This window comes from Ictidomys tridecemlineatus, chromosome 5 (genome assembly GCF_052094955.1).
Source record: "Ictidomys tridecemlineatus isolate mIctTri1 chromosome 5, mIctTri1.hap1, whole genome shotgun sequence".
Lineage (NCBI taxonomy): Eukaryota > Metazoa > Chordata > Mammalia > Rodentia > Sciuridae > Ictidomys > Ictidomys tridecemlineatus.
Genome location: NC_135481.1, coordinates 92,044,239 through 92,116,327, shown reverse-complemented (window position 1 = coordinate 92,116,327; position 72,089 = coordinate 92,044,239). Strand labels below are relative to the sequence as shown.

At 37.4% G+C, this 72,089-nt stretch overlaps 1 pseudogene; it reads right to left on the bottom strand.

Annotated features, from left to right (window-relative positions):
- Window positions 1-27,271: 27,271 nt before the first annotated feature.
- Window positions 27,272-47,998, bottom strand: LOC144377652 (high mobility group protein B1 pseudogene; annotated as a pseudogene).
- Between the last annotated feature and the right edge of the window lie 24,091 nt (window positions 47,999-72,089).

Genomic DNA, 72,089 nt, shown 5'->3' with positions numbered 1-72,089 from the left:
GCCCCTCAATGGAAGTGTAACTGATGTGATTCTGCAATCTGGATATGGGGTAAAAATGGGAGTTCATAACCCACTTGAATCAAAATGTGAAATAGGATATAGCAAGAACTATGTAATGTTTTGAACAACCAACAATAAAAAAAAAGAATGTGCCCCTGCTCCATCCTGTTGCTAAGGTAACCTGTCCCAGTAATTGTCCCTCTGAAGAGGGAGTTGTAAAAGTTGCTAATTAATTTGCCCTGGGTCTCCTTTCTGCCTGGTTGACTACTCCATGGCCCCTCCAGCCCACCTGTTTCCCACCTTTGGCCATTCAACTGAGCATTTTCTGGGCCTAGTCACATAAGCATGAAGGAGAGGGTAGGGGGAAGGGAACAAGAGAACAAAGGAAGCCTAGGACATACAAAAAGGAAAACACCCTCACTTCTTGGCGTGCTAGGATAGCAGTTATGGCCCCCTTCTCCCTCCTGGGAGAATTCTACATTACCCCTTCTTAAATAAAGCCTGTTTTATATGCTTGCCTCAGCAAGCTTCTCTAATGTTATATTTCAACATGTGAGGAAACAGGACTCATCACTGGTAACCAGCAGTATCATATTCAGAGAACAATAACCACCATGGGTGATGGAGAAAAAGAGACTACTTATTAAGGATTAGATCTCAGCCAATATCTGGCACTGTTGGTAGAGTTTCTACCAAGCTGCTGTCTTTGCAACTGTCAATGAGCCTGAGTTTATCAAAGGTCTGCTTGACTAGATTTAGGAGGGAAAGATGGAAGAGGACATGAACTTGGATGAACTATGACTTGTAAGTGAGAAACTGATGTGACTCCATTTTTGAGTAACCAGTTCTACCTCAGAGCAAAGCCTGTCCAAGGAAGCGGGTGTGGCCCTTGTCATTGGAAAAACCCACAGAACACTCCTAGGCACATACCCACCCTGCTGAGTTGTTTTTCTGTAAATAATGGAAGAGATCTGTGGTACCAGGTGTCCCAGACTCAGTTAGGCTAGGTGAGGACGCATAGCAACCCCCTAACAACTACCAATCAGCATGAGACAAGGAAAATAACTGGGATGCAGAAGACCCCACTAGTAGTTTATGGTGGTTGATAACATGTTAGGAAACCATGTAGTGCAATTTGAACTCCCCTTGTTGCTTAAGCCAATCAGTTCAAAGGAATCCTCCTCTTGTACTAACCAATCACATTTACCCAACTTGTTCCCACCAGTGAAAGTGCTAATCAATGTTAAGAGTTGTTGTTTGACTTTCCCATGGTGTGAAATGATTTGCTGTGTGATGTTGATGCAGAGTATTCCCCCCCCCAAAAAAAAAAAACTATAAATCCTCACTGAACAAAGGACCACGACTCACTTCCTGGGACCTCTGCATCAGGAATGGTTGTGAGTCCAGGCTCCAGCTTGCAGTAAAGACTCTTGTGTGAGTGCATCACATACAGCTCCTGGAGGTCTACTGGGGTCCCATGAATCTGGCATTACATAAGGATATTGTTGAACCCCTGAAGACAATAGGAAGGTACAAGAGCAAACTAAACCTATCTGTCCCTCAACTCCTTCAGTCTTATTTGGTCTATGACTTTAAGGTGAAGCAGTTCATTTGCCATAACACTACAAGACAAAGAAGAGGAGCTGCAGGGGGAGGTGTGGTGGGAAGGGAAGCAGCTGTGCATCCACAGTAAGATGAGCTGGCAGATCACAGCACGTGTTTGAGCTGCCTCAGTGGCTAATGTTCCAAACCTGCAGTGCCTGTAGGGGAGAGGTGATATCCACCTTACAATTTCATGCATTTCTTTTGTGGACAATGCTAAACCAGAACAATATTGGGAAGCAAGTAATGGGAAAATATTTCTATGTAGTTTAGCTGAAACAATACAAAGCTGCCATAGCACCCCCTTGTGAACTTGGCATCCATATGGACCGCCTTTAACAACACTTACTGTTTACGTAGACAATGAAAAAATCATTCCTCCAGCTTATATGATGCCACTACAGAATTCTCACTCAACCAAAAACATGCTAACCTTCTCCCCTAAGGATTTAAAGTACATTTATCCATCTCAGAATGATAGTTATTCCCCTTATCTCTCAATAACACTCTTCCACTAATGTCCTGTAGTTTAACTACTAGATATAAAGAGATATAGGATTAACTCTCATTAGTACATCTAAGGCTATTACATGAAAGAAAATGGGAGGAGAGTAAACCATGCTTAACATATATCAGAATAAAGTCATGTTAAAATAAAAAAGTTTTATAACTATTATAGTCCTCATTTTCACAAATGGTCATGTGATTGAAGCTGGTTTTACAACTATCTATTCTGTTAACCATTCCATAAACTCTGCCCATAGCCACCAAGCATGTCCACCCACTGTCACACTTGACCTTCCTCAGTCAGAAACAATGTTATGTGTGAGGTCAGAAAGTTGAATAAGAAATTCTGTAAGTCCACTACTCTGGTTTTGAAAAAGAATGAAGGCAAATCCACATGTGAGCTACCCAGTTAAGAGGAAAACAACAGCACTAAAATTTTGCCAACAAGTCAGAGGAAGTTTGTACAGTATATTCTGAGAAACAACATTATGAATAATGCCTGACTTCTCATTAGAAGCAACAAAAGTCAACATTGATTCTTCAGAAAAGCATTTTTAAAGTGACTAAATAAAGAACACAGCAATCAGTCATTAAGGAATCTATTATCTTAATGGCTCACTGGCGTTACTTCACAAACCACTTCCTCTGGCAAAGTGCCAGGTACCATCTTGACTTGTTTATGGACCCTAACAGTCAGGACCTGGAATACAATGGCTGTCACTCCTGTAATTAGGCTATATTTCATGGCAAAGGGGGAGGTATTTTGCAGGAATAACTAAAGTCCCTGATCAATTTGGCTTTGAGTTCACCAAAAGGGAAATCATCCTGGGCTCTTTAACAGAGGTTGTAGGCTCTTCTTCAAATTATAAAGAGTCTCCTGATAGAAGCAGCCAGCACCAAGAGTTCTGCAACTATAGTAGATGAGTGCTACCAACAACCTGAGCTTGAAAGAAGAGTCCCAGGCATCAGACAAGATTGTGAGCTCACCTGACTGACTGCAGCCTTGTGAGATCCAGCTTAGCCACTCCCAGGCTTCTGAGCTACACAGACTGTGAGAACGTGAATGGATGCTGTTCTGTGTTCCTAGGTTTGTGGTGATGTGATCCAGAGCAATGGGAAACTAATACAGACCTAATAAACTTCTCAGTGAATGTTCACTTAGCTTTTGTTATAGCTGAAGAAAATTTGATATGCAAAGAAATCTTATATAGCACATAGTAACTTGAGGGGCATTTTCCCCAATCTAACCATATTTATAAAAATTTATATGACACCATCAGTGTCATATGAATTATAACACTGGAAGATGATGGTGGGATTAAAGATGACTGCATTACATTTCTTTACTCCCAGTAGGAAATATCACAGATTGTCACATGGAGAGCCAATTAAGGAGTTTGGATTCTATCCCCAGCACTGAAAAACAAAAACAACAAAACAAAACAAAACAAAGAAAACAAAACCATGGCACCGAAAAGTGAAGGAACAAAAACCATTACAGAATAATATCAAGATAATAAGTACTAAAATATTATATATTTTTCTGAATTCTATGATGTTTGTGGCTTTTATTTTTCAAAAGTTCTGATTTTTAAAATTTCTTGTGATTGTATTTTTCATTCTAAAAATTCTTTCGTGACCATTATCAATTCATAGTTTTACATTTTTATAAGACTCGTTATATAAGTTTCAGACCTTACAAAAGATAAATACTCTTTTATACACTACCATAAAGATTTGAAATTCAACCTTGGGAGGACTGGAAGAAGGTGTATAATGTTCACCAAACCTATAAATTTCTTAGCTCTCTATTTGGCCTCTGGAGGGCACTGTTGTCTCTACAGGAACTGGTTTTCCTGTAGATTGGAATAAACTCAAAACACCTTCACTAAATTTTAAGGAAGCTCCCTATTCAATATTTTTCAGACAGCTACATATAAAGAATCTCAGAGGCCCAGAAGCAGGTAGATTTCTCAAGAGAGAGTCTCTTCCTAACAGTCCCTTCAGTACTCCCAAGACAAAATCTAAATCCTCTGTTATTCTTCCCTAACTCCAGAGCCACCTGAGTCCATGTCCCCAGTCATCCAATTCTGATTATGGGGAATCACTCAGGAAGGAGCTTGCTGCTTCTTCACAGCTTCCCATGATCTTGGTGTGGTCCCTGCTGTGCTACAGATGCCCCAGTTCTAAGGAAGTGTCATTGTGCTCTACTCCCTTGTCAGTGGATTCAACACTGTCTGAATAGAACTCTTGCATTAGCTGAGCTCAGTCCAGTCAGTGGCCCAATGAGCCTCCTACAGGAGCCCCTCCATCTGAGCCAAAGCACAGCTACTCATCTTCCCAGTCGTATTCTTACTGAGCTGTTCCAACCAAGTCCTGGCCTCCAGCCTCTCCTGCATTCCCCATCAGAAAACGGACTTGTTTCAGGCATTAAAGGTTTTGAGGCTGAATTTGAGAAAAATGCAAGCTCTTTTTTTTTTTTAAAGAGAGAGTGAGAGAGAGGGGGACAGAGAGAGAGAGAATTTTAACATTTATTTATTTTTTCTTAGTTCTCGGTGGACACATCATCTTCGTTTGTATGTGGTGCTGAGGATCGAACCCGGGCCCCACGCACACTAGGCGAGCGTGCTACCACTTGAGCCACATCCCCAGCCCAAATGCAAGCTCTTTCCAACTGAGGAAACCCTGAGGTCATTGGAGCAATGCCTCTGAGTACTTCTGTGCCCTTAGTACCATCTTTCAGATTAAAGAAGCAGGGTCGCAGCCTCATTTTTTTTCAGGAATTTGGCATGTTCTCTGAAGGCAAGAGTACAGAGAAAGTAGAATCTTTGGAAGTGTTTGATTCCTATAGAGATCTCAGTGTGTGTTTGCTGTTTTACAAAGGAAGGACCCTGAATCCTGAAAGGCAGCATTCTTGTCCTAGAGAGTCAAAATTCTCCAAAGCATTAGGCTACAGGATTCTCAACAAACTGGCCTGTCATTTGATAGGGATGGAGCAAAAGAGCCTGAAGTTGGTTGTGTGCCTTTGTGTGAGACAACATCAGAGGTTTGCCCTTGTCATTAATCTCTTCTCTCAAGCAATCAAGAAACTCAGAAAAATTATTTTTCCCCGCTAACTGTGTTATCTCCAGATTATTTTATTGAGTATTTTGATTGCAATGGCTAAGTTGCTCTAATAAGCTTCTTTAAAAGATTTCAGCTCACTCACTCAAGTATTTGAAAATGGGGAACTTAAGTGAAGCTGGCATTAAAGGATATGTACAAGGCCACCATTCCTAAGACAATATAATAGGAAGAAAAAAAAAAGATCTTCTTTATGCACTGGTCCTAGGAACAGGCATTCCAAGTTAAACACAAAATCCTGCCAAAGATCCAGGTGGAAACTTCAGGTTGGTTGTTTTATGAATGGCCTGCTCTTTCATTAATAGACCCACACAACACACTTCTTCATTTCCCTAATTTCCCCCATTCTCTCTTTTTTTCTTATTTCTTCTGTTTTTTTTTTTTTGTTTGTTTGTTTGTTTTTGGTGCTGTGGATGGAATCCTGGGTCTCACACATGCCAAACACATGCTGTGTGACTGAGCTACAAACTAGCCTGTTTTTCTTCCTTCCAATTCAATTTCTCTCATACCTTCTGAGTAGCTAAGGATAATTAATTATTCCTTAATCTTCTTTACTTATTTCCTGCACTATTCCTCAGCATGCCTGTAGTATGCATTTGCAGTATTGTGTGTGTGTGTGTGTGTGTGTGTGTGTGTGTGTATGTGTGTGGTGCTAGGGATTGAACCCATGGCCTTGTACATGTGAGGCAAGCACTCTACCAACTGAGCTATATCCCCAGCCCAGTATTTTTTTTTAATAGTTCATCTGATCTTCATTGTCTGTAGACAACTTCAATTTCTACTTCAGTGAAAATAGAAGCATCCTCATTTTCTATTCCCTTTATCTGCAAGTCCATCTACAGTGGATGATGATGATGTTGTGCTGGGGACTAAATCAGAGCCTTGTGCTTGCTGGGAAAGCCTTCTACTCCTAAGCTACTTCCTTAGCCCCTGAGATTATCCTTAAGTTAGTTTAGCTTGTAAAAACACACAAAGTAAATATTTTCATGTAAACTTCCGTACACAGTTATTTTCTTTCAAAACATTTTTAAAAACCTATGAAATATGAAAAGCAAAATGGACATAATACCTAAAAATCCACATTTTTAATGAAATATATTTAAATGAAACTAAAATTTTATTTAAAAATTTTAAAAATTAATTATATTTTTATAAAAACACAATTACTCATAATTCTCATTCATATGTCTATATGATTGCTGAAGTAAATAATCAGTACCAAACAGGTTCAATGTACAAACATGTATAATTAAAAAAATAATATTGTGTAATATATCAAAGCTTTATAGTATCATAAGCAATTATTGTGAATACTATGTTCTTCATTAGCACCTTTCAAAAGTACAGATGAGTACAGATGAGAAACAAGAAAATGCATCCTTAGCCACAGTGGGAAATAATACTCCATTATGCAAAAATATATTGTACCCACACCATCTGAGAGGGAAGGTTGGGGTAGCTTGCTAATTTTTATTTCTCTTCCCTAAAGTTCCCCCAGATTCTAAAGCAAGGTGTCCCTTCTACATTAACAGCAGCAAAACCCTCTAAATTTCCTGATACTCATATGCACTTTCAAGGACAAGGGTCTAATGTGAAGGGGTATTTTCCTTGAGCCTGAAGGTATGAGTACAGTGGTTGTGTAAGTGTACAGATTGTGCCTGTATGTGAGTGGCAGAGACATCCTGTGCTCTTTGGTACATTTGTGAGTGTGTTTGTGATTGGTTGGTCCTATAAAATATGGGGCTCTGGGCAGGGGCCCTCTTGCTAGAGTCTAAGGATGGCATTGTCTACATCCTTGCTCATCTTCTGTGTTCATTGTCCTTAAACAAAGTGTCACTTTTCAGACATCATCAACTCTGTTTTTATCACTGCAATTTTGTCACCTCTACAGAAGGCATTCAGGATCACATTCTCCACTGAGTTGTATAATAGAACTTTGAAGTAACATTCCTGTTCGCTGTTTTACTGCTTCTGACAAGACACATTGTTTAAGGTGTTCAAGGCACATGTTTTTCATGGCATCCTTTAGGCCTTTATTATATTTAAGGAGATCTTTACCTCCCTCATTACATCACATGTGCTATGAAGGAAGTTATTATCTTATTTCATTTTGCATCCTCCAGGTCTAGAACATTCTTAAATATATTGACACAGGCTCTTCTTAAACTGAGTCACTCTCTTGTGGAATCTAGTAGTAAATAGTTGCTGAATGGTTTTAGGAATTCTCTGAGAATGGAGGTAAGGACAAATAACAATAAAGGGGGAGAATGAATGTGTCTGAGAACAAACTAAATCATTATAAGAAATCTGCTTTTTGCTGAATATGCTTTGAAGCAATAACTCTGCCTTCTAAAACAAGCTCAGTGACTTTTACAAGAGGAGGTTTTTCCCTAATGTAAGTCCTTGAAGCTTACAACTACAATGCACATGTCTAAAGACACTGGTATCATAACATTAATCCTCATTATTAATTGTATTGCTCACAAAACATTTCCAAATAAATCAAAGAATCATATAAAGAAAAAATTAAAATGGATAAGTCCAAAGAACAGAAACACACTTTGCTTTTATTTCTGAATTTAATTTTTATTGCTTATTTGCTTATTTTTTGTACACCATAGTAAAATCCAAACTTTATTGTATAGGTTCAAAATTATTTCAAAACCATTTAATGTCATTTTTTTCTTTAATATTCCATCTGTTCCCTTCCAGTTCCTAGAAGAGAAAGTATGAAGAAAAAGGAGAATATGGAAGCAGAATTTCAATGAGAAGAGAAAGAAGAAGGAAAAGAGGAAGAGGTGGATAAGAAAGAAAAAGGGGTTTACTGAACTTCAAGCATGAAGCACAGGAAGTTTATATGGAAGAATCAGAAAAAAAGCATACTGCCCATCCAAAGTAACAGGGAGAATGTCTGAATTGATCCTATTTTTCTCTTCACAATTTAAATTCTTTTAAGGGCCATTTGTTTTATATATACACATAGTTTTCTTTTAACTGACATGTTGGAAGCACAACAATTATACATATTATTTGGGTATCATGTGATGTTTCAATACATGTATTTATTGTGTACTGTTTAAATCAGTTTAAATATCTATCTCCTTAAACTTTTGCCAATTATTATTATTACTATTATTCTTTTCAAACAGGGGCTTCCTGTGTTCCCCAGGCTGACCTTGAATGCTTCAGCTAAAGCCATCCTTTTGCCCTCAATCTCCTGAGTAGTTAGAACTATAAGCACCAGCCACTGTGCCCAATTAGTCATTTGTCATTTTTTTTATGGGGAGAACTTTTAAATCCTTTCTTCTAGCTTTCTAAAATGCACAGTACATTACTGTTACCATAGTCACCCTACTATAAAATACTGTACCTTACTCCTAACTGTAACTTAGTACCCATCGATCAACCTTTCTGCATCCTTCCCTCCTAGGATGTGGTCCTTTCTTAGAATAATATACCACAAACATTGGTTATTCCAGAATAATCCCAGTCCACATTTTTTATATTACAATAATAGGAATTCATCAAATATATATTAGATAGATAGCATTTATGTTGTTACTTTTGGTTGTTAATTAGGTCAAATTGACTTTGACCTAACTTAAGTCACAGGTTAGTAGGTTATATGCCTGTTTTCTGGGTTTCAATAAGTGGATGTTCTTTCTGTGATCTTCCCCACGATCTAGTTAGTAAAATTGAGGTACTTCTCCTTTGGAGATGCCCCATCCCTTCTTTCCCCATGTCCCTGTATACTCCTTATAATTCCAGGCTTATCAGAAAGTGTCCCTCAGGTAGTATAATAATGATCTTGCTCTGTCCCCCTCACTCCACCTGGCTTTACCCAGATTCTCAGCCAGGGTTATGCTGGCAGAGGGCCTTCAGGCAGGGAGGGCTGTAAAGGGAACTTGCAGTATCTGGATCTGAGCAGGGTTTGTAGGTGGAGCTGATTAGTTGCAGGAGCAGAAAGTGTTTCAGAGCCAAGTCCTGACACACACCTTCCCAGGATCTGATGGATATGCCCATCCTACACAACCAGGCAAAGTCAGGAAGAGGCTGCTGGGCACTCTGCTGGGGCTTTTGTGCACCCAACGTTGCTCGAATTTGGGGAATAAAAGAATTTCGCTGTTGCAGCATATGGAGGAGAGGAAGGAAAAGGGCTCATAAATCTTGCAACTTTTCTATCATTTTCATAATAAATGGGGTATTTTCAGGGCTTTGTTGAGGATGCAGTAACCATCCACTGTGTCTGTTTTTCTCTTTCTAATCAGGTGTGAGAGGGATGCAAGTGGAGCAGAGTCTTCCAGCCCTGATCCCCCAGGAAGGAGCCAGTTCCACTCTGCTGTGCAAATTTTCTACCTCTGTGACCAGTGTGCAATCATTTCATTCATCAACCTGTTTTACATTCCATCAGATACAAAACAGAATGGAAGACTAAAGTCCACTATGGTCTCTAAAGATCCCTGTAGCTCCTTTCCTCTTCCCAGACCATAGACTCCGCAGTTTATTTCTGTGAAGTGGATGCGATCCAGGGTGCTGCCCAGGCACCTATAGCTGTGCAAATCCTCAGAGGGCTCGACCCCTCCCACAGCCACAGACTCCTCAGGAGGCCCTACAGCAGCACCTTTCAGAGTTTCTCATCTATATTGGCAGTTTTAAGCACATATGCTTTCTAACCCAATAGGTTTGGGACTTTGGTCTTTATCTTGATTTCCCAGTGTACCCCTCCTCCTAAAATGTAAACTTCCAACTTGGAATTATCAGTGTAGTTGATGAAAGAACTGAATCAAAATAAGCATTTAATTCACTATATGCTGGACCCCAAAAGGGTAATAGGAAAATAAATGAAAAGGAACTGAAGTCATTCTGATGAAGATGTTATTGGCAATGACGAAGCCTTGTTGATGTCTCAGACACATCCAGGCCCACCTCTCCACAGCATGCCAACCAGACACCCACAAACACTGTACCTGCAGCCCATCTTACCTGAGCAGCAGAGAAAAGAAAAGCTTCACAGAATGCTCATATATGATAAATGAATGTGGAGATACCTTTAACATGCTTGTTCCTTTCATCTATGTCCCATGCATGTTCCTGAAACTTGAGCAGCCTAGGACCTGGTCTATCCAGGAGATCTTCCCTGCATGCTGGGAAAGAATGTGTTCCGTGTTTGGTGGGTGTCTTTGCTTTAGAGTGTTGTTCAAATCTTCTGTTTCCTTGCTGTTATTCTATGCAGTTGTCATACTATTATTGAAGGTGAGTTACCTGAAATCTCCAACTATTGTTGAATTGTCTGTTTTCCTCTGTAATTTTGTCAGTTTTTATTTCATCTATTTTGGGATCTATTGATTACCAATTGTTAAACTGACTAATGGACATATTGATTTTTTTTTTAATCTCTTATTCTGGGGATTGAATCCAGTGCCTCAAGCAGGAAATGTAAGCACTTTACTACTGAGCTACATCCTCAGCCCTAAGATTTAGTCTTTTATTATTATAAATAGTGCCTTTCCAATCTCTAGTAGTTTTTCTTTTCTTTTCTTTTTGTTTTTCCTTTTTGGTTCAGAATATATTTTGTCTAACCAACAGTATAGCAGCTCCAGCTCTTTTATAGTTGTTTTTTTATACGATATAAGCTTTTTCATCCTTTTAATTTGTTTGTTTGGATTTAAAATATCCTCTAAAGGCCTATGTATTAAAGGCTTAGTCCCCAGGTTGGTGCTACTGGTATATGGGGCCTTGTAGGAAGTCTTAGATCACTAGAGGCTGTCCCTCAAAAGAGACTGTGGGACACTAGCAGTCCAACAGGAAGTGAGCAACTTCCCCAGCCATGTGTGGTTGCCATGATATTCTTCATAACCTCAGATGCAAGCGCAACAGGGCTAATTGGTCAAGGTCTGAAACCTCCAAAACCATGTACCCAAATAAACCTTTTCTATTTTTAAGTTGATTATGCCAGGTATCCTGTTACAGTGATGAAAAGTTAACTAACACAGAAAATCGTGAAGGAGTGGTGCACTCCTATTATTTCAGCTCCTTGTCAGGCTGAGGCAAGAGTATCTTAAGTTTGAAGCCTCAGCAATTTAGGGAGACTCAGTGTTAAAATAAAAAATAAAAGGAGTAGGGGATGTAGCTCAATGGTACAACATCCTGTATAGGGAAAAAAAAATTGTTGTAGAAAACTGACCAACATACCACAGCACAAACAATGTCAGAAAACCATTAGACTTTGTGTTCCCTACCTTCACTTATTCTAACTTCAGTCCATTGACCCAGAGACATGTTTAATGGAACCAGTTTTTTAAATTTTTTTTATAAATCTGAAATATGCAAAGGTCAAAAATCTCCTTTCTCAAAAACCTTTTTTTTTAATCGCATTTTTTTTAAACTAGAGGCTAATGGGCCAAATACTAACAGTATTGGAAAGTAGGTCCTTTAGGTATCCTCAACAGATAGATCTGGATGACGAGTACAATTTCTTGAGACAATTTTTCTTTTCCTATTAAATTTATTGCATATTTGTAGAAAAATTAATTCAATATGTATGTATGAACCTGTTTCTGTAATACCTATTTTTTCTACATTGATAAATACATCTGCATTGATCTACATGTTTTTTCCAGTAATATAAAATTGTTTGGATTATTATGTTGTATGATAATATTGTAAGTCTCCAAAATCATGCCTTTTAAAAACTGCTGTGGTTATTCAAGCAAGTTTGCATTTCCATATAAATTATAAAATCAGCTCATCAATTTCTACAAAAAAGTCTGCTGGAATTTTGAGTGATATTGCATTGACTTTGTAAAAGAATTTGGGAAACCTAAAGCTATTGAAGTTTCTAATTCATAATATGACAGACTTTTTAAAGTTATTAAGCTTTCTTTTCTTTGTGTCGGTATTTCTTTAATCTTTTCTTGACAGATATCTTGAACATATTTTTACAAACCAAATAGACAAGGCAGTAATTAAGAGTAACTGTTTGAAACACATGTGTTTCAAATGACTTTCATATAGAAAATTTAAAGAACTCTTTCAACTCAGTAAAAAAGAGTACAAAGTCCCAATTTTTTAAATGGACAATGTGTTTGAGCAGACTCTTCATAAAAGAAGATATGTGGATTACCAAGAAATACTTGAAAAATTGTTCCACAAATATGACCCATGAGCCAAATCCAGTTATTCACCTAATTCTATAAAGTTTTTTAGAACAAAGCAATGTCATTTATTTAAATATTGTCAATAGCTGCTTTCATGTTGCAGTGGCAGAGCTGAGTAGTTGCACCAGAGACTCCACAGCCTTCAAATCTGAAAATAATCTAATTATCTATGGGAAAGATTTGTTGATCTCTATTCTACCTCATAAGTCATCAGGAAAATACAAGGGAATACCCCAATAAGATACCACTACACAGCATTATGTTGGTTAAAAATAGGTGACTAAATCAGTGTCTACAAAGATGTAAAACAATGATCTAATTTAGAATCCATTTAGGGACATGTTCCTTTCAGTGTGAAGGGCTCACCCTGATATGACGTTGGGAAAAGAGCCCATGCAGTGACTCTACCTGAGGACCAATGTTTGCTTCTGAGGCAGGTGTGGTGCGAATTCCATATTTCAGTAGCCCTGTTCTTTCCTGATATGTCCAACATCCCAACCAACTCCTTCTGAACCATCTGTGATACACTTCAATGGAGGGCAGCAAATATTTCTAGCTGACATCACCAATGGCAAAATCTCCTTCCATCAGAAGAAACCAACAGGAAGATACAACCATGTACTTTGGTGCTCTGTTGCATGGGTTGCTGCACACAACCTTTAAAAATAATTTTGCTGAATATTTAATTTTGTTGCAAAATTAAATAGAATGGTGGATTTCACTGCAATGTGTTTGTATATTCACATAATATAGTTTGATCAGTTTACTTCCCACTATCTCCCCTTGCAGTTTTCTTCCTTCTTTCCTCTGATCCCCTTCCTTAGCCCTAATGGTATCCCTTTTATTTTCATGAGACATTTTTCATCCTCTTTTTCTCTCTAGCTTTCATCTATGAAAGAAAACATACAACACTTACCTTTCTGAGTCCAGTTTATTTTGCCTAACATGATGCTCTACAGTTCCATCTGTTTTCTTGCAAATGGCAGAATTTCATTCTCTATGACTGAATAAAACTCCATTTCGAATACTTTCCACATTTTCTCTATCCATTCATTCACTGACAGACACCTAGGCTGTTTACATGACTTGGATATTGTGAATTGTGCTTCAATAAATGTAGGAATGCATGCATCTCTAAAGTATACTATCTTTAGCTTTTTGGATAGATACTGAAGATGGGTATAGCTGGATCCAATGATAGTTTCATTTTTGCTTTTTGAGGAGCCTCCTTTCTGATTTCAATTTTTTGCTGAACTAATTTACATTCCTACCAACAGTGTAAAATGTTTCCTTTACCCCTGCACCTTGCCAGCCTTCAATGATATTTGTATTCTTGAAGATGGTCATTCTGAGTGGAATGCAATAGAATCTTAGTGTAGTTTTGATTTGCATTTCCATAACAGTTAAAAATGCTGACCATCTTTTCATATAATCGTTGGCCATTTGTACTTCTTTTATGAGAAGTGTCTGTTTAGCTCATTTGCCCATTTATTTAATGGTTTATTTATATATTTGATTGGACCAAACTTTGAAGAAGCGGTAGGAAATTGTATTGTTACCTCTACATATGGCCACAAGGGGCAATGCTGCTTCAGTGAAGATTAATGATTATCTCTCTTACACATATTTAGCAATTAGGGAAAGATCATTCCTTAAAAATCTAGTAAATTATCTCCTACTCTGCTACAATACATTTGGATATCAAACGTGTAGCTGTATGTTTATCTATTCATCTACCTAAATACTATCTGTTTTCCTGGTCTCACAGGATTGAAATTGACTAGAAAGGTAACAGTTTTTTGAAAACATGTGTTGTCCTTCAAGGTCAGGGCCATATTAACTCTTCTAATGTAAGTTTATAATGTTCCCACCCACACATGGCCCAATCTCCTGACACCCTGAGTTAACCTATGCCTAGAATTCCATAATCTATTATTTTTTATTGAGAAATCCATTCATGGATTAAGGCCCAGTTCAAGCCCCTCCTACATCAAGACCCTTCTCTGACTGGGTCCAGAAGTAGACTTCCTCACTCTTTCCTGTGTCATTTTGTCTAGACACACATGTCTCTTTGGTGGGTTTTACTTTGCTCTCCTTGACTTTTGGGACTAGCCAACTGATGATTGGGACTGTGTCTTGCATGACTAAGGTGCAAGTACTATTCATTTGTAGGTATTTAGTAGGCCCTCAAATAAATATTTAGCAGTCTCTTCTTATTCTCAATTTCACTCCCAGTCTTCCAGGTTCCTGTTGTCTGAATATGAAATGGGAAATTCAGATATATGCAATTCATAAGTTTTAAATTGACAACATTCTGAGCAGCATGACTAAATCTCCTCCCATCCTGCTCTATCCCACCCAGGACATAAATCAGCCCTTTGTCAGCACATTCATGCTGCATATGCCACCTGCCCATTTGTCAGTTACTAGCATCCCTGTTATCAGAATGAGCATCCAGTATCACAGTGCTCCTGTTCAAGTAATCCTTATTTTATTTAATAAGGACTCCAGAATGCAAGAGTAGTGGTTCTGATGATTTGGATAAGCCAAAGAAAAGCCATGAAGTGCTTCCTTTGTAGAAAAAGAGGAAAGTTTATCATAGGTATAAATGTACAGGGAAAAATAGTACAGAGAGAGTTCAGTATTAGTTGCTGTTTCATGCATCCACAGGGGGTCTTGAAACATCTCCTATAGATAAGGGGGTGCTATCCTATGTTGAGTACATGTCCAAATAAATGAACACATGAGTAGATGACAAAGAAAACATCAAAACTTAAATAAGCAATAAAACATTTAGGACATTAGAATGAAATGGAAATAGATATAGCATAGACCATTGTCTCCCATGGTACTGTGATGATATTTCTCTTTGACTAGATTTGAGAATACATAACATATAGATACAACAAAATCCTCTGTCTAATTTGGTAATAATAATGTCTTCCTTAATTTTTTAAACTTCTTTTACTTATAATATAGCCCATTCATATGTTTTGGATTACTTTGGAATTTATTATTTATTTATTTATTCTTCATGTCTTAATTTCTTACATCAGGTATATTCTTAGAAATATTTAATTTACCTGATCCATGTTTTATAATACAAAGACATTGACATTTATTTAATCATCATCTTCTATCATTTTCTAGGGTCATGTAAAATATAGGCACATTTAAACTCCCTGAGGAGAAAGGCACCATTTATTCTGTGTGTTCTGATCCATGCTCTTAGCTTTCAAGGGAGTATTATGCCCAGTGTGTTTCCAATAAATTTTATTAATATTTGTAATAAAAATGAAATTCCTCTATTCATGATAATCAAGTGGCTTCAGGAGATTTCCTCTCTTCCACTACTGTCATATTAAATGATTTCTACTGATGTACCCAACTGTCATAGAATATAATTTTTAATATTCCAGGAGAAATGAAGTAAAGGTAGAAGGGGATTAGCAGAGAGGAATTTTAAACCGGTCCTTATCCATGTTTAAGGAGGGGATTTTTTATTCACCCTGAATGTATTTTCAACAATTTTTAAGTTTGGACTAAACAGGAAGTGCTTCCTTGTCATAAGATTGTTAGCAAAATTACTTGTGAAAAGGTGGAGCCTGTTGATAGAATTGCAGTGCTCGAAAACTTAGAGTCAAGCTCAGCTGTCTGGGGTTCTCACAAGGCTGTGGCACCTGGAGGAATGGACAAGATCCTGGGAGCATCACTTTTAATCCTAGGCCTTCACATCACCTGTGAGTTGTGGAGGAAAAGCCCCAGCTCATGTGGTTAATACGGGGAGATGGAAAATTGGGACACAGACAAATCTTGCAGGTAGAAGTGTAGGAGGGAAATATAAATTTGTTGACCTAATGACTTTTTGTCATCTTTCCAAGCAGGGGTGAGCGGCCAACAGAAGGGAAAAAGTGACCAGCAGCAGGTGAAGCAAAGTCCTCAATCTCTGACTGTCCAGGAAGGAGGGATTTCAATGCTGAACTGTGTTTATGAGAACAGTGCATTTGACTACTTCCCATGGTACCAGCAATTCCCAGGTAAAGGCCCAGCATTATTGGTAGCCATCAGTTCAGTTAGGATAAAAGAAGAATTTGGAAGATTCACAGTTTTCTTCAACAAAAGTGCTAAGCATATCTCCTTGCACGTCATGGATTCTCAACCTGGAGTCTCAGCCACCTACTTCTGTGCAGCAGGAGCACAGTGCTCTCCAGTCACCTGCAGCTTGATCTCAAACCTGCAGCTGAGGCCCCAGCAAATCCCTGCTGCAGGGCTTAGACTGGCAGAAACACAGACTGGCTTTCACTTGCACAAATAGGTGATGAAGTAAATGTATGGATTCACTAGTGCAGGTGCATGGAAGGGTGGTTGTTAAAGTAAATAAAAGAAATTCAGTTTAATGATAACCAACCTGCAAAATTTATTCATTATAAATAAAGCATTTGTGTTTGTAATCACCATTCACTCAGTTATAGGTCAAGTGGCTCTTTATACATCACTGTTAGATTACAAGTTGGTCTGACCATATTGGAAAGTCTTTTGACAGTTTTTTTTATACTTTTTATACATCTTTGTATAAAAAGATGTATCATAGAAAATAATTATCTACACAAGGACTTTTTAAAAGGTAGTATTATCCACAATACCCCACATTCCCAAACTGAAAACAACAAAATGTTCGCTAACTGGTGAACAAACATATGAATTGTGGTTTATTTTTATAATAAAATCCTATTCTAACAACAATAAAATGGGTTAAACTAATGATACAGGTAACACATGATGGATCTAAAAATGTGTATGCTTCATTGGATGAATGGATACATATATTGTGCTACACCCATATGGTAGAAACTATTTACCAAGGACAAAGAATTGACTGTTGATACACATAAACACTTGGATGACGAGTAAAGGACATTATACTGAGTGAAAAAAGTAATGTTATAAAGTAATTAAAAGTAACCACATAATTCATGATTTGACTTATATAAAATAGTTAAATGGAAAAAATATAGGATTGTAGATAAGGGCAGGGGAGCCACAGTTTGTGTGTGGGGAGGATGTGCATGGGCAGTGTTTTTAGGCTGATGGAGCAGTTCTGGATCTTGGTCTTGATTGTAGTGGTGGTTACAAAGACCTATGCATGAGTCAAAGTTTCATGGAATTGTATACACACACACACACACACACACACACACACACACACAAAGAGAGAGACAAAAACAAATGAGTCAGAATAAGGTCTGCATTTTAATGAATAATATTGTATTGATATCAATTCCTGGTTTTTATAATCGTACATAATTGTAATGGTGTGTATCTATGGTTACATATTGTGTTATTAGTGGAGAAAAGTGGATGTACAAGACCACTCTGCATTGTTTTTACACTTTCTGTGTGAATCTACAAGGATTTCAAAATCCAAAGTAAGCATGTGAAACAATTAGATTCTTGTACATACTGGCAACCATTTCGCAGATTCTTATAAAAACAATGATAGCAAAGATACATCTCTCCTAACTCAAGGATGCCACTTACATGCATTTTCTAAAAGGAATTAAAAACATGTATTTAGGAAATACTTGTTTAAAAATATGCTTTATAAGAACAATCAATCAAAAGAGAAACTACCCACAAAGAAGAGATTAAATCAATTGTGAAATATTAATGGGCTGAACAATTAATACACATAATTATACACAAATAAATCTCGAACACATTATGCCTAGCAAAATTGCCAGACATAAAATGATGCATACTATTTGATTCCATTTATGTCACATTCTAGAATATGCAAACCAATCCATGGAGAAGCTAATCAGAACAGTAGTCATATTCATGGAGCAGGAGTTGCTTGGACACAAGGGATCTTGATGGAATAAAGAAAGCAAATGTTCTATTTCTTGAAAGATGTTTGTTTCTTAAAGGATGTTTGCATTTTTCAAATCTCTTATAATTTGATACTTACCTATCATTTATTCTCATGTATAATTCATACTTTGATAGAAAATAAAATGTGCAGAAATTAATCAAATAGGGAACAAAGCAAAATAATAGAAGGGGAAATTCAATGCTGATTATTTTTAAGAAATAAAAAGTTAAAAAAATATACTTGGTAATGTTGATAATGGAAAACAGAAAACAGACAATGTGATAGGCTGATAATGACCTCTAAACTGCTCATGTCACAATCTCAGTCTGTGAATTTGTAGCCTTACATGGTGTATATTAGATTCCTAGGACTGTCATAACAAAGTACCACAGATGGGGTGAGTCAAAATAATAGAAATTAATCATCTCACAGTGCTGCAGGCCAGACATGTGAAATCAAGTTGCAAGCAGGTCTATGCCCCTAGAAGACTCTAGGGAAGGTCTATTCCAACATCTCTTCTAGCTCTGGTAGTCTCAGGCTTGTAGATGCTTGTGTTCTTTCTGGACTTCCTCCAATCCTCTTCCTTCTGTGTGTGTCCCTGTCTCATCACATAACTGCTTTTTTTTTTTCAATAAGGACACTAGTCATATTAGGGTTTAGTTTACTCCAGTATGACTCATTCAAACTAATTACAGCTGCAACAATCTTATTTTCAAATAATATAACACCCATAAGTACTCAAAATCAGGACTTCAACATATGAATTTGGAGGGTGACAATTCAAGAGAATAGCATATAGCAAAAGGGACTTTGCAGATGCAATTAACTCAAAGATCTTGAGATGGAGAGATTGTCCTGGATTACCTAGTGGACCCAAACTAATCACAGGGATCCTTATAAGAAAGAGGCAGACAATAGATCAGAACAACAACAACAAAAGCCCTATAAAGAATGTGGAAATGAAGACAGACTCTAAAGCCAAAAAGGCAAATATTGGATTATTCCTTGATTTTAGCCTAATGAAACTGACTTGGATTTGTGCTCTTTAGAATACTCGGAGAATAAATTTGTGTTGTCTTGTGCCACTGAGTTGATGGTAGATTATCTTAGCAACAATGGAAAAATAATAAAAACTTTGATACAAAATACTGAAAAGCAAGACCTATATGCAGTAGAAGTTAAAATTTATTAAGAGAAAGTACATAAAATTCGAACCAATAAAATTTAAAACTCTTAGGAAAAGTAATAACTTTGAAGAAAAAATATATGCTACCAAAAGGAAGAGAAGTAAATTATAAAACTGAATAGATTTATACTTATTAAAATTATTTGATAATTAGAAATAAAAACCCAGGGAATTTATAAGAAAAAGCTAATTTCCAAATCTGCCTGTGTGCCCTAGCACAAAATTGAAAACAAGACACATTCTTTTATATATTTGCCAACCACATAACCAAGATAATAGTAGGAATTAAGCCTAGATAAGGAACTGCTATAAATAAATAAGGAAAATATCCAAATAGAAAAAAAAAGAAACCCAAGATTTATAAAAGGCAGTTCAAAGATGTGGAAAGAGAAATGGTTGTGATATATAAAACATTCATTTCCACAGTTATTACAAAAATTAAGGTGAAAGAGAAGAAATTACTGTTATTTCTATCAGATAAACAAAAATCAAAGTCTGATATAGTTGTCAAGCATATGGGAAGATGGGGCAGTTTTATTTTTCCAGAGGAGTAAAACAACCATATGGAGAAGAGTTTATGCAACCACTTAGGGAAACAATTAGTCTTAACTATTTAAAAAGATACAAATCTAAAAATCCCGCCATTTCAATTCTTGATATTTACACTAAAGAAATTCATATTTGTGAACAGGAGACATTTATGAGGATACAGCAGTATTTAAAAATAACAAGAAAAATCAATCGATAGTGGAATGGTCAAGGGTAGTTTACTCATACAATGCAAATACACAGATATTTCAAGCAAAGAAGTAGTTTCCCACAAATTTTCATAAGATAACTCTTAAAAATATCGTGTTGAGAAGTAATGTCAAAGAGTTATATATTGTGTGGAATTATTTAGGAGAAACCTCAAAATGCAAACACAACTGGAGGTATTGTTTAATGATAAATAGCTGAAAGGGTAAAATGTGAGAGGTCCTGTAGGGAACCTTCCCAGTTGTGACTAATTCTTTGGAAGAGAAGACATTCCCTTAGCTCTGTCTGTAATGCTTGAGAAAGCGTGAAAAAAGAGAGGGAGAAAACAAAACAAAATTAACTATGTATTTACTCATGTTTCTAGATAAAAAGGAGTCCATTAAGTTATTTTCCTACTTTTTTATGTGGGACTTATGTAATAAAATTTTAAAAAAAACATTAAGTGGATAGCAACTACCACAGTTTTTATGATCTCCATCTGCCCACCAAATGGAGAAGGGAATCCTTATTAACTATCTTTTTGCAAGATGTATTCTCATTAGGCTACATACATATCAAAATAATTTCTTTGAGAAAAAATTTTAATGAGTTTATGAATTAGAAGATATTCAGTTGGTGGGGTGGAGTGCCCCTGTAGTTCCAGCTACTCTGGAGGCCTAGCCAGGAAGATCTCAGGTCCCAGGCTCCAAGGCCAGCCAGGTCAACAAAGTGAGAGCCTGTCTCAAAACAAAACAAAATGTGAAGGATGGTCCACCTGAAACACACAAACCAGAAGCTCCCTGCCCAGTCCACAGTGCACAGTTTTTTAATACACAGAAAGAGAAAATGAAAAAGAAAAACCAAATCAATTGGCTCTTACCAATAGGAGATGTGCCATAGACATTGTATTGTGAACTTCCTTGACTCACAGTTTGTTTTACAGTCTTTTCTAGGAGTTTTAAAAGTTGGATAATGAATTTGGAATAATTTTTACATATGATTGGAGTAGCTTTTATTGGTTTGAAATATATAAGAGTAAAATAGGATGCAATGCTTAGTTGGAATTTGTGGTCAGCATTAGAGCTGAGGCATTACCAAGGATGTAAAAGGTGGGAAGATTTGAAATGATCTGGGAACCTTACTGCTGATTCTGTGGCTTCATTTGGTATGTGGGTTTGGGAACTTTGTAAAGGAACCAGGGAAAGGCTGAGTACAAATTTCCATGGAATAAGTTAAGTGTTTCCATTTGGGCTTCTTTATGGGGCAGTCAAACAAAAATAAATCTTTGAAATTTGGAAGTTAACAGAAACTTCTTCTCCAGATGAATTTTCAGCTTAAACTGGAGGAGAATCTTTACTCAATTCAATGTCCAAAGAAGGAAATATTTTTGTTTTGGACAATATTTACACAATTATCAGTTTTGAATGTTTCATAGATGAAATGGCATTTGGGGAGAAATGGCATTTGCTACAAGAGTAGCAGGATTGTTGCAGACCACAGACATGCACGTGGAAACAGCATGGCTGCATGTTGGGAATCAGGGGTCCACCACTCTCCCTTCCCTCTTCCTTCCAGGACTTCTAATTAAACTAAGAACAGAGTTACATTATAAATAATATGATGGTACTTCTGCTGCCTTTGTTACTGGAGAGATTTCAGAACCCAGGAACCTTTTGGATCTCCTTTGTCTGAGCAAATGCTGTGCCTCTGTGAAGGTTCCAGTCCCCATGGTTTGGGTGAGTGGGAAGGACAGGGCTTCTGTCAAGAAACCAAGAAATGGTAAGAGTGTTTCACCACAGGATGTGACCAGAGATCAACAAAAATGAGTGAAAATTCACAGTCACAGCCAGAATTCATATTTTATTTCAGAGAAGTCCCTGAGATCTCAGGTTAATTAACTAATCTTATAGATTTTTCAATGATCACTTTCCTTCAAATACTTCCTTAGATATTAAGCTGTTTACTTTACCAAATACTACCTGTCAATTACATCCCAAGAAAGGGCAAAACAGTGTTAAGGATGGGACAAACTCTGCAATTGAAGTGTCAGCACATCCAACAAGACCCATCTGGAAATCTCATTTCAATGGCAATTGCCACTTACTGCTGAGATACTGCATCTGCAATTGCCAGCAGCACAGAGAAGGAACAGATCAACAGAGGGTAATTCTGCAGTCATGCTGCTCTCCTGGCTTCAGTGGGCATCCTGGTGTCCACCTGCTTCAGGACAGATGCCATAAAATTGCAAAACAGCTGCTTATGCATACCTAGAGAGGAATAGGACAGATGAGTAGAGCTCAATTTATTATGCATTCTTCCCTGCACCACAAACTGACCTGATATTTAAACCTGTATCAAGGAACTGGAGCTGTTTTAAAAACATGTCTGTAACTTTCTTCTCTATTGGCCTTTTGGTTCTTTATATTTATTCACCCAACAAAACAATGGGACCAAAAGGAAGATCAACAGCTATGTTCCACACCATCATATAGCAGCATGCAGAAAATCAGTCACCAAGTTCTTCCATGTTGACTGGCCCCCTAAGTCATTGCAGTCAATCAGCACATTCTGCAGGATTAGATTATAGCCTTGTGGCACAGAAAGACTTGGCATGCTTATGAGGATGTTATTTTACAAATAAAAATGTAGAAAAAATATACACAATTTAGCAAGTGAGGGTGAATAATTCAGATCAATGGGATAGAAAGTGTGGTATAAAAACAGTTCTTCAAAACACAATATAATAAGTTCAATTCCTTTTGTGGAGGTAGCAGGATTAAACATCTTCATCTTTTTAGAATCTAGTAAATAAAATGCAACATCACATTTTGAAAAAATAATAATTTATTTCTGTTGTACTTTTACAAAAAATAATCAATGAATACCTGCTAAAAGTCAGAAGGACTGACCTTTATCATTGACTTAGATGTATCTTTATTAATTCTAGAATTTAAATAGGCTCCAGAACTCCCTAAGGAAGAAGAAAGTGATTCTGTAATTATTTTGGTTAACATTGCCTTTCATGGAGAAAGACAAAGGCACAGGAGGATTTTCTTCTTTTAAATTTCATTAGGTTCTCAACGGAGAAAAGTGAATATGTGGTAAATTAGTGACCCATAAATTGATTACAAAGAGAGTCCATGACTCATAATAAATTCTACTTTCAATGGATGCTCCAAATTATTCCACTGAATAACATCAGTGTGTGTAAACCTGTTCCGTCTGCAGCTCCCTCAGCTCTAACCCTCAACACTAATGACTTTTCTCATGCTCCCTGTGTCGCTTCTGTCTAACTTAGTTACCAGGGAAAGAGAAGCAGCCAAAGTAACAGTTTGGGGTGATCCACACTTCTTATCTCATCTGTGCACAGACCTTGTGGTCTATAAACTAAGAACCCCATTTCCTATTGGGGGTGTAGCATGGGAACCCAGGAAGTACATATGTACACTGCCAGGCTCTCAGGCACTGAACTCTGTGTCTGAGGCAGAAATCACACTTCTGTGTAGAGGGATATGAGCCTCATGCCACTCTCCCACCTTCTGTCGGTGTCCATGGCCTTTATCTACTCCTACTCTGGTAGGTTGGGTTCAAACATGGCTAAGAATGTTAAGGGGGAAAGGAATGCACATGGGCATATGGTGCTCCACTTGGAAGAAAGGGGCAATAGAGAAAAGCAATCTATGGCTCCAGTTTATTTTTGTTTTGTGTCCTAAATTAGTCTAATGTTTATAATATTTTACTCACTACATCAGAGGTTCAGCCCTGTTTTCTGATTGTTCCCACAGGATTCAGTGTGGCCCAGAAAGTGATTCAAGTCCAGCCGTCCACATCTGGTCAAGAGGGAGGAGCAGTCACCCTGGACTGTTCATATGGAACGGGTTGGAGTACATACGATTTATTTTGGTACAAACAACTTCCCAGTGGAGAGATCATTTTCCTTATTCATCAGAGCTCTTCTGGTGCAAATGAAATCAGAGGTCGCTATTCTGTCCAGTTCAGGAAAGCAACTAAATCCATCAAGCTTACCATTTCACCCTTACAGTGGGAAGACGCAGCAAAGTATTTCTGTGCTCTCTGGGCAACCACAGTGTTTGAATTGATGGTAAAAGCAGAACAAAAACTCAGGAGCTCCATGGGATATGGGTCCTCCTAGAAGCCAGCTGAGATGCACCTGCAGAGCCCAGACAAGAAGGTAGTGACTGTGGCTGCCTACTCTGTGGTTTAGATCAGAAGATTCAATTCTAAGTAAAAACTGTTTCTATCCCATTTGGAAAGAGGTCTCTGCAGCAACTTTCTTCTATGTTTGACTTAAAATAAATTATACAGAACATGCTTATAGTGTCTAAAGTTGAAATAACTTTCCCCACCATAGTTTACACAGGTAGTTTCACTTAAAATTGCTCACAGCATGAATCTTGAGCTACATATTTGGAATAGAAATGAAAATTTATTTTTTAGCCCTTTCCCCTTAGGCTATGTGTTAGTTAGCTATTTCATCAAAGAATAACCACCATGGATGTTGAAGAATAAGATTACTTGTAAGGATTAGATGTCAGCCAATATCTTGCACTGGTGATAGAGTCTGTGCAAAGCTGTTGTCTTTGCAACTGTTATTGAGCCTGAGTTTACCAAAGATCTGCTGGACTAGATTTGGGAAGGAAAGATGAAGGAGGACATGAACTTGGATGAACTGTGACTTGTAAGAGTGGAACCCCTAAGGACAATGGGAAGGTACAAGAACAAACTAAAGCTTATCAGTCCCTTACTCCTTCAGTCTTATTTGATCTATGACTTTTAGGTGAAGCAGTTCATTTGCCATCACACTACAGGACAAAGAGGAGCTGCAGGGGGAGGTGTGGTGGGAAGTGAAGCAGCTGTGAATCCACAGTAAGATGAGCTGGCAGATCACAGCACGTGTTTGGGCTGCCTCAGTGGCTAATTAATGCTCCAAACCTGCAGTGACTATAGGGAAGGGCTGCTGCCCACCTTACAGGTCTTTTGCATTTCTTTTGTGGACAATGATAAGCCAGAACAATATTGGGAAGCAAGTATTGAGAAAATATTTCCATATACTTTAGCTGAGAAAATATAAAGCTGCCATAACACCCCCTTGCCAACTTAGCTTCCATATGAACCTTCTTTAATGACACTTACTGTTTAAATAGACAATGAAAAAAAATTCCTCCCATTTATATGATGTAACTACTCCTCACTCAATCAAAAATAAGCTAACCCTCTCCCCCAAGAATACAGAGTTCATTTATCTATGTCAGGGGCATAGTTATTCCTCTTTTTTCTGTATCACACTGTTCCACTGATATTCTACAGTTTAACTAATAGATATAAAAGATATAAGATTAACTCTCATTAGTACATCTTATGGTAGTACACGAAGGAAAATAAACCATGTTATATATATATATATATATATATATATATATATATATCAGAATATATTCATGTTAAAATGAAAAATAAGTTTCATAACTCTTACAGTCCTTGTTTCCACAAATGGTCACATGACTGCATCTGGCTTTATAACTATCTATTCTGTTACCCATTTCATAATCTTTGCCCATAACCAGCATCTCCACCCACTGACAAACTTGATCTTCTTCAGTCAGGAACAATCCTATATGTGAGGTCAGAAAGTTGAATAGGAAATTCTATAAGTCCACTACTCTGGTTTTGAAAAGAGAATGAATTCAAATCTACTTTGGGGTACCCAGTTAAGACAAAATGACAACTAAAATCTTGCCAACAAGGCAGAGAAATTTTGTAGAGTATATTCTCAGAAACAACAGTATGAATAATGCTTGACTTCTCATTAGAAGCAATAGAAGTCAACATTGTTTCTACAAAAAAGCATTTTTAAACTAATTAAATAAAGGTAAGTAAAACAGTCTAGCTAACTTCCTGTGAACATGAAACATGTTTTAAATTGTCTTTTTGTTAGGAATTATTCTTAAACCAGGGCACAGGAGCCCATGTTAACATATGCCTGTGCCAGTTCAAGTCCAGCCTGAATAATTTAAACAGATTCTGTATCAAAAAATCACTTTTCTCAATTTTAAAATTAATTCAGTTATACAAAATAATAGGGTTCATATGAACATTATTATACATGCATGTAATATATTTTGCTTTAATTCAATCCCTAGTACTTCTCCTTTCCTCCTACTCCTCCCTCTCCATGTTCCTTTTCCTCCACTGATCTTTCTTCTATTTATTTATAGTTTTCTTTTTTTTCTTGTAATTAGTGCCTTGTAGATATACATAAAGGTAAGATTCACTGTGGTATATTCATTTATGTACATAGGAAATTTGGGTCAGACCCATTACACAGTTCTTCCCTTCTCCCAAATCTCTTCCTTCCCCCTAAATCCCCTTCCTGTATTCCACTGATCTCTCTTCTATTCTCACAGGATTTCCTTCTCTTCTTTTTTCGTTTCCCCCTTATTTTGGTCCAACTTCCTCATATCATAAAAAACTTTTGATCTTTGACTTTCTATATCCAGCTTATTTCACTTAACCTGATGGTCTCCAGTTCCATCCATTTATTGGCAAATGCCATAATTTTATTTTCTTTATTACTAATACTCTATTGTGTACATATATCACAATTTCTTTATACATTGATGTGCCTGCATCCCTATAGTAGGATGATTTTTATTATTTTAGATATATATCGAGGTTAATAACTGGATCATATGGTGGTTCTATTCCTAGTTTTTTGAGGAAATTCTAAACTGCTTTCAAGAGTGGTTGTACTAATTTGTAGTTTTACCAACAATGTGTGAGTGTAGTCACTCCCTAAAATCCTCACTAACATTTTTTTTAATTATTTGTACTCTTTTTAAAAAATTGTATTTACTTAGAAGCATTCAGAATGTCAAGGAAACAGCTGCAACTTTTTATTTTTTTAACAAATACAGAGTGGTATTCAGTTAGTGATACAACAATTATTTCATATAAGCTGCATCAGAGACAACTGATAACTAATTTGTGCTGTGCACCAACAAGAACCTGCTTTAAATTTCCATGCCAATTTACAACCCCCACACTGTACCAGGCAAGGTTATTTTTCCTTCACTTAGCAGCTTTCTTTCCATAAGGCTGCTTACCATCTGCAGCAGTGTTAGTTCACATCTCTCCCAGTTTCTTTGAAGCATCACCAACGGATATGCCAGGATGTTCTCCTTTGATTTAGGGAGATACTCAGAACAGAACAAGAAGAAGGCCAACAGAGGCCTCTTGGGTGCATTGGGATCCTTGATCTTCCTGTTTGTTTCCCCTTTAGAAGGGATATATGTTTTCATTTCTCTTTCATAATGGGCCTTGTCTGCCTTTGTCATGTCTTCAAATTTTCCTTTCTCTTTAGCAGACATGGTCTTCCACCTCTCTGAGCACTTCTTAGAAAACTCTGAGAAGCTGACTGAAGCGTCTGGGTGCTTCTTCTTGTGCTCCCTCTAGCATGTTTGCACAAAGAATGCATATGATGACATTTTGCCTCTCAGCTTCTTAGGATCTCCTTTGATGGTTAGTTATTTTTCCTCATCAAGGCACAGAGCCGCCCAGTACCCGTCCGGTTCTCACTTGCCCAGGTGCTGTCTCTATGGAGTTCAATGTACTGCAATTGCCGTGAGAGCGGGAGCCAGCTATTATTTGTATTCTTATAATTGCCTTTCTGACTGAAGTGAGATGAAATCTCAGCTTAATTTTGATTTGCATTTTCCTGATTGCTAGAGATGTTGAACATTTTTTTCATATATTAATTGGCCATTTATACTTCTTCTTTTGAGAAGTGTCTGTTTAGATCTTTTGCACATTTATCAATTGTGTGTGTGTTAAGTTTTTTGAGTCCCTAATATATTCTGGATATTAATTACCTATCTGAGGAGTAGTTGGCCTAGATCTTCTCCCATTCTGTAAGCTCTGTCTTCACACTCTTAATTGTTTCCTTTGTGGTGCAGAAATTTTCTAATTTAATGTTCCAATATTGATTCTTGGTTTTATTTCTTGTGCCTTAAGAGTCTTGTTAAGGAAGTTGATACCTGTGCCAATATGTTGAGCCCATGTTCTCTTCTAGCAGTTGCAGAATTTCTGAACATATTCTGAGGTATTTCATTCACCTTGAATTGACTTTTGTGTAGGATGACAGATAGAGATCAAGTTTCATTCTTTACAAATAGATGTCCAGTTTCCCCAGAAACATTTGTTTAAAAGGTTGTCTTTTCTCCAACATGTGTTCTTGGCACCTTTATTGAGCATCAGGTGACTGTATTTACATGGTTTTGTCTTCTATTCTATTCCATTGATCTTTGTAATCTGTTTTGGTGCCGATACCATGCTGTTTTTGTTACTGTAGCTCTGTAGCATAATTTGGGGTTTGGTATTGTGATGCCTTCAACATTGTTCTTTTTGCTCAGGATTGTTTAGCTATTCTGGTTATCTTATTCTTGTGTTTTAAAATGTTTTTATCTAGTTCGGTGAAGAATGACATTAGTATTCTTAAAAATATTTTTAGTTGTAGATGTACACAATATCATTACTTTATTTATTTATTTTCATGTGGTGCTGAGGATTAAGTCCAGAGCCTCACATGTGTGAGGCAGGCACTCCATCATTGAGTTACAACCCCAATCTGCCATTGGTATTTTGATGGGAATTACATTGAATCTGTATAATGCTTTAGGTAGTACAGACTTTTTTGACAATATTGAATTGCCTGTTCCAGAACATCGGAATTCTTTTCATCTTCTAAGGTCTTCTTTATTTTCTTTCTTCAGTGTTCTATAATTTTCATTCTAGAGTCCTTAACTTCCATTGTTAGATCAGGCTCCAAGTATTTTATTTTTTATTATTGAAGTTATTGTAAATGGGATAGTTTTCCTAACTTGTATTTCAGCAGATTCATTATTAGAGTATGGGAAAGCAATTCATTTATTTATATTAACTTTATAACCTTATAACTTTACAATCTGTTACTTTACTAAATTTGTTAACAAGATGGAAAGTATATTCATAGATTGGAAAATGGTATTTGTAATGCATCTTACTTTCTTTGTTTGAGGCAGGTTCTCACTAGGTTGCCTATGATGGCCCTGAACTCCTGAGCTTACAGAATCCTCAACCCTCACTCTCCCCAGAGACTGGACTATAGATATATAACATACTGCTTGGTAATGAATATTTTTGAAAAAGAACTCTAACGCAGGATGTTCTTAAAACCAATAATAAAAGAAACAATAAAATGACAAAATTTTAGCCATTTTAGATATATGATCCTCAGTATCTTATAAGCATACAAAAAGCACCAATTATTACCATTGGGGAAATGAAAATAAAACTCCATTTGAGTGTTCATCTGTTTTCTTTCAACATCCTGAGTGTATTAGTGTAATCAAGAGGAACTGAGACCCCAATAAGATAGGGAAAAATAATGATGACCTTCAAGGGAAAATTTTCCAGATGCTTCAAACATGTGGAAAGAAGAAAAGAACAGTAGGAAACCATAGAGTTTGGCACTGAAGGAAAGGCAGGTTTTACTAAGAAAAAGCAATGTTGATGTTTGTTGAGCTACTAAATGTGAGGCTCTGTATTTATGACACATTTCAGAATCATTATCTAATTTACACATCAACACCCTATGTAATAGGTTTCATTGTTCCTATCTTTAATATTTTGGAGACAAGAACTAACTTTTCCTGATTTTGAAGGGCACCTCTAACATTTCTTGTTATCTAGGGTGTAGCATCTGGGAGGGCTCCTAAAGAGCAAACTTTTGCCTATGGAGAAACAGTGTCCCCAGAGCAGGTGGCTGGATGTTTCAGTGATGGTGACATAACTGATTTCAAAAGGATCTCAAGGAAATTGGAGAAAAAGATGCCAAACCAGGTACAAATTCCCCAAAGGGAATCATGAGCCCCTAAATAAACCTTCTCCCTTTCCAGTTGTTGTCATTGGGTCCTTTAGTTACTGTCGTGAAAAAGTTGACTAAAACACTGGGTAAGAAATGTCACCTCTCACATATTCAATTGCATTTTCTTTAAGGAAGCTGTCACTTTCTGTTGGCACTGGGCTAAGCATTGACATTCATTATCTCATTTGCTTCCCATAATAACCATTTTAGTTGATACTACCAATACCCACAGGAGGAATGAAGAAATTAAGCATTAAAATTATTAAGTAATCTGCCAATATCACTGAGCTAATGAATAACAGGCTAGAAATGACTGTGGTGTCAAGAATGTTGTTGCACTGCTGTGCAAAAGGAAGGTGTGACTGACCTCAAAGAGTTCCAATAAGAATTAAATGAAGACATACATGCAGGTACTCAACTGGATCCTCCCTATAAAATATTGGGGATTGGGAGAATCAATCAAATATTGCAGTGGATTCTATTCAAAGGCAAAGCTCACAACATTCTTCTCGGGTGTATTTTGCAATTACAGAGCAGAATCCAAATAAATATCTATGATCTATCTTGCTATTTACTGTGAGAACTCAGTGAATTCCCATATAGAAAGGTTGGGAGAGGTTGGGAGGTAGATAATATGAAAGGCATCTACAACACAATTTTCCCTATAATGGCTTATTTTTTTTCTACCAAAGATTTTATTTAATTATTTTGGTACTAGGGATTGAACTCAGGGGCACCCAACCACTGAGCTACACCCTCAGCCCTTTTTACTTTTTATTTAGAAACAAGGTCTCACTAAGTTTCTTAGGGCCTCACTAAGTTGCTGAAGCTGACTTTGAACTTGGAATCCTCCTGCCTCAGCCCCCCAACTCCTTCAGATTACAGGCATGCACCACTGTGCCTGGCCATCAATGACTCTTGTTCTCACTTCTCATGATATCTCTTTAATACAGTAAAGAATAGAATAATAAACACAATTTCACTTAGTAGAGAAAAATCTCCCACCTCGTGCAATAAGTCAAGCTTCGTTTCCAAAGTATCCAACTACTCTTCAGCCCAAATCACCTCATATATTACATCTGTCATTTCAAATCAATCACTTTCACATCAGGCAGGACATTAGTTCAAAAACCAGCCAGCTCTCCTGAATCTTCTATGGCATGATTACTGCTATGGGAAATTCACTGGCTTTGGTTCAGCAAAGGTAGCCCCTGTTGCCACCATTTAACCCAAGAACAAGAGAGACAGACAGGAGTGGGCAAAAATCACCAAATAGTTTAGCTTGACACCAGATGGCACTGCTTCAGCAGGGAGCTGCTCTCTTTTTTCATGCAGGGAGGGTGCTAGAGGCTGAATCTCAAAGAAAGAAAAGAGATTTAGGCAGTTTTCACAAAGAAGTGACATTTGAGTCAAGACAAAGAGGGAGTACAGAGGTACACCATATGGTTATTTGAAGGGCTAGCATTGCAGGCAGAGAGTAAAGACAAAGGGCAAAGGTACTGATGTGGAAACATGCCTGAAAAATTTCAGGAATAAACTTTCCCTCTAGTCCCTTATACCTTCCAGCACAGTGTCGTAAAAGAGACTGGATAATGCACACAGCACTGCTAACTGGTTAGTTGAAGACTGTTTTAATTATAGAAATAGGAATAGTAATTATAAAAATGAGAAAGAGAATTTGGAAAGGAAGCACTGAAATAGGTAAATTTGGTGGGAAAGTAAATTTGTAAGCCATTATGGCAAGCAATGAACTGAAAAGACCTGAAAACTAAAGTGTCTAATATTTCAAGGAAAGTCCTAATGACCTAAATGGAATATTGTGTAAAAAATAAATGGCGTTTATAAAATGCAACCATAGTGATTATTGAGAAGGTAATGAAAAGTGATCACATCAACTGTGGCATTGCTGCTTGGTAGAACTATAAACAGTACCACAGTTGTAATGTGACCTTCCAAGATTTAAAAAAAAAATTTATATATTTTTAGTTGTTGATGGACTTTTGTTTTATTTATTCATTTATATATGGTGCTGAGACTGGAACCTAATGCCTCACATATGCTAAGCAAGAGCTCTGCCCCTCAGCCACATCCCCAAACCTATTTTGTATTTTATTTAGAGACAGAGTCTCACTAAATTGCTTAGCACCTCACTTTTGCTGAGGCTGGCTTTGAACTCATAATCCTCCTGCCTCGGCCTTCTGAACCACTGGGATTACAGGTGTGCACCACTGTGCCCAACCTGGCACAGATCTTTGATTGATAGGATAACTAGTGATTTTACTCATTTTCCAAAATGTGGATCTTATTTAATTAAAAGTCTTTCTGGGGCTAGGGATATAGCTCAGATGGTAAAGTGCTTGCCTTGCATATACAATCGCCGGGGTTCAATTCCCAGCACCACACATCACACACACACACACACACACACACACACACACACACACACACACAAACATATGAAGTCTTTCTAATCTATTTGTTCTATAAATTCTCTAAATTCCTCTTTGCTTTAAAGTTTGGTGATGCTGCTCCTGTTACCTAAACTTCAAATGAGAAGACAGAGATACCTCCTGACTGGTTGTGCAGCCTCCACTGAAGTCATAGACTTATATCAATTGTTCACATTTACTGAGTTCTTACTGTGTATGATGCACTCTCAAAGCATTTTTATGTGCATTATCCCATCTAGCCCTCTTCATGGCATTCCATTTTACAGAAAGGACATTGATACTTGGAGACTGTTAAGTAGCTTTTCCAAGCTCACTCAGAGAGATTAAATGAAATAGCTGGGTTTCAAAGCCAAGTGTGTTTAAGACTGGAGCAAAATCTCTTAACCAATTCTTCCACAGTGCCCACCAACCTTTCTCTCCCAATTATTCTTATGGATGAGCACTAAGTGTATAGAATTCCACTTTTATAACACTACCCACTTACTCAAAAGCCTCAGTAATTATTTACTAACAAGTAACCTAGAAACTCATTCAGCATTTAAAAGCTTCTGTTTTCTGGATCCAAACTCTCCAACTTTCTTGATTTCCCACTATATTCCAGCCCATTCATTTTTCTTCCATCCATCCATCTCTTCAGCCATCTCTCCTCAGAAGAACTTAAATGTATTTGAGGAAATGACTACAGTATATCCAGGTGGAATTAGTGAAGTAGAAAAGAAATTCTGATATAAAGCATCAGAAGACTGGTATATTAAAAAACAATTTGAAGTACCTCTTCAGAGGGAATTTTGCATGAACTGGAAAAACCCTTACTGATTTGAATTCTTGGTGGACTTAAACTGAGTGGCTACTTATGCTAGTCCAGTAATATCAAGAAAAAGTCTTTTGAGGTCAATGAACTTCCTATGGGAGTCCAGGAGTGGTGGCAAGAGGAGGTTCACTATCCGGATCTGAGATTCTGCCATGGGCCCCCCTGTGCTATACATTATCCAGAATACATGACAACCTCTCATGGGTGTGGTTGGATCAGAACAGTTCAACTGGGCAATGGAATGGAGGCTCTGGAAAATCTGGTTATTTGTCCCAAGTCCAACCTTAATACTGCAAATTCCATTTCAAGCGCTGAGACTCAGCAGGTTTGCTACTTACAGATGTGCTCTGAGAACCAGCATCATCAGCATCTCCATAAAACTTGATAAAACTTGGACTGTCCAGCACCATATCAGACCTAAGGGATTAGGATCTTTCTCTTAACAAAATCCCCAGGTGATTCCTATGCTCATCCTCTGAGAAGCCTTGCTCTAGAGCTTATTCTGTTAGCCTAACAACCCTCTGAACATAAGAGGGCAGAGTTTCCTAATACCCCAGAGCCTTTCTCAATTTTTAAAAATTGTACAGACTTGTTGGGGTGGAGTGTTAGAATTGGATACATAGACACAGTGTGCTATGATCAGATCAGGGTATTTAACATTTCCATCAGCTTAAATATTTAAAACAGTTTTGATTAACAAGTAATAATTGGACATATGTGGGAAAGTATGATATTTCCATTCATTTATATACTATATACTAATCAAATCAGAGTTATTAATATTTTTATCTCTCATCATTACTTTTTATTTGAAACTTTTGAGCTTCTCTCTTCTAATAATTGAGAAAGAGAATTTGGAAAGGAAGCACTGAAGTAGGTAAATTTGGTAGGAAAGTAAATTTGTAAGCCATTTTGGCAAGCAATTAACAGAAAAGACCTGAAAACCAAAGTGTCTAAGATTACAAGGAAATCCCTAATGACCTCAATGGAATATTATGTAAAAAATAAATGGTGTTTACAAAATGCATCCATAGTGATTACTGAGAAGGTAATGAAAAATAATCACATCAACTCTGCCATTGCTGCTTGGTAGAAATATGAACAGTACCACAGTTGTAAAGTGACTTTCCAAGATCTTTTTTTTTTAAATTTATATATATTTTTAGTTGCTGATGGACCTTTATTTTATTTATTCATTTATATATGTTGCTGACAATGGAACCTAATGCCTCACACATGTTAGGCAAGAGCTCTGCCACTGAGCCACATCCCCAGTCCTATTTTGTATTCCATTTAGTGACAGGGTCTAAGTTGCTTAGCACCTCACTTTTGCTGAGGCTGGCTTTGAACTCATAATCCTCCTGCCTCAGCCTTCTGAGCCACTGGGATTACAGGCATGAGCCACCTTGCCTGGTCTAGCACAGATCTTTGATTGATAGGATAACTAGTGATTTTACTCATTTTCCAAAATGTGGATCTTATTTAATTAAAAGTTTTTCTGGGGCTGGGGATATATAGCTCAGTTGGTAGAGTGCTTTCCTTGCATGTACAGTTGCCTGGGTTCAATTCCCAGAGAAGACAGAGATACCTCCTGACTGGTTGTGCAGCCTTTACTGAAGTCATATTCTTATACCAATTGTGCACATTTATTGAGTTCTTACTGTGTATGATGCACATTCATAGCATTTTATGTGCATTATCCCATATAGCCCTCTTCATAGCATTCCATTTTACAGAAGGGACATTGATACTTGGAGACTGTTAAGTAGCTTTACCAAGCTCACTCAGAGAGATTAAATGAAGTAGCTGGGTTTCAAAGCCAAGTGTGTTTGAGGCTGGAGCACAATCTCTTAACCAATTCTTCCACAGTGCCCACCAACCTTTCTCTCCCAATTATTCTTATGGATGAGCACTAAGTGTATAGAATTCCACTTTTATAACACTACCCACTTACTCAAAAGCCTCAGTAATTCTTTGCTAATAAGTAACCTACAAACTCACTCAGCATTTAAAAGCTTCTGTTTTCTGGATCCAAACTCTCCATCCTTCTTGATCTCCGACTATACTCCAGCCCACTCTTTTTCTTCCATCCATCCATCTCTTCAGCCATCTCTCCTCAGAAGAACTTAAATGTATTTGAGGAAATGACTACAGTACATCCATCCTGGCAAAAGTGAAGTAGAAAGAAAGAAATTCTAACATAAACCATCAGAAGACTGGTACATTAAAAAAAGAAACTATTTTGAAGTACTTCTTCAGAAGGAATTCTGCATGAACTGGAAAAAACTCTTACTCCTTTGAATTCTTGGTGGATTTAAACTGAGTTTCTACTTATGCTAGTCCAGTAATATCAAGAAAAATTGTTTTCAAGTCAATGAACTTCCTATGGGAGTCCAGGAGTGGTAGCAAGAGGAGGTTCACTACTCAGATCTGAGATTCTGCCATGGGCTCCCCTATGATTTACATTATCCAGAATACATGACAACCTTTCATGGGTGTGGTTGGATCAGAATAGTTCAACTGGGCAATGGAATGGAGCTCTGGGAAACCTGGTCATTTGTCCCAAGTCCAACCTTAATACTGCAAATTCCACTTCAAGCACTGAGACTCAGCAGGCTTGCTACTTACAGATGTGCTCTGAGAACCAGCATCATCAGCATCTCCAGAAAACTTGATAAAACTTGGACTGTCCAGCACCATATCAGACCTAAGGGATTAGGATCTTCCTCTTAACAAAATCCCCAGGCGATTCCTACGCTCATCCTCTGAGAAGCCTTGCTCTAGGGCCTATTCTTTTAGCCTAACAACCCCCTGAACACAAGAGGACAGAGTTTCCTAATACCCCAGAGCCTTTCTCAATTTTTTAAAAATGTACAGACTTGTTGGGGTGGAGTGTTATAATTGGATACATTGACACAGTGTGCTATGATCAGATCAAGGTAGTTAACATTTCCATCAGCTTAAACATTTAAAACAATTTTGATTAGCAAGTAATAATTTGGCATATGAGGAATATTATGATATTTCAATTCATGTATATAATATAAACTAATCAAATCAGGGTTATTAATATTTACATTTTCAATCACTACTTTTTATTTGAAGTTTTTCTCTCTTCTAATTATTCAGAAAACATATAATGTGATATGATGAACCAAAGTCACCCCACTGTGACTACTACCTCAACTTTACTGTATTTTGGTACCCAATATCCAACCTCCCTCTATTCCCTCACACTTCCCAGTTTTTAGTTGTTACTATTATATTTTCCAAAGGACCTTTTAAAGAATCTACATATAGAAGAGAGCACTTTGTATTTTTCTTTCTTTGTCTGATATATTTCAGTTAACATAATGTCTTCAGTTTTATCCATTTTGCAAATGATGGTATATCTTTGCTTTTCATAGCTGAATAATAATATATTTTGTATGCATACTACATTTTTAATCCATATATCCATTAATGCATCTAGGTTGATTCTGTTTCTTCACTATTGCCATAGTCTGGCAGGGTTAAATAACTGACAGGTGACAAGCAAATTGAAGGTTGAGTCAGGAACTACTTTATCGCGAGTGAACAGGAACTGAGCGAGAACTCAAAGTAGCGAGCACCCGAGATAGCAGGAGCCACCTCTCTGCCGGACAGTAGAGGTATATATACTTAACTAATTACACACAGCATAACTCAATTAACATAAACTAGATACAGCAGTCAACCAATAAGGAATCCTCATCATCTTAATGGCTCCCTGGCATTGCTTCACAGACCACTCCTCCTGGCAAAGTGCCAGGCGCCATCTTGACTTGATTTCAGACCTCAACACACTATTGTGAATGATGCAGTCTATACATGGGCATATAGGTGTCTTTTTGATAGCCTCATATCATTTATTGTCAATATATACCCAGAAATGGGATAGCTGTATTCTACTGTAGATCTATTTTAGTTTTTGCAGAAACATCCACATTGTTCTCCATAGTGGCTATTCTAGTTTTCTACACAGCAGAGGAAAGCATCCAAAATGTGAAAAGGCAAACTAGAGAATAGAGAAAAATGTTTGTCAACTTTCAATTGACAAAGGAGTATATAAGGAACTTAATAAAAAACTGAATAATTCAATTCAAAGTGGCCTAAGGATATGAATGGACACTTGTCAGAATATATTCAGTTGGGTAACAAATTTATGAAATATGGTCAACTGCATTCACAGTCAGGTAAATACAAGTCAAAACCATGTTGAGATATCATGTCAGTTTATTTAGAATAGTTATTATATAAAAGATGATAAATAACAAATGCTGGTTAAGAAGTGGAGATGAAGGATTCTTACACACTGTTGGAGGGAATGTCAATTCATCCAGCCTTTCTCAAGTTTGGAAAGAATCTCCCTCTGGAGTTGGATTTGGCCAGTGAGTGTAAACAAAAGGCTGAACATGCTGATTGGTTGGTAGAAAGGCAGAACATTCCTCCTAGGGATAGAAGAACCTCAGTAGCACCCACTCTGAAGACAATGGCTTCTGACTGAGGCTGAGTCCACAAACCAGGCCACATTCCTGGGAGGTGTTTTGGTGATTCTGGTGATGATGTGGCTTCATGTGGACAGTGACTTGGTGCTTTCCTGGTGAGAGGGACAGAGAGATCCAGGGACATAGCACCACATAGAACAGAGGGGAAGGGCAAGGATTTGTTGTAGTTCCATCTTTGGTTGTATCTGGGGTTGTGGGAAGAAAGCTGACTCCTAGGGTTGTTAAATGTGGTGACTAACCCTCCTTTCTGCCATTGTGCTCTCTCCAGGGGCTGATGGCCAAAAGGTGGAACAGAATCCTCAGGTCTGCAGCATCCAGGAGGGTGAAAATGCTTCTCTGACCTGTTACTATAAAAATTATTCTGCAGAGTCCTTCCAATGGTACAGACAAGATACATGGGGAGGCCTCTTCTTGATACTAGTGCATAAAAATGAGCATGAAAAACAGAAAGGAAGACTGAGAGTCACCTTTGATACCACACCAAACAGACTGCCTTGCATATCACAGCCTCCCAGCCTGCAGACTCAGCCACCTACCTCTTTGATTGCCTGATATAATTTATTTTCAATATATACCTCTGTGCCCTGGCTCACAGCAGCATCCTGGCAACAGCTTCCTATATGTAAACTCGTAACTTCTTCCAGTCAACAGAGGTGATGACTGTGCTTTCCCCAAAGACTTGACTCATCTCCTGCAAAATAAAAGGGGGGGGGAGCTCATTTGAAAGGCACAAAGTGTGAGGGAAGGGCTTTGGATTGCCCAGGAGCAGGGGATCCTTCATCAGTCTCAGAACTATGATGCTGACTGAATGACTGAAAAACTTGTGAGGTTTGTAGATCTCGGCTTTCTCCTCTGAAAATAATGGGCTCAAATATGTGGTTCTCAAGTAGCTCTGAGGTTCAGAATCTAATATTTCTAAAACAAGCAACATCCTGAAGAATGCCAGAGAGCAGGGATGGAGGATATGCTTTTTTCCCCAGTAAGACATTTTTTGGTGAGTTATAATTATACATGATCATGGGATTCATTATGTCATATTCATGTATACATATAACATAATTTTATCAATCTGTTTTCCCAGTACCTCCCCTGTCCCTCTCCTTCTCCTAATCCATTAGTTCTATTCTACTGATCTGCTCTCTATTATTATTTTTTAATTAGTGCATTCTATATATTCACTATTCCTTGTGGCCAATGTGTCAGATTCATTGTGGTCTAGTCATCCATAGACACAGCATAATCTGTTAGATATTATCCCCTCATTACTTTCCCATGGCCTCACCTCTTATCCCCTTCATTTACTCCTTTGGTGTTCTTTCCTCATTTTCACAAGAACCTTCCTTTTGAATTCCATTTTCCCAATTTCTCTCTAGCTTCCACATTTGAGAGAAAACGTTTGACCCTTGTTTTCCTGAATCTGGCTTATTTCACTTAGCATGACATTCTCCAGTTCCATTTATCCACAAATAACAGAATTTCATTCTTCTTATGGCTGAGTAAAACTTCATTGTGTATATATACCCCAGTTTCTTTATCCAATCATTCATTGAAAGGCACCTAAGTTGATTCATAACTTAGCTATTATGAATTTTGTTGCTATAAACATTGGTACGCATAAGTTACTATAATATGTTGCTTTAAGATCTTCTGGATAAATACCAAAGAGTGGGAGAGCTGAATCATGTGGTGGTTCTATTCCTAATCTTTTGAGAAATGTCCACACTGATTTTGAAAATGGTTGTCCTAATTTTCATTTTTATGAACACTGTATAAGTGTACTACCCACATCCTTGTGAGCAATTTATGTTATTTTTATTTATTTATTTATTTATTTATTTATTTATTTATTTTTATTAGCTATTTATGATATTACAATGATCTTGGCAATTCATACATTTGGATCATTGGGAGATAATTTCTCATTTTTCTAATTGTACAGATTGCAGAATCACACTGGTCATAGAGTCACCTGTATACATACAGCAATCATAATGTCTATTGTATTCTGCTGCCCTTCCTATCCCCCTACTCCTCCCCTTAATGTTCTTTGTATTCTTGATGGTTGCCATTCTTACTGGAGTGAGATGAAATCTGTGTTGTTTTGATTTGTATTTTCCTGATTGCTTGGGATGTTGAAAGTTTTTTTCATTTATTCCTTGATCATTTGTATTTCTTCTTTTGAGAAATTATACTTAGAATTTTTCCCATTTATTAATTTGGTTATTAAATGATTTTTTTGGTGTTAAGGTTTTTGAGTTATTTATTTATTCTGAATTTTAAGCCCCTGTTGAAGGACTAGCTGGCAAAATTTTCCTCTGTTTTGTAGGTTCTGTCTTCATGATCTTAATTGTTTCCTTCACTGTGCAGAAGCTTTTTAATTTAATTCCATCCCACTTATTGAATTTTGGTTTTATTTCTTGAGCTTTAGGATTCTTTTTAAGGAGGTTGATGCTTATGCCAATATGTTGGAGTGTTCTCTATGCTTTCTTCTGGCAGACACAGTGTTTCTCTTAATTCATTCATCAGATTTTCTTTTAATTTATTAATCATTTTAATAAACTATTTTTGGTAGTGTTTCTCTGGATTTTCATACCTCTTCCTATCTGTTGACTCCTTTGCTGAAGGATTATGAATTTGAATCAAATGTATGATGTCTAGATCATTGTAGTGTCTTGAGCAATTAATAAAAAAAATAAAAATTAAATAAATAAATAAATTAGAACTGGAACTTGTGAAAAAAAAAGGATTGTAAATTTTATGGGGAGCCTTATTTTCATGTTTCCAGAGTTCTTGGGTTTGTGCATCTGTTAAGATGGATTTCTCTTCCTCTTTTATGAGAGTGTCTTCTGGTGTAGGTTATCTCTTTTGCAATAAGTCCTGCACTGTTGCTCTAACTTAATTTCAACACCTAGGAACAGCATAATCCAAATTTAATTGCCTATGTCACAATTTGCTACTGCAGAAATGCTAATTTAATTCAGTCTTGGAGAGCTGCTGCAACATGTGAGTTCTTCTGAGCCTGTGTCTTGAAACCTCTGTTTTTGTTGTAGGAGCAGATGTCTAAGAGTGGGACCTGAGGTCCTCCCCAGCTCTCCCTACTTTATTCCTGGTTGTTGGTTTGGGGTTTTCTTTCTTTCTTTCTTTATTTCTCTCTCTCTTTCTTTCTTTCTTTCTTTCTTTCTTTCTTTCTTTCTTTCTTTCTTTCTTTCTTTCTTTCTTTCTTTCTTTCTTTCTTTCTTTCTTTCTTCCTTTCTTTCTTTCTTCCTTTCTTTCTTTCATCTTCCCTATTCTGTGTGTTAAAGTATTTCTGAAGCTTGAGGTGGGTTGATTTGTTGTGGAACAAGTGTGCTGGCCCATGGCTGAGCTGTGGGTATAGCTCAGCAGCAAAGTCTCTACCCTGTGAACTTGTAGTTTCTCAGTCACTTCCCAGCCCCCCTCAGAAAAAAAGGAAAACAACAGCAACAACAGCAGTGAACAACATACAGCATTAAAATAAATACGCGGTGCCCGCTATGACATCTACAAAAAGAGAAAAGGCAGGGTCATTCACTAACATTCCAGTTGAAGAAAAACACACATTTTCAATCCCCATTACCTTGTTCTGCTTTTTCCACAGCACTTACTACTAACAGGCTATACAATTTATTTTTATCACATTTTTGTTTACTCTGTTTCCTCAGTAAAGTGAAAGCTCCAGGAGAGCAGAAATTTCAGTCTGATTTATTCACTAATATATCCTATCATTCATAACAGAGCCTGTTGCTTAACAGGGCCTCACAGGAACTCAATGCTGTTTATTAATCATAATAGTCTAGTTGGTGATATACAGACAGCTTATATATACTGACTCAATCTATCCTTATTTGCTGATGACATGATTCTATATTTAGAAGACTTGAAAAATGACACTAGAAAGCTTTTAAAACTCATGAATGAATTCAGCAAAGTAGTAGGATATAAAATTAACACCCTGTCATGAGTGCTGTGGAGGAACTAGGCTAGAGCCAGGTGCTTTTCAAATGCAGGTACATTGAACACACTCTTAACACACAGAGAACAGTACTATTCTCATTCCACCCAGGCAGCAAGTGCCTCAGAAGTAACAGACCACGTTCCACCTGGAAATGGACGTCTCTTGGCTGCTGAGATGTCAGATGCTTGTAGCTCTGTGAGGAACAGGAGTGACAGCTGATTTTGCAGTGACAGCAGAGTAGCATGGATGATATTGTGGCAGAGTGCTTCTGTAGTCACCTCCCTCCATGAGTTGACCAGACAGCAGCGCTGGGGGAGAGTGCTCCTGCCATGGTAGAAGGCTTCAGGGAGTCTCCAAGTGTTGGCCTCCCTGAGTGATTCTCTCCAGGGAGTTGTGCTTCTGTGAGGCACATAGGTCCCCTCCCAGCTGCATTGCCTTGCTGTCATCTTTACGGCCATCCTACCTTCTGCTACATGCAGAAGGGGCACAAGGATAAGGGGACAGGTGGGTCATCACATGTCTAAGTTAGCTGTCAGCTCCTGCTGTCTGCATGCTTGCTTCTTAGAGTGCTCCTTACATACCCATAAATGAATTGTGTCCCTATACATCACTGATGAATCAACTGAAAGAGAAATTAGGAAAACTACCCCCTTTACAATAGACTCAAAAAATAAATAAATAAAATATGTGGGAATCAATCTAACAAAAGAGGTGAAAGACCTCTACAGAACACTAAAGAAAGACATTGAAGACCATAGAAGATTGAAAGAGCTCCTATGTAATTGGATAAGCAGAAATAATATTGTCAAAATTGCCATACTACCAAAAGCACTATACAGACTTAATGCAATTCCTATTAAAATTCCAAAGATATTCTTCATAGAAATAGAAAAAGCATTTATGAAATTCATTTGGAAACATCACAGGCCCAGAATAGCCAAAGCAATCCTCTGGTAAGAAAAGTGAAGCAGGAAGCAAATTTTTATCCCTCAAACATCAGACAGAGCACTAATCTCTAGGGTATATAAAGAACTCAAAAAGCTAAACACCAAAAAACAAAACAAAACAAAAAAACAAAAAACAAAACAAAACAAAACAACAACAAAAACAAATAACCCAACCAATAACCAATAAATGGGCCAAGGACCTGAACAGATACTCTCAGAAGAGGATATACAATCCATCAACAAATATATGAAAAAGTAAGTGTTCATCATCTCTAGCAATTAGAGAAATGCAAATAAAAACTACTCTAAGATATCATCTCACTCCAGTCTGAATGGCAGCTATTAAGAATACAAACAATAATAAGTGTTGAGGAGGATTTGGGGAAAAATCACACTCATACATAGCTGGTGGGATTGCAAACTATTGCAGCCAATATGGAAAACTGGGAATGGAACCACTATTTGACCCAGCTATCTCTCTCCTTGGTCTATACCCAAAGGACTTAAAAACAGCATATTATAGGGGCACAGCCACATCAATGTTTACAGCAGCACAATTCACAATAGCTAATCTATGGAACCAACCTAGATGCCCCTCAGTAGATGAATGGATAAAAACAATGTGGCATATATACACAATGGAATTTTACTCAGCAATAAAAGAGAATAAAATCATGGCATTTGCATGTAAATAGATAACACTGGAGAAGATAATACTAAGTGAAGTAAGCCAATCCTCAAAAACCAAATGCCCCAATTTTTTCTTTGATATAAGGAGGCTGATTCATAGTGGGGTAGGGAGGGGGAGCATGGGATGAATAGAGAAACTCTAGATAGGGCAGAGGGGTGGGAGGGTAAGGGAGGTGGCAGGGGGTTAGAAATGATGGTGGAATGTGATGAACATCATAATCCAAAGTACATGTATGAAGACACAAATTGGTGGAATATACTTTATATACAACCAGAGATATGAAAATATGTTCTCTATAAGTATAATATGAATTGTAATGCATTCTGCTGTCATATATAAAAAATCAATTAATAAAATAAAAAAGGAAAAAAAAGCAGGAAGGATAACAATACTGGACTTTAAATTATGCACAGAGCTATAGTTACACAAAAGGTCATGATATTGGCACCAAAACATACACATAGACCAATGATATAGAATAGAAGACACAGAGACAAACCCACATAAATACAGTTATCTTATACTAGAGAGATGCACCATAAAAATACATTGGAGAAAAGATAGCCTCTTGAACAAATAGTGCTGGAAAGACAGGAAATTCATATGTTAACAAATTGAAATCAGACCCCCATCTCTCACCCTGCACAAAACTCAACTCAAAGTGGATATGGAACTACAAATTAGACAAGAGACCCTGAGCCTAGTGGAAGAAAAAGCAGGCCCAACTCTCCATCATGTTGGCTCAGGGACTGACTTTTTCATTAAAGCTCCTAATGCAAAAGAAGCAAAACCAAGAATCAATAAATGAGATGGTATAAAACTAAAAATCTTCACAGCAATGGAAACAATCAATAACATAAACAGAGAGCCTACAGAATGGGAGAAAATCTTTACCACCTGCACCTTGGATAGAGAATTAACCTCTAGGATATCCAAAAAACTAAACAAACTTAATGCCAAAAAAACAAAAAAAAAACACAAATGACTTAATCAATAAATGGACAAAGGAACTGAACAGGCCCTTCATAGAAGAAGAAATATGAATGTTCAACAAATATACAAAAAAATGTTCAACATCTCTAGCACTTAGAGAAATGCAAATTTATACTGAGGTTTTGTCTCACGCTAGTCAGAATGGCAATTATCAAGAATATAAGTAACAATAAATGTTGGTGAGGATGTGGGGAAAAAGGTACACTCATATATTGCTTGTGGGACTGCACATTGGTACAACCACTCTGGAAAGCAGTATGGAGATTTCTCAGAAAAATTGAAATGGAACTTCCATTTGACCCAGTTATCCCACTCCTCAGTTTATACCCAAAATTACAGCATATATAGTGGTGTGGCTACATCAATGTTTATAGTAGCTCACTTCACAATAGCTTACCTATGGAATCAATTTAGGTGTTCTTCAAGAGATAAATGGATAAAGAAACTGTAATTATACACACACACACACACACACACACACTCAGCCTTAAAGAAGAAAGAAATTACAGCATTGCCAGTAAATGGATGGAACTGGAGATTATCACACTAACTGAAATAAGCCAATCCCCTTAAAACCAAAGGATAAATGTTCTCTCTCTGATAGGAAGATGTTGACTCACAATAGGAGGAGGGAGTGGAGTTTCACTGGATTGGACAAGGTGGAGTGAGGGGACAAAGGGGACATGGGAATGGGAAAGATAGTAGAATGCATTGGACATAACTTTCCTATTTTCATATATGATTCACCACCAATGTAACTCCACATGATGTACACCCACAAAAATTCGACTTTATATTCCATGTATATATGATATGACAAAATACATTCTGCTGTCAGAAAAAGAACAAATTAAAAAAAAATTAAAAGGAACCAGCTTCTTGGCTGGTACTCTCCTCAGATCAATTACATCAGAATCCCCAGCAGCTGGGCCCTGGCATACTGTGCTCCTCAGAGGTGTATATAATGTGTGGGCAGGAGAACCCTGTAATTGGCAAATTCTTCAACCATAGTTTCTGGAGGCTCTTGGAGTTTCAGATGTGGTGCTGAGGCTCTTATTTTAAGTTGTTTTTTATTTTTAAAGCAATGTGAAACACCAGTGGGGGCTCGGCTGATCATTGGGCTACAGCCCTGGGGGGGCCTAAGAGCATTACAATAGGAGCCACAAGTGTAAAGACATAACAGTTCAATAACATTGAATGGTTTCTGATTAATGGATTTCCAAGCAAGATGATGTACAGGGTAAAAATGAGCTTGTAAAAAACCCTATTCTTTAGAATTACAAAGGACCAATTGACAGCTGACAAGTGTCTTAGAAAAGAAGACAGAGGCAGAGTTACAGTACTGACTTGAGAGAATAGGTCAACAATCTGCTGAGTTTTTAACCTTACCAACAAGGGGGTGTATCTTCTAAAACACACACACACACACACACACACACACACACACACACACACACACTATCCTGTTTCACTTCTGAGCTCACGTGCATCCTTTCACTGTGACCTGCACCTTTTCTTACACTATGAAGTTAAGATACAAGGATTGCAGAGGATGTGGGGGGAAAGGTACACTCATATATTACAATTGGACTACAAATTGGTGCAACCACTCTGGAAAGCAGTATGGAGATTCCTCAGAAAACTTGTAATGGAAACTCCCATTTGACCCAGCTATCCCACACCTTGGTTTATACCCAAAGGACTTAAAATCAGCATACTACAGTGACACAGTCACATCAATGTTTATAGTAACTCAATTCACAATAGCTAAGCCAAGGAGCCAACTTAGGTGCCCTTCAAAAGGTGAATTGATAAAGAAAATGTGGTATATATACAATTAAAAATTACTTAGCCACAAAGAAGAATAAAATTATGGCATTTTCCAGTAAATGGATGGATATGAAGACTATCATGCTAAATAAAATAAGCCAATCCCCCCAAACCCAAGGCCAAATGTTCTCTCTGACATGCAGATTCTAACACACAATAAGGGTGGAGGGAGAATAGGAAATCACAGGACTAGACAAAGGGGAATGATGGGAAGGGAGCAGGGATGGGAATAGGAAAGACAGTAGAATGAATTGAACATAACCTTCCTATGTTCATATATGAATATACCACCTGTGAAATGCTATATCATGTACAACCACAAGAATGGGATCTTAATTAGAATAAGTTATACTCCATGTGTGTATAATATGTCAAAATTCACTCTACTATCATGTATATCTAAAAAGAATAAATAAAATTCAATGAATGATCATTTTAATAGAAATGATCTAGTTTCAACTTAATCCCCATCAAAATACTAATGACATTAGAAAACTAATGAATTAGAAACAACAATCCTAAAATTAATATGGAAGCACAGAAGACCCTGAATCCTGAGTAAAAAGTGCTGGAGGCATCACAACATCTGACTTCCACATATCCCACAGAGTCATAGTAACAACAACTGTGTAGTATTGGTGTAAAAGCAGATGTAGACTAATGGAATAGATTAAAGGACCCAGAAAGAAACCCACAGTCTACAGCCAACTGGTTCTCAACAAAGGTGACAAAAATACTCACTGTGGAGAAGGCAGCCACTTCAACAAATGGTGCTGGTAAAACTGGACATCCACTTGCAGAAGAATGAGACTAGATCCCCCTCTCCTACCCTCTACAAAATCAACTCAAAATGAACCAAAGACCTTAATGTTAGATTAGAACCTTTGAAACCACTAGAGGAAAGTAGGGGAAATACTTCAAAATATAGGCACAGGCATGTATTTTCTGATAGAACTCCAATTATTCATGAACTAAACTCAAGAATTGACAAATGGGATTATGTTAAATTTAAAACCTTCTGCACAGCAAAGGAATCAACCAACAGAGTGAAGAGTGAAGAATCAACATGCAGAATAGGGGAAACATTTGACAGCTATTCACTTCACAGGGGATTAATATCCAGAATGTATTAAAAAAACCCCACAAAGTTCTCAATAACAGAAATAACAGAACAAGAAATTCAGTCCATAAATAGACAAATCATCTGATCAGATACTTCTCAAAAGCAGAAGTACAAATGGCCAGTATTGAGAGCCATCCATGGGCTGTCGTGTGAGCTATGTGCATTGGAGCAATATGAGGAGACAGGTATGGAGTTGCACGCTGATTGGGATGTGTAACTCAAGTGCACCTTTGCTCTCACTCTGCCTGTGATCCCACACAGCACCTGAGATGGGTGTGACTTGCCAAGATGTCAATCAATCTGCTGACCTCAAGACATCAAGAAGCAAGATTCCACCCTTTGAAGCCCTATCCCCTGCCTTATTTGGAGAAGAACATTCCATCGAAGCTTCTTTGAGTGTTCTCTCCCCCTATAAAATAAAGAGATCCCTGGTACTTGCTCTCTCTCTATCCAGTGCTGTCCAGTGTGGAAGCTGATCCTTCAGATCAAAGCGTGGTCCTACCCTCAACCTGAGAAACTCACGTTCATGTGTTGCGTATTTCTTCACCATTTTCTTAGTTTAATGTTGCAGTCTGCTCCTTTGAGCCCAGCTCATCTTGTCAGAGAAGGCAGCTAGAAAAAGGCCAGTAAACACAGGGAGAAATGGCTAACCTCTTCAGCCATCAGGGAAATGGAAATCAAAACTACATTGAGATTCTTCCTTATCTCAGTCAGCATGGACATTATCAAATAAAACACAACAGAACAAAATAATAACAACAAGCACCACCATGACCATCCCAAATGCTAACAAAGATGGGAGAAAAAGGAGCCTTCATATGTTGGGAAGAAATTGGTGGTGAAATGTGAACTACTACAGCCACTGTGGAGAATAGTGTGGAGATTCCTGAAAAAAACTAAAAACAGGATCCAAGGTATTGTCACATACAAAGAGACACCCGCATGCCTACCTTCACTATCCACAATAGCCCAGCTATGGAATCAGCCCAGGTGCCCATCACTGGAAGAAGCCGTAAAGAAAACATGGTGTGTAACACAATGGATTTTTAAAAATTAGAGCTTCATGGTTATACAGAGTAGTGGGTTCATCCTGATAAACTCATGTGTGCATGGAAATAGATTTTGGTTCGTGATCCCACCTTTTTGGCTCCTTACTCCCTCCTCATCTTCTCCTTCCTCTACTCTACTAGGCTTCCTTCCACTTATCTTTTTTATTTGTATTTGGTTCTTTATGAAATTATCTTTTCCTCACCCTTTCCTTTATTTTACCCTACCTTCTGCATATGAGAGAAAACATTTGACCTTTGTGTTTCTGAGTTTGGCTGATTTCACTTAGCATGGTATTTTCTTCTTTTTCGTGGTTGAGTAGAACTCCATTGTGTGTGTGTGAGTGTGTGTGTGTGTGTGTGTGTATCTCACAATTTCTTTTGTTTATTTTTTCCTTTTCTTTTCTTTTTCAATTTGTTCTAATTAGTTATACATGACTGTAGAATGCATTTTGACACATTGTACACAAATGGTCACAACTTCTACTTCCTCTGGCTGTACACGGTACAGAGTCACACGGGTACTGTAATCATACATGTAAATAGGTTAGTAATGTTTGTCACATTCCACTGTCCTTCCCATCCCTACAGCCTCTTCTCTTCCTTCACTTCCCTCGGAACAATCCAGAGTTCCTTCATTCTCCCCTACCCTGCCCCCATTATATATTAGCATTCACTTATCAAAGAAAATATTCAGTCTTTGAATCTTGGATTTGGCTTATTCACTTAGCCTGCTATTCTCCAGCTCCATCCATTCACCTTCAAAGTCCATGATTTCATTCTCTTTAATATTGAATGATATTCTGTTGTGTATATCCACCACATTTTCTTTATCCTTTCATCGGTTAAAGGGTATCTAGATAGAGCACCTAATACTTGAACATGAGAATAAATGATTATATTATTGTGTTTATGTAAAAAGGTTTGCATTCATTCCCATGCAATCTAAGTAGTTATTTTTTTCTGAACATCTGCATCTTTTGCACCACGGAACCACAGTGAGTGGAACTGGGTTGAGTGACTGCTGAGGACTTGGTTGGTCTTCAGTGACCTGTGTTGATGGTTTCAGTCCACCAGGGGGCACCCCAGGCCACACTAGGACTGACTTATCTGAAGATCTCAGAGAGCTGAACCCAGAGAGGAGACCAGAGAACACAAGATCCAGTCAGGTCAGAGGCAGGGGTAGGGAGTGCTGGTGTAAATTCATCTCAGGTCTTCACCTCTTCCATTCTATATAAAACCTCAGAAGCTGGAACCCATTTCTATATTCACTGGAGCCCTTCTGTGTAATTCCATTGGGAGAGTGACTTTCTGAGCAGAGGGGAGGGAACTGGAATTTTACTGGGCACCCTGAACATAGAAGCTTGATAGAAATCATCACCATCGTCTGTTTTCATTAATTTTTTTATGAATAAAATTCCCCAAATTTGCTGATCTAGAAATTATTCTAATAAATCTGATATTCAGTCTTTTCATGTACCTTCTTGGAGAATAGAAGGAACAAGAATAAATAGATGAGAAGAATAATAGGAAAAAAACAGAACAAAACTAGAAGAAGAACAGGGAGAGGACACTATTAACTTGTGTCATGATCAGAGTCTGCTAAGTATAGGGAAAAGGTTGGATAGGAAAAGGGGAAAGGTAGAGAATAAACAGGGTGGACATCATACACATGATCTGCTTTTATTTTAATTAACCTAACTCTTGTTGCAAATGTTTCCTATGCAGATCACGATTTTTTGGTGGTTGAGGGGCACCGGGGATTGAACTCAGGGGCACTTGACCACTGAGCTACATCCCCAGTCCTATTTTATATTTTATTTAGAGTCAGGAACTCACTGAGTTGCTTAGTGCCTAGCCTTTGCTAAGGATGACTCTGAACTTTCAATCCTCCTGCTTCAGCCTCCCAAGCTGCTGGGATTACAGGTGTGCACGACTGTGCCTAGCAAATGATGATATTTTGATTTCAAGAAATTATGTTTATTTATTAATACACAATTCTTAATTGTATATAATTCATTTCTGAAAATTACTGTCAAACTATGTAACATGAGCAATGAGCTTACTCTTCCTGTGATTCTTACAGGCTCTTCTTAGTTTCCTGTTAGGGGCAGGACAGAGCTCAGATGTGACTGGTGCTCAGGGAGATAGGTGGCACCTGTTGCCTGGAAGAACAAGCTTGTCTGGCCCAAGACCTGACACCTGCAGAGCAGGGAGAAGAGCCAGCAGCCAGGCCAGCAGCCATGCAGAGGGGACTGGGGGCTCTGCTGGGGCTTCTGTGGGTGCAGCTTTGCTGTGAGTTGGGATCCTCCCAGATGGGGCTGGGGGTGTTGGAGGGCTGACAGTGTGAGGGAGGGCAGGGAGAGCTGGCACCAAGCCCCCTCCCTGTGCTCCATCCTCAGAGTGTGTCCTGGGATATTCTGCAGGTTTGTGAACTGGTCATGGATTCCCCAGTGACACCAGCTGTGTTTGCTTTTCTCTTTCCAAGCAGGGGTGAGAGGGCAGCAGGTGGAGCAGAGTCCTTCAGCCCTGAGGCTCCAGGAGGGAACCAGCACTACTCTGAGGTGCAATATTTCCACCACCATGAACAGAGTGCAGTGGTTCCGACAGAATCCTGGGGGTGGGCTTATCAGTCTATTTTTCCTGACTTCAGGGACAAAGCAGGAGGGAAGGTTAAAGGCAACAATGAATTTTCAGGAGCGCTACAGCAACCTGCACATCTCCACCTCCCAGCTGGAAGACTCAGGCACCTACCTCTGTGCAGGGAGTCACAGTGCTCCCAGGGGACCTGCAGCCTGTCTGCAAACTGCAGCTGCAGCCACAGCCTCTGCCTCAGGGAGGACTTTCTCAGCAGCCTTTGCACAGCTATGGGTGTCCTGATTCATGTCTTAGCCCTGTCACCTCTACTAACAGGAGACCTCTCAACAGTGTCATCACACTTGGGTTGGACCCTTTTTCTCCTAGAAACCTTTTGCAGGAAAAATTTCTAATAAGGAAACACTAAAACAATTGATGAGGTTGTCAGGACCCAATGTACTGTTAAAACAGATCCCCTGGCTGAGATTATAAATGAAATCTAAATTACTTGGATGAAAAGACTTGATTGTTAACAAAATTAAAAAGGGATGTCTTAATGCATTCTAGCAAATAGAAGATTGTTAAATTTCCAGGAGAAAATGTGCACATTTTTGCTCTTTCTTGATGTCTCTATGTACATGAGTATATTTGTTCTCCATGTTAGTATTCAGATTTTTCACTCCTGAAACTCATAACATATATAAAACTCCTACCTGTCTTGGAGTGTTAGGCACCTCTCTAGGTTGTTCATATATGACTCTAGTCCTGACAATATTTGTTTACTTTGCACAAAATCCAGGAAAGAGCAGAAGTGATTTCCCTGATTTCCTAACTTGTAAAGTTGGGGTGGGATTCCCACTCAGAAATATGACAACAGAGCTTGTGCTTTGAGCTAGCTAGTGTAGAAAACTCAAAAATGTAGATCATATCTATTCACAAAATTTTAAAATGTGTTCACATACATCACTGATGAAAATATTCTTTTAATTATTTCTAAATGGCATCCTTTAAGGGAAAACTGCTGAATCTTTTCCTTTTGTTATATGAAAATCCACTGCTCTTCCTTGCATTTTTTAATGAGTCTGTTACTCGTGATTTTCTGACCTCATTTAGGGTCTGGGAAAGGAAGCAAAAATCTTCCAGCACTACCCCCAAAGCAACTTTCATCTGCCGTAGTCACAGGCAAGACTTCTCAAAACCAACCACAAAGTTTAAACCTGTATTTGGATCAATTACAATGTGAACCTAATTTCCACCTTGCTGTCTTTTATGTTAACATAAGGGGTCAACTAGGAAACAGTAGGACTCTGAGATTAAGGCAAAGACATTTAGGCAATTCCAGTGATGCTGGAAGCAGGATCAGCTTTGTGGGCATGTGACCTGTAAGGTTTCACAGGGCCTGCCACTCAGAAAGGGGCAGATGCTTGATTTAATGTTCTGTTATTGCTGTCCTGCATGAGAAGATTCATGGGGCTTTGGGACAGGAGCACATGGAAGTTCATGTTCAAGGGCACAGTTGTTCCACCCATTCCAAGTGCAGGTGCCCACTACAGGCTTTCTGGTGCTCTTCGGGTCCTCAAAAAGTGTGACAATATACGTTTTTAGTAAATTTGTACAAAATGAAAACATAAAAAATGGACATTGCAATAAAACATTTAGGAGAATTGTTAGAATCCTTAGAAAAGTTTAGAAACTCTAATTTTGAAAATTGAGACTGCATTTCACAATGAATATCTATGGACTTAGAAACAGAAATTAAGTGTAATGATAGCTACTTGATAAAGAATAGTGTTTTCACATGAAAATTTGAATGAACCAATTATTAACACAGAAGATAACCTCAATATTAATTTAATTGGAATTGAAGGAACAGTGATGGGATGCATAGACAAGCATTATTTATTATACACAAATCATCAAATTTCTTTCAGTTTCTACAAATTACAGAAAATGCTAGCAGAAACATTAAAATGCTGACCTACAAATCAAATTGCAGAACAAGCCAGAAATATCTTATGGTCAAGGTATAATATTTACAAAGTAATATCAGTTATCATTTATATAAGCTTATGACACTAATTGTTTTTTGTACTTTTTAAGTCGCTGTTGCTACTTGTGTATCACTGCAAAGCCTATTGTGTTTATAATTAATATAATATTTTGTAAAGCAGACTTTGTATTATACTACTCACTTGCAATTTCCCATGCTTTTTGAACAATGGACTCTAAATTTTCATTTTGCATTGGGTCCCACAAATTTATAACCAGCCCTGGTTGGGAATCTTGATCCCCGAAGCTATATTTGGAAGGAGGGCACTTTGAAGTCAGAAAGTTGTTTGAGGAAGTGTTTTTTTCTCAGGTTTGTTTGTGCGTTCTTCCTACAGGAATGACACATTACAGAGGTAAGTATAAGAGATCTTTAGAAAGGAGCATTCTGTTCATCCATGACTCAGTCATGGAGTCACCCTCAGATCACTAACTCTAATAGTTCTTTACTTAATAAAGTCCAAACTTATTCCATTATACTATGGATGTAGTATTTCCTTGATCTGGCATCCCTTATTGATGTTACAGGAGTAATGGAAACCCAGAGAGGGACTCATCCTGAGAATCCTGTTTATTTCTGCTTCTGAAGAGGCCTAAGAACTGTTTAAGAGAAACTCAGACACAGTAGGTTGCATGTGAACATGAAAATGGTGCAGGACACTCTACTCACAGTCTCATACCACCCCACGCCTCACACACCCAGTCCTCAATGAACAGTTTCTCTGTTAAATAGTGTAAAGAAGTTTCAGAGCCAGAAAAACCTTTAGAAATCCTTCAATGAACTTCATTTTACAAAGGCAGAAACTATGTGCAAGGTGCTAGTATAAAATAGCTAGAGAATGGGTGGGATTAGAAAGAAATTATATTTTCTCACTTCTCCTTAGCATTTCATCTCCTGCCCCATTTCTGTAGAACCAGATTGCTGAGCTAAGAGAAACTCCCCCATGGATCCCAGGCTCCATGAGTTTTGCAGTGTGGGTCTGGGAAAGCCTTTGTTCAAACAGGTTGACTTGCAAAATAGAGAGCTCGAAATTGTAAAAATGTTTGACACTTCAGGGACTAAAGGAGACTCAGGTTGAACTGTTTTTCTACCATCACCTCAGTCCACCTCATACTGGCTGCTGTTGAGATGAGCAAGTGGTGGGCCATCCTCAACACCTAGAGGAGTCTAAGGCCTTTCCTATGATGAGTAATCCCAGATGAACAGGTCCTGGAGGAGGGACACCAACATAAAGAGATCATTCAAACACTGTCAGCAATAATGGTCCGTGAAATCCAGAGACTAAGGGGAAGGAACCCTGTTCTTCTGCAACTGAGGGTCTGTGAAGATGCTAGAAAAATCCTTTTCTTTGTGCCATAACTGAAAAGTGCAAGCATTGACCTAAAGTATCTGCATCTAGAAGGGCATGATGGTAGATGCCTGTAGGAGGTAGGGGCAGGAGGATCACAAGTTCAGTGCCAGTCTCAACAATTTAACAAGACTGTAAATAATTTAGTGAGACTCTAGGTAATTTAGCGAGACTGTCTCAAAGTTAAAAAAAAAAGTATCCAGCAATACTGTAAGTAATTTATTGAAACTCTGGGTAATTTAGTGAGACCCTATCTCAAAGTAAAAAAAAAATGGAAATATATCTGTAGCTGAGAAAGGGGAAATTCACCCAAGGAAGGATTTAATAATTCTGTCATATGTTGAATGAATGATAAAATAGAAGAATGTTAGAACTGAAATACATACACACACACACATACATATATATGTACACACATATATATAGTATACAGACACATAATATATATTATATAGAATATTTTATGTATAAACACATAGTATATATAATATATACAAAACATATTTTGTATATACACATATATATTTTGAGTTGAGGGTTTTCATCACAGCTGTCCTTAATCTTTAAGCTTGTGAGAGGTGACCAAGTGATTACATTTACTTTCTATAGATCTTGGGTATGAGTGAGTACAAGTATAGGAAAGAGGCCTTGACTTCTGAAATGAGGTCATCTTGTTTGGGCAGAAACTATTGATTATGTTTAGTTCTTGAGGTCTGTTTCCCACTTGTACTATCCTATAGCAGACACAAGCAGTAGTTAGGCTTCCCTGGATAGAAACAATCAGAAAATATCAAATATAAAGCATATGAGAAAAGGTCTTTGGCAGAGGGAGATAACCCTAAAAATTTATAGAACTGAAGGATTCTTATAATGTTTTGGGGAAAGAACTTTGTAGTGGAAAGTGGTCAAGGCAACAGAAATCCATGCCAGGAAGATTAGCTCATGATTTAGAGGAAATTCCAGGGAAGATATGTCAGTTATTGAATTTAAGGACATATTGTATGTTTTGGGAGCAGAAAATGAAAGCACATCAAGAATAAACTTACATATGGTCATATATTTTGAATGTGTAGCCTGATGGTTTTTGAGAATCTCTACTCTTTCTTTCAGGACATTGCAGAACACAACTCACAAAGCAATATAAAGATTTCTTCATTCATTTCATATTTCTCATTGTAAATCAATCCTATTTATGGGTTAAACATTCCTAAAGGCTGGAATATTAATAACTGCAGAACTTATCTCCTTGCTTCCTTACTTTTGAACTTGACTCATTAGTTTTTTATCATCTTTGCTGAGGGAAGACACCATGGTTTGATTGTTTGTACTGTCCATTTTTTTGAGTGGCAAGTCATGGGCAAGATCAGGCTTGGACTAGTCACTTGGAGAAAATATGCATTTTAATATTAATTGAATATTTCAATATGCAATGAATTATCCAGAAGTCATCTCTCTTTCTCTAATCCTTAGATTACACATTGCTTTAAGAAAAAGGTTGTCTTTGTAACAGAAAAATCTCAAAGACAGATTTGGTTGAAAAGGAAAGTATTATATTTTTCCTTGTGAACATGAATCATGGTGCTTCCTTGATTTCAAACATGTAAACTGAGCCCAGCATTGCATAAACACCAATAGCATCTACATCTTTCCAGTTTATTAAAAATGACCCAGTAGAGTGCACAAATATTAATCTTGATATCTATATACTTATTTGTATTCAATTCTTATCTGAGACTTTCTTTATTATATGTATTGCTGCATTTATGTGTCTGAATCACCCATGGGGAAATGGAAGACCACTTGAGAGTTCAGTAGTTAGGGATGTGACCACAAGGTGGCAGTCTGCCTCAGCTGGTGCAGAAAAAGTGGTGGATTCATTGAAGTGAACTCTGAATAAAGAGGTTTATAGTAGAAGCGGAAACTTTTTCTTATTGGTTGAGTAGACAATATGAGAAGCTGCTATAATTGTTAGAGACAGAAAGTGGCAACATGATAACAGAAATAGCTCTCCTGGCTAGAGATATAAAGTCTATGGTCCAAAGAGAAGAACAATGAAGACATTGATTTATGCTTTATTCATATTCTTGTGGCTGCATCTGAGCTGTGAGTTGAGGACTGGGGGATAATAGAGATTCTACTGGATGTTCTTTTGGTGTCCAGGGAGAAGACTGGCTTTATTCAGAGCTCCTCCATATCTTATAGAAAAAGAAAATTCTAGAGAATAATGACCTGACAACCTTCTTGTTTTTCTTTTTCTTTCCAAGTGGTCAGCCAAGGAGAGAAGGTGGAGCAGCATCCTTATACCCTGAGCGTCCAAGAGGGAGACAGTGCTGTTATCAACTGTACTTATTCGGACAGTACTTCATCCTACTTCCCTTGGTATAAGCAAGAAGTTGGAAAACGGCCCCAGCATATTATAGACATCCGTTCAAATAAGGAGATAAATCAAATCCAAAGATTCATTGTTGTGTTGGATAAGAAAGCCAAACACTTCTCCCTGAACATCACAGCTGCCCAACCTGGAGACTCAGCTGTCTATTTCTGTGCAGCTGATGCACGATGCTTCCCAGACACCTGCAGCCTGTACTCAAACTTGCCACTGGGCTGAGCCCCACCTGATTCCTTTTTGGCAAAGACCTCCTAGTATTGCATTTTACATATTGTTTTTTTGCAAGTGGAAACTAGCATATAGGCATTCAAAATATAGAATACATACAGTGGTTCATGATGACCCAGAGAGGGTCAGAACATTTTGTTAGCTGATTGTTACTTGATGGATTCCTATTATTTTCTATTTTTATTGTACATATTTAGAGTATATAATGTGATGTTTTTATATACACATACATAGGAAAATGAACATCTACGGGAAGTGATGTGAGATGAAGGGGGCAAGGTCTGGCACAGAACTTCATGCCCACTCTGGGCTCCTCATACCCAGGCGCTCTCACACCTTCAGCTACACTAAAGCTGCACATAATGAATTCTTCCAGGGAAATAATGATGCTTTGTTTTGCAAGCCAGGTTTTAAAGATGAATTAACATTTGCTATTTTGACTCCTCTTCTATAAATATCCCTTTATTATCACAATCCTTGTCAGATATGGGCTACTGACTCTTTAGAAAATTATATGTGTTATTTTTCTGATTAGAAAACACTACATGTTAACATAGAAAACATGGAAAGTGTAATATATGAAATTCTTATTCTATACCCTGATAAGTGTTGCTGATATTTAGTCAAAGGTTACAATGCAGTAGATAGAAAGCATCATCACGTTTGGAGATGTAATATAAAATCTAAGGACTATAGTTAATAAAAGTATACTGTGCTGGGCTGAGGATGTGGCTCAAGCGGTAGCGCGCTCGCCTGGCATGCGTGCAGCCCGGGTTCGATCCTCAGCACCACATACCAACAAAGATGTTGTGTCCACTGAGAACTAAGAAATAAATATTAAAAATTCTCTCTCCCTCTCTCTCTCTCCTCTCTCACTCTCTCTTTAAAAAAAAGTATACTGTGCTAAATAGATTTTTAGCTATTGTCAACTGTACAAAAAATTATATAAGATAATAGATCTGTTAATTTGTTTCACTATATAACCACTTCATTACCTATGTGTATCCTATAATATCCTTTTGTAAATCTTGAATATGCACAGCAAAATTAAAAAAAACATATTATTTCTTTCTACTTATTTATGTCTTTCTTTCTTGATAAAGTTCTATTGTTTTGAGATGATTAAATTTATTCCTAGACATTTAGTTTTTATTGCTTCCTTATAAGTCTTTCTGGTGTGTATGAGAACATTTTTACGTATCTCTATTAACTACCTTATTAAACTCTTACTAGTAGATTACAGAAAGAATTTGGATTAATGGTGTATGTACTGATAGTCTTTACAGAGATTTCTGTTCTGATAGTCTTTGATGTGCTGTTGTGCCAGGGCATGTGGGTTTCAAGGACCCTGGATAAGTGTTTATCTTCTGTGGACTGTCTGTTTATGGAGACCCTCTTAATAAGTTTACTTGAAATCTTTAAAGTCAGTTATATTTTAATTCTTGTCATTTAAGTAAGGATAATGTCATGCTAGTTGCTAAATGCAACTGAGATTCAAATCCTTATACTTTATCCACTGAACTGGTAGTAAAGATTTCCTAATGAGTTCATTTCCGTAAGGTTCAGAGGCAGAATTTCTCTGGCATTGTTTTCTGATTACCAAGCCATCAGGCTTTAGGTCACATGATAGCTGATTAAATGAGAGGCCAGAAAAGGCAAACTGTTGGCATGTTGATGAAAGGTTTTATCGTGTTAATTAAGTTTAAGAAAGTGTGGAGTATGTATGGTTTGGGAGTCACATGTGACTAGAAATGGTCAGTTCACAACAAGACACATATGACTTTGTGTGGGGGAAGACTGCAGGCCCAGGAGAGCTAAGGGTAACCACAGTTCATAGACCACAGGGCTTCCAGGTATCTCATACAGCAACAAATGGGCAAATGAATGAACAGACACTTTTCAAAAGAAGAAGTAATTATAGCCAATAATTATATGAAAAAAATATAAACACCTTTAACTATCAGGGAAATGGAATTCAAAACTACACTGACATTTCATCTCACCCTAGTCAGGATGGAAATCATCAAGATTACAAAAACAAATCCTAGTGGCTCGGGAGGCAGAGGTAGGAGGGTTGCAAGTTCAAAACCAGTTTTAGCAAATTAGAGAGGCTCTAAGCAACTTAGTGAAACCCTATTTCAAAATTAAAAAATATAAAAAATAATTTTAAAGAAAGGGGTAGGAATGTGGTTATGCATCCCTGAGTTGAGTCCCTGGTACTCCCGCCCCACCACAAACCAAATTATAAACACAGTAATGTTGGTGAAGATGTGAAGAAAAGGGACACACTGTAGTACTATTTGTAGGAATGTGGATTAGTACAGCTGCTATGGAGATCACTATGGAGATTCCTCAAGAAACTAGAACTACCATAAGATCCACTTATACCACTCCTGATTCTATCCATTAGCATACCATTCAGATACCTGCATATCCATCTTTATTGCACTACAATTCATAGTAGCAAAGTTATGTAATCAGCTTGTGGCTGTCAATTGATATATGGGAAGAATGAAATGATATTATTTGTAGGAAAATGGATGGAACTAGAGATCATCATTTTAAATGGAATACACCAGGCTCAGAAAGGAAAGTATTGCATAATTTCCCTCATATGTGGGATACAGACAAAAAAGAGATGAATTAGAGAAGAGGAAGAAAATCTGGGGACAAGAGGGTAAGAAAGACTAATAGAAAGTGGATATGATTCACATGGTTTTTGCTTATAAGAATATGCCACAATGATTCAGTCAGAGTGGCAGTTATAATTTAAGCAACAATAAGTGCTGGCGAGTATGTGGAGGAAAAGGTACACTCAAACATTGCTGATAGGACTGTAAACTGGTGCAACCAACATGGAAAGTAGTATGGAGATTCTTTAAAAAAAACTTTAAATGCAACCACAATTTGACCCAGCTATCTCACTCCTCAGTCTATACTCAAAGGACTTAAAAATAGCATAATACAGTGACACAGCTACATCAATGTTTATAGCAGCACAATTAACAATAGCCAAACTGTGGAATCAACCTGAATGCCCTTCTATAGATGAATGGATAAAGCAACTATGGTATATATACACAATGAAATATTATTCATCATTAAATATTATTCATCATTAATATTATTCATCATATTATTCATCATAAATATTATTCATCAGAGAATAAAATTATAACATTTGCAGGTGTATGGGTGAAGTTGGAGAGTATTATGCTAAGCAAAGTATGCTAATCCCCCAAAACCAAAGGCCAAATGTTTTCTCTGGTATGTGGATGCTGATCCATAAAGTGGGGGGACCTGGGATGAGTGGAAGAAATTTATATTGGGCAAAGGGGAGGAAGCAGGGAGGGAGACTGGAGGTATGAAGGATGATGGAATGAGACAGACATCACACTACCCTAGATACATGTATGATTGCATGAATGGTGTGACCCTACTTTGTGTACAACCAGAGAAGTGAAAATCTGTGCTCCATTTATTACAATGAATTGAGGAGCATTCTGCTGTATAACTGATAGAACAGGTAAAAAAAAGATAAAAAAAGATAAAAAAGAATATGCCACAATGAAAGACATTAATCTATATAATTAAAATACACTAAGAAGATGCCTGATATAGTAATAATTTCAGTTTTAATAATCTATTTGTTGTTTCCAAATTTTCAGAGGATAGTGAGGTGATATAGAAAAAATGGAGATCCTGAGTGAGGGAAAAGCCTCGCATAACTGTCCCAGAATATTATTCTTCATATGAATTGAAGTGTCACAGGCAGGGAACACAAAATCAAATTGATCTTTGTCCATTGCAAGTGCTATTGCTTTCTGACAGGAAAGTGCTTCAACTTATGTACAAAATAAAAACTGTATACTCAGAAACTGTACAGGGAATGAAATTTTATAAAATCCTTGGTAAAATATTTATTTATTTATTTACTTTTTGATGCTGGGGATTGAACCCAGGGCCCATGAATTCAAGGCAAGCACTCTACCAACTGAGCTATATTTTCAGCCCTGGGAAATGCTTAAAGTGTTTCATAGGATTCTCTCCTTGTTAATGTCCCATCTTTTTAATTTTTATGGATTTTTCTTTTTTTTTTTTTTTGGTTCTAGGAAAGGCACGAACTGACCACATCCTCTCCTGCGCTGGGAAAGTTTTCCTAGAAATGTTCATTTAATGTTGCAGCCAACGTGCCCCTATTGTGATGTGTTATCTCTGGGGACTTAAGCAATCACTGGTGATCAGTTGGCTCCTTCAGGGGTTCTTTCTCACATTGCTGTATCTTGTCTCCATCAATAAAACTAATCAGCCTTTTATAGTGTTTCTTTACAAACATGGGGTTCAAATTTTATAAAAAACTGCAAAATATAACAAATACTCATAAAAGCATATAAAAGCTACAAACAATACATATATGTTATTTTCATGTATGCAAATTAAGATCATACTATCCTTACTAATATTGTCTATAAAGATGAGTTTCTGTTCTATCTATGTATCAATTTATTTTCAGGAATTAGTTTATGCGTTTGTAGAAAATTGACAATTCCAACGTCTTCAAGCAAGCAGGTAGGCTGGAAACCCAAAAAACTGATTTTGCAATTCAGGTTTGAAGACCATCTGGAGGCAAATTTTCTCTTAAGACCTTCAACTGATAAGTGGGGTTCACCCACACAATAAAGAGTAATCTGCTTTACTCAAACTATTAATTTAAATGTTAATATCTCTTAAGAATGTCATCTCAGTGACATCTAGAAAAGTTGTAGAACAAATATTTGGACATTTTGGCCTAGCCAAAAACTCTAGTTATTATCTTCGGAAAGCCTACTTTGTTTTATCTAAATATAATGTACAAGTATTCTTTTTTTTTCTGCACAAATAATGTATTTAGTAAATTTGTTTTTCATGGGGACATGAATTAGCAATCCTGAAAATAGATACACTTCAGTTGAATAATAAGGAAATATTTTTTAGTTAAGGAGAGCCAGGTTTCTTATTATCAGAGAAAGAGGTTACAAATAAGGACAGAGGAAGGCTCAAATGAACTCTCCAGTGCTGCTCTGGATTCAGAGATGTCAGCAGGATCTTATATTTGTGGTAAAATATATGCAACATGAGAAAGACCATTTTAACCTTTTCCATTGTACAATTCAGGGATGTTGAGCACATTCACAATCCACATCCATCACCATAGTTCCTTTCCAGAACTTTCATCATCCCAAATGCAAACTCCCATGACCATGAAACAGTAAGTGCCCAGCCCTCCACCCTCCCCCACCTCAAGTAACCTCTAGTCTACTTTCTGTCTTAGAATGTGCCAATTCTAAGTATGTCACAAAAGTGAAATCATGTACTATTTGCCTTTCTCTATCTTTATTTCACTCTCTGGGTTCATTCATATTGTAATGTGTATCAGAATTCATTTCCTTTTTGAGGCTGAATAACTTTGCATTATGTGTATATACTATGTTCTGTTTATCAGTTTATAGGGATGTAGTTTTTTCCTTTTAATTTTTTTATTAGTTGCTCAAAACATTACAATGATCTTGACATATCATACATTTGATTCAAATGGGGGTATAAATTGTTATTTTTCCACGTGTACAGATGTACAAGTATTCTTTTGACTTTTCAATGGTATATATTTTTTCCCTTTATTTAGGTATCAATCTCTTTGTGCACTAAACCTTAAACTTACAATAAATATCCTCACATCTACACTTCCACCTGTTCATTAGCTTCTTTTTTGACTGAGAAAATAGAAACAATAAAATAGGAATTTTCAAAAGCTTCAATACTTGCCACTTAAGAGCATTGTGTTCAGACACTCTTTTTTCTCCTTAGAATGTAATTGCACGATTCTCAGCACATGTTACTATACCTGACAAACAGTAAGCCTTTAAAATATTGTTAAATAAGTCTTTATTAAATGACTAACTGAAATATACTACTATCACTACTAGAAGAAAAATTACCATTTATTCACTTATCCAGTAAAAATTAATTAGGTACTTATTTCTTTTTTTTAAGAGAGAGAGATTTTTTTAATATTTCTTTTTCAGTTTTCATTGGGCTCAACATCGTTATTTTATTTTTATGTGGTGCTGAGGATGAACCCAGCACCCCGTGCATGCCAGGTAAGCGCATTACCACTGGAGCCACATCCCCAGCCCCAGGTCCTTATTTCTTTACAGGCTCCATTCTATGAACTGAAGATGTGGTGGAGAGTAGAATAGAGGAAAATCCCTTTTCCAAGGAGTTTATGTTTTAGGGAAATGCTTAGTTCACACTAGCCTCTACCATTGCCTTTACACAAATCATCAGTTTTAAATCTTTCAGTAGTTTTCAGGTCAGTGTTACCATATCTATCTTCAGATGAGCAAGCTAAACTTTAACTTTCCTATCCAATATCATATGGGGACAGAATTCTAACTGAGGTTCTCAAATACATGTCTTAATTGCTAAAATAGTGTGCTTATATATACCCGTAGAGGCTGATATTGCATTTCCTTTTGCAAATAGTGAAAAGAAAATCTGCTAAATATGAATGGTTTTCATGTTATTGCCTTTTCTAGCATTCACATTTGGAAAACAGATGTCTAGAAATTGATAGGCAAAGAAAAGCATCTTTTTGTTTTTATTATTTTTGTGGTACTGGGGATTGAATGCAGAGCATGGTAGGCAAGTGCTTTACTACTGAACTACCTGCTCAGCCAATGAAAAGCATTTTTAATAGTGGAAGTTTGGTTTTATGTTGGTTGAGTTGGGTGTTGGGTACCGTATAACTGGGTTGGGCTTCTGTCATGCCTCTCAACTCACCCCATATAAAGCCACCATGAAATGGTGAGCAGAGGAAACATGCCCTGATTTCTTAAATTTAAGTGAGAGCTCTGCTATATTATTATGTATTTCATTTTTGAAATGTTACTATTTATATTCAAAATTTATTGTCTAGATTCAGAAAAATGAAGGGCAAAAGTTGTAAGGTAGTATGACCATGTTTGGTTTGTAATAGAGTTCTGATCCACTTAACAATATTTGGATAAGAATATATTGTATTTTATGTATCTATTTATGCCATATTAATACAAAACCCATGAGAAAATTAGGTTAGCTCCCTGTTTCTAATTTTGGAGCTGGAAAAGCAGATTCAGAGGCCTTATGTCATATCCAAGTCATATATCTAGTAAGTGAGAAGTCTGCTGTATACTCAGATAGTCTGACTCCTACTCACCGGTTCTTGTAATACTGCCCTGCAAGCAGGTAAGGTTAAAGGGCATATTGATTCCATTACTTAATCAGCCTTGGAGGCCTGATCAAAATGTACATGTACAGAACCAATGGCCTAGGTGAAAAAATCTGGATGAATTGTAGAATAATTAAACATTGCTAAAATATAATTCTTGTTCTGGTAGGAAAATGGGAATGAGAACCACCAATCTAGTTAAACACTATGTACAAGTTATGATGCATATTGTATATCATGAATTACTAATGTTTGTTAAATGAGGCAAACATTATTAACTCTAATCTGAGTCTCTGTGATGTTTTGACAATTGTTCAAAGTCATATGATTTGTAATTGGAAGAGATGGTTTTAGAGCCTGTGAAGTTCATGCTTCTTTTGAGCATGTCTCAATGTTTTGCAGGCAATAGGCTTTTAGCATATGCCTGACACACCTGGTTCAGAAGTGTTCCCAGGAGGAAAATAGTTCAAATGAGATTCTGGCATAAAATTATTCATGACCATATGGCCACAGGGATCTTTTTATTATGGGTATTTGGGGTGGTGATAATTCCCAAAGATTGCAGCATCAGGATCACTAATTCTTTGTGGAATTGTGTGGGATTCAGGTGTTATTGCTGTAGTTTATGTGATCCCTTAGCATTTGGGAAGCATTGTGATGATGGTAATTTATGTGCTATGGATTCTTATTTGTTATTAAGTGCCATCAGGGAAGAGTAAGAACAAAATAAAATAGTGAGGATCCTGTGCTTTTCCCATCTCTGACCAAGGATGATGTTCAGAAGACAATGGCTGCTGCTTCCTGTCTGTCTCCCAAATATTTTGCAAGTTCACTTTTGTACTCAGAACCATAAGAAGTAGGGGATTATGGGAAATAGAGTTATCTATAGCAATAGGAGTTTTCTGCAATACAAAGAATAAAGTTGAGTTGAAAAGTAAAGTTTATAATAAAATAACTCAGTTTAGAAAAATAAGAGCCACTATAAACAAAAAAAACTTAACTTTGTGCATATTATGCTCTCCTAATTCAGATTCTTTAGTTTTGTGTTTTATTATATTCAGTGATATTAATTCAGGAATAATTATGAATACGTGAGTGGACAAAGTGATTGGGTCTTAGCGTCAAGCAATAAGATCATTGTTATTGCAAATGGAAAATTTGGATGAGAAAAACTAGGGACAGAAGGCAAAATTTAGGAATAGAAGGAAAGGAATCCAGAAATTTTAAAAAGTTCATTAACTAAGAAATGATAGTCACAGGGTAGTACTAAGAGATTGTCACTATTTACCTCAATGAAAAACCATTTTTTTTGTTTGTGTGTCCTTTATTGAAAACTCATTCAGTAGCATTTATTGAGCCATTTGTGATATACATAGGGGTGCATCTTTAGGGCACCTAGAGAGGTCTTAATGTTTCTAGAACTTTAATAAATTTCTTAGAACTTTTATGAATAAGTAACAGAAATTAGCTCAATTTGCTATGGATTGTTATTTGTTGTTAGCTTAATTTGTACCTTTAGGATATGGTCTTTCTTCTCTTGTTCAGAACTAATTTTCTGAAAAACTCTAAAGTTTCCAAAGAGGAATTTATATAAAACAGAAGGGTTATAGTCTGCAGTCAACTAATGTCTACTTATTACAGAGATCAATTATAAAACATAATTTTGCTAGTTTCTCTAATTTTCAAGAACATTTCATTTTGTTCAAGTAAGGATGTAATTGATTGGTTTTCCTGGCTAACTCTTGACTAACACAGCTGGATAAAACTGAGTCCCTGAAGCAGAGATCCTGCGCTCTGGAAGTCAGGCTGTCTGAATGGATCTATTGTTAGCTGTGAATTAGCTTATGCAATTTTTTCATTCATCTCTAAGTTTTACCATATTCCACTGAAACCTCTGCTACAATTCTTCAATAACATTCACCATTGTATAAACTCATGCTGTGTCATTAGGTTCTTCCAGGGCAACAGAGGGTTGCTATAACTCAAGGATCAAGATTGAGTTGAAAAGTAAAGGAGCCAGACACAGTGTGCATTTCTCTAATACCAGCAGCTCAAGAGTCTGAGATAGGAGGATTGCAAATTCAAAATTAGCCTCAGCAAAAGGCAAAGTGCTAAGGAACTCAATGAGACCTTGTCTTTAAATAAAATACAAAATGGTGTTGGGGATGTGGCTCAGTAGTCGAGAGCCCTTGAATTCAATCTCCGCTAAATAAATAAATAAATAAATAAATAAATAAATAAATAAATAAATAAATGAAATTACAGAAAGGGAAGCTGCTCACTCTATTTTTTAAATATTTATTTTTAGGTGTAGTTAGATACAACACAATGCCTTTATTTTTACGTGGTGCTGAGAATCAAACCTGGGTCTTTCCAGTGCTAGAGGATCTCTACCGCTGAGCCACAATCCCAGCCCATTGCTCACTCTATTTGTGCTTAGACTTCAGGTACACTGGGTTAGACTCATGAGCCTAAAACACCAGGAAAGGAGAAAGACACTGCTTTCTCTACCACAGGGGAGCAACAAGAAGAGGGAGGAGTGAGTATGAACCCGAAAAACATCCAGACCTAATTTTGTACCCCAGTCTGGAGCCCGTAGGTGTTTACACCTTACATGGGACCATGTAGATACCTTCTCTAAATTCATGGAGAGTCGGAGTTTACAGAAGTCACATTAAAGACGGTTTCCATGTCCAAGGATAAACACTGGCAAGGCTTGGCAGAAAAAACTCGTCCTGCCTTCTCTCCTTCAATGCTGACCCCAGCAGTGCCTCACTGAGACCTTGACTGTCTGCCTTGGTCAGTGTTCCCAAAGGTTATTGTGTAAACCTGTGTCATGATGGGTGCAATAAACACACATGAAGAGATTGTTTTTCTAATCCTGAAGATCTTGTTTTATACATCAGTGGATAGATCTCAAATATGTATTTTAAATTTAATCATTATGTAACTCATACATGTCATCTGGCTATGAGATGATTCTCCACAATAGCAAACATGTCTATAATCCTTGAAGCTGAAATTGAGCTCATTTTTTGGTTTCTTGAGAAAAATTCACATTCTGTGAGTATACTATTCTAAAATGATTATGATTTTATTAACCTCTATTGGTTAATAATGTTGGGAAATGGATACATGTAGAAAGCACACTTAAGGCAAATTTCCATGGAAATTTAGCATCAGAATAACAACAGTTTTGAAGACAAACACAAAAGAATTCACATGATATGCATTGTTCCATCACATTATTTAGGCATCATTAAAATCCTAGGGCAGAAGAAACTGGTGCCAGAAGAAACTGGTTGAAAATATTTTATTCCTTATTGCATTTATTCAATACTAATAATTCCATAGTCTTCATTTTTTTTCTTTTTGTGGTGCTGGAGATCAAACTCAGGGCCTGTGCACAATAAGCAAGTACTCTACAACTGAGCTATATCCCCAGCTGTTTTTTAATTTTAATTGGTATGTATCTAATAAAAAATTATTTTCTTTGAAAGACTTTTGTTATATTGTGTCTCTTATAGTTGATGTCATAAATATGAAACAATATGATATTCAAATAGTGACATTTCCTCAACCAAACAAATTTCATTTTCACATTTAAGAAACATTAGTTAACCACCGGCTAAGCTCCTGACATTGTTCAAGTGTGGAAAGAGTGTGGGTCTAGTCCCTTCCATCTAAAGTCATCTATTGATGACTAAACATGTTGGCATTCCTCTGATGTTATGCTATAACTTGCTCAGATAATTTTTCAGTGGATCGTATAGTTGCCATAATGACTGAATAAGGGAAGGTAAAATTAAATTCTTCTTAGAAATGGCATGGCATGAGGAGTTTCCAAGGAATCTGATGTTCCAGGTAAAAATGAACTTATGAAAAATACCAACTATTCTTTAGAATTATGATGGATCATCCAACAGCTAACAGATGTGTTAGAAAAGAAGCCAGGGCAGAGCTACAGTACTGACTGGAGAGAGCAGGTCAACAATCCACTGAGTTTCCCACTTTGCCCACAAGGGGGTGCATCTTCTAACTCATTCTCTCTCTCTCTCTCTCTCTCTCTCTCTCTCTCTCTCTCTCTCTCTCTCTCTCATCTCGATCTCATCTCTCTTCCTGTTTCACTTCTGAGCTCACAGGCTTCCTCTCACTGTGACCCGGACCTTTCCTTACACTGTGAATTCAGGATCCAAGGACTAAAGAGGTTGTGAAAATGAACTGTGCCCCAGGACTGGTGATTGTACTCCTCTTAAGATTTGGTAAGGAAAGTGGCACCTAGATCTTAGAGCCTTTGGTTCTACCATGCTGATGAATAATTTTCTCTAAAAGGAGATCATGACTAAGGTAACCTAGACTAATTTGTTATTAATTTTCTTCTTAGGAGGAAGCAATGGAGACTCAGTAATCCAGACAGAAGGACAAATGACCCTCTCTGAAGGGACTTCCCTGACTGTGAACTGTTCCTATAAAACCTCACAGTACCCAGTCCTATTCTGGTATGTTCAATACCCTGGAGAAGGTCTACAGCTCCTCCTGAAAGCTGTGAAGGCCAATGATAAGGTCAGCAACAAAGGTTTTGAAGCTACATATGATCAAGAAACCACCTCCTTCCACCTGGTGAAAGCCTCTGTCCAAGAGTCAGACTTGGCTGTGTACTACTGTGCTCTGGGTGACACAGTGGCAGAAACTGCAGGGGGAGCTGAGCAAAAACTCTGAGCAGCCACCAGGGGCCTGGCTGCTGAGCATCTGCCTCTGGAATCACTTTGGTTTAAGGACCAGGAACTAGTCTACTATTGTAGCCACCTACCAGGCACTGCTATCAAAGTCATCCAGACCAACCCTAAGGACCCAGCAGGAGAACATAAAGTAAATTTTCCTCATATAAGATTCTTCAGAGGTTAGGGTAAAAACTGACATCGTGGTTCCTCAAATACTCCTGAAATTCATGATTTTAAAAGCATAAAACCTCAAAGTGAATGAAATGATCTATATGTTCATCATTGCATATAATTTTCTTCCCTGACCTTGTCTCAGGTCATGCAGGAAAATATTGTATAGAAACACAGCTTTGGCTTCTGAGGGTGAAAATGCTTAATGTCTCATGAGAAACTCGTGATTTCTGATGGAAGTTTTGGTGAAAGAAATGGTAAATTATTAATGAAGGAAAAAAAATGTGAGGAATGAAGGAAGAATGTAGGGAGTTTCACATTTGGAAAGATAAGATGAACATTTTTTAGTTTCTTTGGGGAATATACATGCACATATACAAGGGGAGTTCTCCAAAAAGGAATATTGATGACCAAAACCCATAGAGATATGTCACTCTATAATTTGTTAGCATTTGTTAGCAAGCTGCCTTTCTATCAGCAAGGTAGTACCTGAGATAGATAGGAAGTGCCTAGGATCTGGAGTATGAAAATTCTACTGAGATGAAATTCTTTTACTGAAGTTTGGTGGGGAATTCCTTTAGTCCATGGCCAGCGCAGACTGGAAAGGTTCCTTCACATGGGAAAATTCTCTGGGAGTTTAAATTAAAGACACAGACACACAGTTTTACCTTTAAACCAGCCAGAGGATGGCTCCTGGAGCTCTCTGCCTCAAGCTCCCCAGGGAGGCCAGTGAGGTTTTACAGAAGAGGCTAGTGAGAAAGAGCAAGCACACTAGAGAGTGGGCTTTTGTTGGAGAACCAAAAATTCTGGGGAAAATCGTGTCCAATGAAGGTCAAGGGAGGGCAGTGTGACAAGGTCAGATGTGATGATTGGATCTTTGGAGCAGTGGTAAGACATGCCTCCACAGGGACACGTTCTGAACCCAGGAAGGGGGTGGAGAAAGCTCTGCCACATCGCTGTGATGGAGGACTTCACACCCAGCTGGGGAGGAAACTCAAGTCATGTGCAAGGATGGTCTTCCACAAATTCCAACTTCCCCAATATCTTTGCATCATTTCTCCCACAGAAGGGGAGGAGTAGCTACATGGAGTAGGAGATGATGGCCAGGGATATGAAAGAGGAAGGATGACAAAGAAGAAGAATCTTCAGAATTAATTGCAGATAACTTGGTGTCTTTGCAAATTTTGGAGATTTTCTTTTGTCTCATCTATTGTAGGTACTTAATGTATATCAGTTTATTAACCCATTAAGAGTGCATTTTGCTTGTGGGAAGGCTTCTTGAGCACAATAAATGAGAGTGAGTAGGTGGTATTCATTGTTTTCTGTCTCAGAGTCTGCAGAAGAATGCTTTTTTGGCAGATTACTGACACTGTCATTGTCATTGAAAGAACATTGTACATAAATCTTGCTTTTTCATCAATATCCATTTTTAGGCTTCCCTCCTTACCTTTTTTTTCAGAGGATCATCTCTACTTCTTATTAATTAGTTGATTGAATAACTACTCATACAACATAGAATAAAACAACTTCAAATAGGTTCAAATAATATACAGAAAAGACCAATTTTTATGAAGTATGGAAGAGTGAACATGTGTTACTTCTGTCTCTCTAAAACTCCAACATGAGGATATTTAAAGAGACAAATTCCATAATCACAAAGACAAAGGAAAAGAAGAACATAGGAGATGGAATGCCAGAAATACCTGAAAAGCTGAAGAAAAAAATGTAAACATAACAGGCTTCAAAGAGCTGAGAAATGTGAAACCAAAGCTTGCAGAAGGGGAATCCAGGAAGAAGCCATCCAGGTCCACTGTTATGCTTAGCCCAGGAACTGGAGGCAACAGACTTTACTTTTGAATATTGGGAGATGAGGATTTTTGGAGAGGTGTCTGGCCTTAAAACAGGAGAACTGCTTAAAGGACTTTGTAAGTAGCACTTCAACCCCCATACCCTCCACCACCTCTACAACAATGACTCTCACTCATCTACTATGACAAAAGAGCATACATTTACTCTCTGGAAACAGCCTCTGTTTTTTGGGACACCAGATAAACCTGTTTGCAGTGACACCAAATAAATCTGGGGCAGGAGAGGTGAAGTGACACGGTGAAAATGGGTGAATTTCATATATTTCTGTTTCTGAGTATGAGACCTTTGGCTTCTCCTACATTCAGCTTTTATTTAGCTTTCACTAGATGAATGTGTTGCAAGAGTATTAGAGTATTCATTTATTTAAAATTAGTGACAGTCCTGCTTGAAAGATTGAGGCAGGAGGACTGTGAGTTTGAGGCCAGTTTGCAAAACTTATGAGACGCTTTCTCAAGATGAAAGTAAAAAGAACTGGGTATGGAGGTCAGTGGTAGAGTGCTTGACTAGCATGTGCAAAGCTCTGGGTTCAATCTTCAAAAAGACACACACACACACAAAAAAAAAACCAAGCAAACAAACAGATAAAAAACTGGTAGCAGAGTTGGGGCTGTAACTCAGTGGGAGAGCACTTGTCTCACTTGTGTGAGACACTGGATTTGATCCATGGCACTACATAAAAACAAACAAATAAATAAATAAATAAATAAATAAATAAATAAAATAAAGGTATTGTGTGTACATCTACAACTAAAAATATTTTGAACCCAGTGGTGGCAAAATAGCTTTTTGTTAGCCTACCAAACTCATAAAGTTTAATTAGATTTCTGGCCCCAATGTAAAAATGGGCCATCAAGGATAGAACCAGTTTGTTCATGATCCTATATTTAGAAGACCATAAAAACTCAACCAGAAGACTTCTGGAGCTGAAAAATGAATTCAGTAAAGTAACTGGAAAAAGGTCAATATATAAATGTCTATAACTTTGCTAGCTCCAATAAT